The 72,089-nt window shown below is 35.1% G+C and overlaps 1 protein-coding gene across 3 annotated transcripts; it reads right to left on the bottom strand.

The window, feature by feature from the left end:
- Window positions 1-54,295: 54,295 nt before the first annotated feature.
- Window positions 54,296-58,822, bottom strand: LOC120634378 (octopamine receptor beta-2R-like). Of its 3 annotated transcripts, none has more exons than XM_039904898.1 (4): window positions 58,567-58,822; window positions 57,991-58,170; window positions 57,178-57,436; window positions 54,296-56,451 (listed from the first exon to the last, which is right to left on the bottom strand). In XM_039904898.1, exons 2-4 carry the CDS (start codon window positions 58,158-58,160, stop codon window positions 55,723-55,725), a joined length of 1,158 nt encoding a protein of 385 aa, XP_039760832.1. In that variant the 5' UTR covers window positions 58,161-58,170; window positions 58,567-58,822; the 3' UTR covers window positions 54,296-55,722. The 3 variants fall into 3 exon arrangements, with proteins under 3 accessions (XP_039760832.1, XP_039760833.1, XP_039760830.1); XM_039904899.1 differs by having other exon boundaries at window positions 58,571-58,822; XM_039904896.1 differs by having other exon boundaries at window positions 58,575-58,822.
- Between the last annotated feature and the right edge of the window lie 13,267 nt (window positions 58,823-72,089).

The raw sequence follows: 72,089 nt of genomic DNA, 5'->3' as shown, positions 1-72,089 counted from the left end.
TATTTATATATATTATGTATATTTTCTATTTATATATCATGTAGGTATATTTTATATATTACGTATATTTATTTATATTATATATGTATTTGTATCTTTACATTTTGGTATTTATGTATATCTATCAACACTCTTGGCACTATCCCGTTCTCTTGCTGTAAGTCCTATCTACAAAGGTTGCCTGTAAGAGATTGCTTGCAGCAATAAGGCCGCCTTTGCATGTCTACATTGTGTACTGTATACTCCTTACTGTTTCTTTTCCTGTATGTTATACGTGCAATAAAGTGTTTCTTCTTCTTCTTCTTCTTCTTCTTGTTAAGATCAGGAGATAATTGTTAAGATCAAAGTTTATCCAATATTCCTATTATAATGTTAAGAATTACTTGAACGATAAAAAAAGCTTCGGTGTAAATTGCTCTTACTTCATTGCTGAATATTAATTTACGGTGATGACAAAAAAAAATACCCGGCTAAGCTTGTGGTGGGCTCTTCTTAGACCAGGGTGCGCTAGGAGCCAACGTAACTTTCTTTACGTTTAAATTTTCCAACGAAGTTATAACCATCTCCTCACAATTATGTAAACAATAAACATATATGTATGAACGCTTCATAAGTGCCTGTGATTGGCCTACACGTGTCTCAAACACAATCTATAACTAGTTTGTGTTTGTACATTTTAATCATTATTTATATCATTCACTATTCATATCAACATAAATATACGTTATTTATAGGAATTCCGAATAAGAAAATAAAATTTTTTTTGCAACAATTATCAAGATCTGAATATAACTAAAATATCACAAGTTTACACTCATAACTTTTAATGTGATTGATATGCTAGCTATAAAAATTATAGAAGGCTTACAAAACGTAGACAAAGTCGCGGGTAGGTAGTTTTTACTTTTATAAACCTTAATGCTCGAGCCACAAAAAAGCAAATTGCTCAGTCTACTATCTAAAAACCCTAAATCTAAAAGTGTTTACTACGTAGAAAGCCGTAGTAACCAGCAAATGTTTAGAGTGTAAAAGGACGGCATTTACATAATCTTTCCATTACCAATCCTGGGAGGTCATGAATATTTATTGAACGACCGGATTCACTTAAATTTCGGGACCACAATGTTTGACGATGTACAAGTTTGGCGAAGACTATTTACGTACATACAGTTCATTCAGGGAAATAGATTGCAGTAAACACACACGCTATTTTGGAAACTATGTAAAAATATTTTCTTTTTTTTGTCTACCATTAAGTACAACGCTTTAATTTGTATGTATTACGATTTATCCGTTTTACATTGCCAATGAGTATCTTAATTTCGGCTTAAAATTTTTGCTTAGATTAAGTTACATCTCAGTTTAGCCCAAGTGCGGCAGATCATCAGTGTGACCTCCCTGGGGAATTAAAGTAGGAGGTCCCGGGTTCGATTTCCAGCAGGGACAATTTGGGATTTTATAATTTCTGAATTTTCGGGCGGCCAACCTGCCCGCCTGTCTGACGGCCTGACGCCCTTCTACCCACCTGCCTGCCCGCCTGTCTGCCCACCTGCCCACCTGACGCCCTTCTACCCACCTCGCCCGGCCGCCTGTTAAGTACTCTTAGTTCGGAAATAAAACTGGACCACGTGGGTGGCGGTGCAATAAAGTTCTTGGTTTTTTAAGATATTAAAACGGATAATACGCTTAATAAAAATAAAAAATGATAAAACCATATCAACAAATGAACTATATAATGTCCTGGATCTGCCCACATTCCACAGGTACAGGTTCATGTTATAAATGCGAATGTCACTGGGTGAAAGTAGGACAAATCTCATACTATCTTAAGTTAGAGTTTTTCGGGTTAAAAGTATATCCTTTGAAGAAAGAAAAAAAGAAAAAAGTTATCTGGAACCTAAGATACCACAAAAACCATTTACCTGAATGTCCCATGGGAACCGTGTATTTTTCCTATTCAACTCGTTCCAAAATCCGCTGCTCTGTTGCTGCGTGAAAGGAGGAAGTTACCTGCAAACCGACTTATTGATGTTAGGCTTTGACGGCCTCCCTGGCGCAACGCTTAGCGCTGTGAATGCAAGTAGGAGGTCCCGGATTCGATTCCCGGCCGGGGGCATTTTGGGAAATGATTATTTCTGATATTTTACTGGTATAGTCAAGTGGGAGGCTACGGCTGTGGTTAGACCGCCCTACCGACAAAGACATGTCGCGTAGAAAACCATAAGCAGCTATATTAAAGTCATACCGAGTTTAATATAGCTACCATATCCTAGCAGATCATGAAAATCGATTTTGCGATTAAAATAAAATAAACCAAAAACCAACACAATAGGTTTCGGGAAAGCACCAAAGAGCAAGGCAATTACTTTATGCATTAATAAATTAAAAAAGAGAAAATAATCCCGGAATAATTAAACAATTCCAAAATGATTTAAATAAACCCAAAATCAACGTCTCAGTAATCCCAGGCGTTTTCTTAATGCAAGCTTAATAAATAAACCAACTTGTTCCAGGAAACTGTCAGAGGAATTTACTTATCATCCCGGAAAAATACTGGATTTATATAAAAAACTCAAATAAACTTCCCAAATCCCGGGAGAAACCATTAGTTTTTATTATAAATTCCTTGCAATTCGAGCACGTAAATACGTCATTAAAGACGAGCCTCGTACTATAGAATTTGGCTTATTGCGAGGGATCTCCGAAAAGTCCCTTTCATTAGACGCCCTCTCATTTCACAAATGATCTTATCCTATTGATTACATCTTTCATTCGTTAGGAACAATATAATGAAGCAGATTTCCTTATTAACCTTGTTTACTTTTAGATAGGCATTAATCTTTCAAAAGCTTTCATTTTAGCTTAAATAAAATGCTTGGAATAAATATAAATAAATAAATAAAAAAATATACTACGACAATACACACATCGCCATCTAGCCCCAAAGTAAGCGTAGCTTGTGTTATGGGTACTAAAGATAGCTGATGAATATTTTTATGAATATGATACACATAAATACTTATAATATACAGATATACACCCAGACACTGAAAAACAATCATGTTCATCACACAAACATTTTCCAGTTGTGGAAGTCGAACCAACTCAGAAAGCAGGGTCGCTGCCCACTGCGCCAGTCGGCCGTCATTTAATAACTCAAGTAACCTTACAACCATGAAACGGTTCGCTTTTGAACTGGAGCGATTTTGATGAGATTTTTATGAAACGAATTCTTGAAAATCTCGTAAAAAACGCTCCAGTCGTTTCAGAGATTAATAATAATATTATGAATTATATTTTTTAAATTCAGATAAAACCCAACTTAATACACAGGTCAAACAAATACAAGATTATAATAAGTATTTTAAAATATCGAAATAATAAAGAATGAAGAAAGTTTAATTAATAAATATAATTAAAATGTAATAAATTAACGCAAAAGTGGGTTTGATAAGCCAAAATGATAGTTCTTTTAAAAATTGTTTTTCTTTATAAGTATCTATAGTATTGTACTTTTATGTCCATTTAGTAAAAAGTTTTATTTTGGCATCTCAATTTTCTATAATTTTTATAGATGTATAACAGTAGTAATCGTCTAAATGCCTGTGAATGCTCCTTCGAAATCGGTCCAGACGTGAATTTATTATCAGTACCGTATATACTCCCATCAATAAGCAAAAAGCTGTAAGTATTATTGTAATTTCGACATTATAAATAAATAAATAAATAAAAAAATATCCTACGACAATACACACATCTAGCCATCTAGCCCCAAAGTAAGCGTAGCTTGTGTTATGGGTACTAAGATAGCTGATGAATATTTTAATGAATAATATACATAAATACTTATAATATGCATATGAACACCCATACACCGAAAAAACTATCATGTTCATCACACAAACATTTTCCAGTTGTGGGAATCGAACCCACGGCCTTGGACTCAAAAAGGGTAGGTTGTTACATACCAACATTAAAATACATACTGCAATAAATATAGATAATAAGTCAAGACATAACTTTTACGTAAACCAATACACCACACACATACACATAAATTCACACACTTCCATACACACACTCTCGTACACATACACACACTCTCATACACATACACACCAGTCACGTTCTTTCATGCATATACGCAGTTGTGAATATCTCTAAGTTATTGTCACAGTTAAGATTCGTAATCTAGATTTGGCCTTATTTTAGCATATAAACTTGAACAAATGAAAAAACTCTGGAACGTGTTCGCTAACTATGGTCTCATGGGAAGGCTTAATGGCATTCAGCGGGAGATGGAGAAAACTATGCTTGGAGTATCTCTCTCTATCTATAGGCAATTAAGTCAGAAATCAGGATACCAAAATAAGATGCGAAGCTGAAGTAGCAAAATGCGGGGTAGATAGCTTGGAGAAACGATGATGAACGTTGGGGACCCCAAGGTGTTGGAATGGAACCCCCGAACCACAGCGTCGGTGCAGCGCTGCAGAGCGCCGGCTAGGTGGACGGATGACATCAAGATATTCGCAGGGAGCCGCTAAACCAAAGCAGCACAAGACCGTTGCATTTGGTAACCCTCTACAAAATAATTATGTGTATCCCAGTGGACGTCCATTGGATGGTGATGAAATAAAAAGATAAATATATTTGTATGTGAAACTCACTGCTATCCAGGTCTAAGACAGATTTTTGAGTACTCTTCCTTCAAAGGTCTTTAGAATTTAAACTAAACTTTGACCTATAATGGAAGAGTACTCAAAAATCTGTATTTCGTTAATGAGTCTACCAATAATAACAGGTAACTAGGATGGGAGGAAGGAAGGGTAGTGCCGTTAAATCAGCCTGCGAGAAAGGGTCCCAGATGAGGTAGCTTAGTAAAGATTAGTAGGGGAGGTTCATTTATTACTTCTCATCGATCCGTATTGGGTTGTACCTTGCCTACTTCATCGTTATTCGTCCGGATACGAAATAACAATGTTATAAGTTATTGAGTAAAGAGAGTTTCATCATCATTATTACGACTGGTGCAAAGGTGAGCGCTGTGAATTTATGTAGGAGGTCCCGGGTTCGATCCCCAGCAGGGGCAGTTTGGGAATTTAAATTTCTGAATTTTCTCTGGTCTGGTCTGGTGGGAGGCTTTGGCCGTGGCTAGTTACCACTCTACGGACAAAGACGTGCGCTAAGCGATTTTCGTGTTCCGCTGCGATGTCGGGTAGAAACCGATTAGGGGTATGACTACCGTACTCCCTAACAGTTTAGCCCGCTACCATCTTAACCTGTATCATCTTACCACTAACTAAATAAGGAAAAAAAAAAAATACTTCGTCTGCTTTTTATGGATGCAAATTAAACCGTTATGTCGTCGTTCAAAGTATCTCCGGATAGTTAGTTCCCAGGATAGCAATTTTATCCGTTGCGAAAATTCGCCAAGATCGGTTTAGATTTAGTTTCTGTTTTCGTAGCAGTAGTTATTTTTGTGACAGAGAGTTTGGACCGTCAGATGGGCCAGCTTCCTTCAATTATTATACTGTTAAGAAGAACATTATTATTATATTATTATTATTATTAGAATACTATTAAGAAGTGAGCCTACGATTATGTGGAATTGTTAAATCGTTGTATGGAGTTGTTTGTTTGGAACCACCTTTAAGTTTGTTGAGCGTGGAAGTAATATCTTGCTTAGTTGGCGCAATATCTCTGGGGTTGGAAAGTCAATTAGAGATAAGAGCCCTTCCATTACACGCCGCCAATCCATTACGTGTAATTTTCCTTTGTCCCGTTCATAATACCCTCACCTTAACAGAATGATAAGTTTTAGCGGGAATCCAAGGTAAATTTTACATGCAGCTTGTTTATATTGTTCCAGAAGCCAGTCTATCCAACGTGGTATCAGTGGTATTATCTGATCCAAAGTGGCTGATCCAAATCTACTGAAGTAGCAATAGCTTTAGACACGTTTTTATATGTATCAAAGTCGAATTCTTCATGACAAACATCTAGTGACTATCCGTGAAAGGAAAAATACCCTTTGAGCTAGTGAGGTGTACTGCCAATCAGTAGGTACAGTTAAGCCCTTTAATTCGCCAAAATCAAAATTAGTTAACCCGTTGGGGAAAGACGATTCCACAGACACACAACCACAAACAAACACGCACACCCACACCAAATCACCACCCAAATACATACACCCACACACACTCAATTACAAACGCACACACACACACCAAACACACACACACACACACACACACAGACACACACACTATTAGACACGTCATAGTGTACGTGCGTTATTCGTCGGGGATAAAATCTAGTGTATTAAGAGTATTAAGATCAAGTGAACAAAGTGAACGTTAAATCTTATTTAGATACTGTATGTACTCATTGGACTATTTCATAGTTGTAACTAATCATAAGGAGAAGTTTGAATCAAAAACAATTTTCGCATTAGTCAAGTAAATAGACTAGATCGTAATAGGCAGTGTCACACTGATGCTTTATGGTAGATAAAAAAAAACATAAATAATTGATCTAGAAATATGTACTGTGTTTATTGTTAAACTAATTTTGCTGAAAAAGCTGAACCAATTTTGACTTTGAAAGGCAGGTAGAGAATTAAACAAGTAATCTACTAGATTACTTTTGAATCTAGGATCTACCCTTGTAGGGGTGAAATAAGGGTTTTGCGTGACAGACCTATGTTGGAAGTGCCGATTGGGCGGACAAATTTATTAAAAGAGTAACGCGCGCCCTCCGCATCCTGAATGCCAAATCAGAATAATAAATAAATAAATAAATATACTACGACATACGACACACATTGCCATCTAGCCCCAAAGTAAGCGTAGCTTGTGTTATGGGTACTAAGATAGCTGATGAATATTTTTTTATGAATATAATACACATAAATACTTATAATATACAGATAAACATCCAGACCCTGAAAAACATTCATGTTCATCACACAAACATTTTCCAGTTGTGGGAATCGAACCCCCATCAGAGCAATGTGATTTGTAATGCTGCGCTCTGAGTGAATTCACAAGGATCGCAATGTGGGTTATTTGTTACGGGAAAAGATAATTAAATAGCATAAGGATGTTAAGATTTTTTTTTAAAAAACTTCACTATCGCATTAGGTTTAAGTATTCTGTAATGATAGTGTTAGAATAAGAATATAAATAATAAATAAGTATATGTTTTTATTGGAAATGTAAAATTTTAAAAGTTAGGTTATTTTTAGAAACATAATCTAGAGCGAGAAGTAATTTTAATTTCGCAGAAAGTAATATAAGGCACTATACGTAGGCAAATAGTATTTACTTTAATCGGGTGGCTTAATATTCTTCCTAATAAGGAAATACGTAAGGGACAACCATAATATCTTGGCCCCCGTGTAATGAAAGGACGTGCCCTAATATTCATTTAACTTCCTTAAACGCTCTACAGACGATGCCATCTTACACCTTGAGATCCCTCACAAGCGACTTTACAGGCGATAGATTGCATATATTGTCTAATGTCCATGTTTCTAAATAGAAAGTGATTTTTGAGATTTACTTCGATTTGACGCGTTCTCACCTGCAAGTACACTCAATGGCGTGCACTTGATACATGCACAAAAGCACTGCATACCCTAAAATTTTCATATAACTGGCAACAACTTACTTATTTATGCTTACCCTGGTCCAAATTCCTGTGCATGCCACTGAGTACACTAGCGTAAGTTTTGCAACCTAGTGCAGTGTTTTTTACTGGCAGCGCGGGTTTTAAGAATGCGATTTATTCTTAGTTATGTACCTAGTTTGTTAATTAGTGGACTGGATTTCATGGTCATTACGTATGTTTGCTCAATAGGTATTTAAATTAAATGGTATATACAGTTGTAAGAAATAGAAATCTAGAACAGAAGAAAGCATGCTCGTAGCTGGATTCCTTCTTCCTCAAACTAAATGAGAACATACAGAAAACAGAGTAGCTTGATGATCTTAACTAATATATTGATAAGTGTAGTTAATAACAAAAAGCAAATAAATAAAAGAAAGCGGTGCAAACACAACTATGATAACAAAGACTAACCGTGTCACCAAAAACATAATGGCGTAATCCGTTTTCTTCAACTTCTGTCTTTGTTTATATTCTTTTGTGTCTTCAACGATTTGCGTGCAATCGATTGCTGCGTGAACGTTGCCCTTAACACGAAAGGAGATTGGGCATCTTATTACTCGTATTTATACCAATAACTATCTAAATAGTCTGTTGGGAAATTGTGAAGCTAGCATAAAGTAGGTACATATGACATTCATTTTAATAATGAATGCAAACAAACAATATAACTAGACCTATAAGAGCCACTGGAAACAAGCGGCCCAGGATCGAGGATGTTGGAACTTTATACAACAGACCTAGTCCAACAGTGGACGTCAATCGGTGTAATTGATGATGATGATGACATCGACTAGACCTAAGATAAAATACATAGTTACCTCAATATGTAATTTCATTAAATCCGATGAACCCTTTTAACATTAACATTATGATGCTTTGACATATATGTATCACCTTTAGTAAACAGACCATACTTTTTTTTTAAAAAGCCGTTACGAAATTACTAAATTATCGCTATCAAATAAAGCAAATTTTCTTAAGCAAATAAAATCACGGCAATCAATGTCAGTCTTTTACTGTTATTTTGTTTTGTGACCATCTAAAAATCGTAATCTAAAAAAAATAAGACACTAATAGAGATTTTAGGAAAAGTTAGGAAAATACAATAAACCGTTTTGATAATCCAAGAAATAAATAGGTAATGAAGAATAGGAAATTAATGTTTTTGGAGGAAAACATGAATTTTCTATTCTCTTATCATAAATACTAGTCTATCTTATCTTGTATTTTATAAATTATCATCTCGTTCTTATTTTATATGACACTAACTATACTTACTCCTACGTACACCTAATCAATTTTCCGGAACGTTGATTTTTTCACACTCCTTTCTCCTCACCTTTGTGAATGTTTCCGGTTAGGTGAGCATTGAAACAAAGGTTTAATTGCTGAATTAATAAAAGAATTAGTGATGTTTTTTTTGATAAATTATTTAGTATTGAAATTTTCAATGAATGGATGAATAAATACATTAAAAAAAAAGTAAGCTTCAAACAATGAATTTTGACGGCCGACTGGCGCAGTGGGCAGCGACCCTGCTTTCTGAGTCCAAGGCCGTGGGTTCGATTCCTACAACTGGAAAATGTTTGTGTGATGAGCATTAAGTGTTTTTCAGTGTCTGGGTGTTTATATGTATTTTCTAAGTATTTATGTATATATAATTCATAAAAATATTCATCAGTCATCTTAGTACCCATAACACAAGCTACGCTTACTTTGGGGCTAGGTGGCGATGTGTGTATTGTCGTAGTATATTTATTTATTTATTTATTTAATGAATACAATTTCCAACCAATTGCAATGACGAAAAGAATAGAATACTGAAAATAGGTGTAAAGTATATATATGTATAAAGCTACTTTTGATTTTAAATTTGTCATAGTGTATAGTATTTTGTATTTGTACGTGTATTAATTTTAGTTTTTTATGCCGTGTGGTGACAGCAGATCAGTATACAGTTGTCAGCACTCCACCTCTTCCCGCGGGTGTCGTACGAGGGTACGTGGCGACGGTCATCTTGGACCAATTTTTATCAAACAAAGCTAAGAATACTCCCGACTTATTTTAAACACTTCTCAAACAAAAAAAAATAGACAGACACACAGAAGCGTCGAACTTATAGCACCTCAAAAATGAACTATGTGTTGTGTGTGTGTTACTTGGCTTAAAATTTGTATTTTGTAATGGTGGGGCACATAGCTCGGAGAACGGATTCGCGTTGGAGTCTCAAGGTGTTGGAATGCGACTCCGCACTGCGCGCAGCGTTGGTCGACCTCCAAAAACGTGTACAGACATCATCAAGCGCGTCGCAGGAAGCCGCTGGACGCAAGTGGCACGAAACCGTAGAATTTGTTACTCCCACCAAAGGGCCAATGCCCAGTAGTGGACGCCTATCGGTTGATATAATGATGATATCCTACTAACTATATAAATGCAAAATTTTTTATTATGGGATAGATGGATGGATGGCTTTAGTACACATGAACTTTTTGCATGGAACAATTATTAATGTCAGGTGAAGGAAATTCCATTTTTGTGGATTTATCAATTTTATAGAGATTCTCCGTTTCCATGTGGTTTTCAATTTTTAAAATTCGCCACGCACTTTATATTGCATTTAAACTATTTTATTGAGAGTAAACGCAGTGCGACACGAGCAATATACAGCACAATTTACACTGTCCGAAAGTACTTTATTAATCTTGAAAAAGATGAGGTTTCTTATCTGCACAATAAAATGCCACAAGTGTGTTATGGTGTAGAAGGTCATTTATATAGATGAACAAAATTTGATGAATTTCTTATTAACACTAATTTTATTAAGCTCTGAATTTTACTCAACAAACTCAGAGTAGTAATCTGAGGTCGCAGATTTCCTTTTATAATTTATCAAATATACTATCATACAATCTTTTAACTAATATCCCGCGCCGTAAATGTGTTTCTGTGAAACATTTACCACGCCATGTAGAAATATAATATTTTGGTTTACACGGTACATCGATATAATATTGACCTCCATGTTTTGTTCTCGTCTGCAGTTTGAATCTAAACCACTTTCTATGTAAAAATATGTCCCCGTTTTCTATTTTAATTTCCGCCCTTCCCGGGCCAACAGTTTTTATGCGGCGAATTTTAATTTTAAATTTCAGGTGCAGCTCTTTTATTTGGGAAGTAGGACACGATTGTGAAAGACATTTTCTTTGTTATTAACTAAAATGTACGATTTAATTTTTATTTCTGCGTTCATTTCATTTGCTCTAATGATAAGTAAAAGACTTAACTGACGAAAAATAAAACACTATTATTGCAAAGGGTGGAAAATTTATAACCAAAAATAACCTTAAATAATAATTTTTATGACTCAAAATAAAACAAAATTAAATTTTAAATGTCTTTGAAACATCTGCAGCGAGGCAAAGTGCCTGAGATTTAAGCAGAATTTTCCATTTGAATGGCGAAACTAATTCTTTGATGATGTTTTTATACCATGTATCAAGGTTTTTATATTGGCACCTCTTGGCTGGCTCAAGACTGGACAAGACAAGACAAGACAAGCCAGTCATCACTGGCTGATGAGGCTATATGAATTTGTGATATAGGTTATTAGCATTGCAGTATTACAGTAATTAGCATTGGGTTTTTTATCAAAAAAATCTTAGCCCACCAGTTACCAGCCCAGAGTTTTGAAATTGGTAGCCCCGTGTCCGTCGGTCCTGCACCTGATCTCTTTAAGGTCATGTCTGAGCTACCGTCATCCCTCATGGTGACATCTTATCAGACTATGTCTGAACAGAGAATAGAGAGTACACCTAGCGTATTTGTGCGCTATAATGCCTTGCGGGTATTTGGAAACAACCTTTCCAGCCTTTAAGGAAAGAGCGTTCTCCCATTGGGACAAGAGTCATATTACCAGGTGTTACATTGAAATATTATGGAAATAGCAAACATGAAAAAAATCGTGTGGTGTAGTCATTATACATATATACTTGGTCCGCCAATTATAAGTGTATAAAAAAAACCTAGAAATCGTCGAAAATTGCAATGTCGAAATATAATCTAATAGACGCACATAAACATGCCACGCTCTTAAATTTTGAGCTGCCATACTATTCTCTCACTAATACAAAGCTCCACAGATATCGTTGTGTCAACTGTACTCTAAGTAAACTGACATTAGCCCGGTCGGTTCTAATTCCATTACAGTTTCAGGATGTTGACTTTTCTTAGTGCAATCGCGAGCTGTGTCAATCCCGTCGGATTTCAGGTTGTGTGTTCTGGAAATTGTTTGATTTGTGTTACACGAGGATTATACCCTTTGATATAAAAATAGGAATTTCAGTTTTATTTAGAAGGGGTTAAGGCCGTAGTCCACGCTGGCCTAGTGTAGATTGGTGGACTTCAAACAGGTTTGATATCATTATGGAGGATATAGTTCAACAGGTACATGCCACGATATTATTTTTGGATTTGTCGATATTTCGACCTAGTTGCATTGATCGTAGTCCCGTCGTGACTTAATCACTTCACAACCAAATATTATCGTGGTATGTACCTGTTAAATTTTATTTAAGAAATGTCGATTAACCACGAAAATCTTAGTTTAAACTCTCAGGTATGCAGGTTTTCTTACGATGTTTTTCTTCACCGTTGAAGCAAGTGATATTTTACATGCTTAAAATGCTTATAACTTAGATAAGTGTTGGGATTCGAACTCGGCTATCACCGCTATACTGGGCTATCACTGCATCGTCGAGGGCTAACTTGTAATCCAATGAAAAATCCAATCATCCCTTCAATCCAAACCTAACCGTCTAGGGTTAACGTCATTTGAACTCCACATTCGTTTCATACGTTATCGCATAGCCACACCACCCTTCCATCTAAGCTTTATGTGGAAATACATTTTATTCCAAGGAACAAAGTGTATCAACGTAATGCTCCGGAATAAGGAAGAGATAAAGTTTCCACATAAATCCCAGCGTCACGCCGATAAGTAGGTTTACTTGCCTCTCAAGGCTTCTATACCACCGTTATAGCACTTACAATCACAGACCTTTTTTGGAGTCTTAAGAATCGATTTTCATATATAAGGCGCCCGGTATGAGAAAAATGTGAGGAGTAAAATCTACTAATGAATGACCTCGTTACGTTTTCGCTGTGCGACGTTGCATGTCCGGCAACCGTGATGCGCAAACATGCAACGTCGCTTTCGTTTAATTAACTTATTTTACCTATTTAAGTTACCAAGGAAACCGAATAATATCTGGATAAAGAAACAAACACATAATAGGACAGAGTGAGATAGAAAACATAATACATTTTTTTACCTATTCTAGTTACCAGTAGTAGTAGTTACCATGGAAACTAAATAATAAACATTACATTTATCCTAATAGTTCAGTTACCTACTCTACATCCACCTCAATCTCTCGTAGGCTACTTTTATGAAGTTACACTTCCGCTGTGTGTGAATAAATTGCACAGGATTTTTAATTTACCCTTTCATAAATAATCTTTATTCAGTTAAATAAATTATTTTGTGTATGTTTCGACAATCGTACTTAAGGAGTAAACTCCAGTCGTGCGTCGGAGCTGACACACACTTTTTTTTAACCCCCTGGAAAAAAGAGGGGTGTTTTTATATGACTTCACTAACTGTTTGTCATCGGAGCGCTCAAAAGGTACCTACTTAAGATACACGTACACGAAGGGTTCCCCGCACCATTCAAAACCACCAATCCGCACCGGGTCAGTGAGGTGGACTACGGCCTAACCCCTTCTCATTGTGAGAGAAGACCCATGCCCTGTAGTGAGCCGGTAATGGTTTGATATGATGATGATAAGGTCTACTTTATAAGCACTTTTGAAAGTCAAGTATGCTTGTTTGTAGTGAATCTACCGACGGTTCGAAAAGCAAATTCTACCGAGAAGAGCCGGCAAGAAAGTCAGTAGTTGCTATTTTCCAACATCAACATGTCCCATTATTTTTCTATCTTGCGGGAGATGACAGTGCAACTGGCTTCTTGCAATCTACCTTGTCATCAAGAAATTCATCAAATGTATAGTAACCTCACTGTATTCAATGAGTTTTAAATTATTTAGTAGGTCCAAATTTTTGGTAGGTCCAGAATTACCTTTGGAATCATGATGTAAAAACGTATACGGTAAAAATTACCCCACAAAGAAGTTCTGCGCCTTTCGCATTATCTATAACAACAGCAAAAAATCATGTCTGTGTATTGGAGTCCCCTTTAATATATATTTTTTCTGTTTTCTAATATTCAGTGTTATAGTGGAAACAGAAATATGTGAAAATATCAAGTTGTCTTACTATAACGGTTCATGAGATACAGCCTGTTGACAGACGGACAGCGGAGTATAAGATTCCGTTTTACTCTTTAAGTACGGAACCCTAAAAATCCCTAAAGTTGTGGGCATGTAATGTATGTAATATTCTATAATATAAAAACTAAGGCCAACCAATTTAATATAGAAAGTTGAATATGTTTAGTTAAATTTCATTAGTTACCTTGAAACTAAAGCTATGTGGGTCCGAAATGCACCATAAGTCTAAGTTGAAGCCAAAGACCAACTCAACTGGGTATATTTTTGTTATCAACATCTCAGCGTCACTCAAAACTCTGACCTCTCTCCACCCTTCGAATTAATAAATGTCAGGCTAGATAATAAATGTGTTTTGTATCACTTCAACTGACGGCACCTAGCTTGGAACTAATTAGGGGACTTCGTTATGTCCTATAATATTTATATTTAAAATAAAACTGTAACTGGAAATGTACATTTAATATATTTTGAAAATTTTGACCGGGGGATGCTTTATAATCGATACCGAGTTCAAAACAGATTTTTATTTAATTTTTTTTCTGTCTGGCTGTCCGGGCATCAAGCGAAACCTACTGAACGGATTTGAATACAATTTGTTATAGCGGTAGCTGATATTCTGGGTCAAAATATATACCTTTTATTCCGATAAACAATTAGTTTCCTACGGGAAACCTGATGAAAAATTTTATCAAATTTATTACTTCATAGCTCCGTTAAATTTGATCCTATTTTAATAATACTTTTTTATTTGACAGTGGGTACTACCAGGGATTTATTGTCTAATATTGTCGGAGATCGAGGATCATAATTCTTCACAGATAACAGCAAGTCGCAAGGCATGTGGGACAACGATCGAATGCATGCGTACCATCCTACTAATATTATAAATGCGAAAGTTTGTGAGAATAGATGTATGGATGGATGGATGTATTTATGGATGGATAGATGGAAGTATGTTTGTACGCTTAACCTACAATGTAGTCTGGAATAGCTCATAGGTTTCTTTTTATCCCGGAAAAGCCAAAAGCTTCTAACTGAATCGCTATTTTTTCCACATTTGATTTTCAAAATCCGCGCAACGGAGTTTTTAGATTGATGTGGTTTTTTGGATGGGCTAAATAGAAATGTTATGAAGTCTTACAACCACTGTTTCAGCCCCTTTAAGGATAAATTTTAGAAAAACTCTTTCAAAATAGTGTTTTTATTAAACAAGAAATTAGAGGTAAAAGTTTTATTTATAGGTTAAATAAATAAATAAATAAATATACTACGACAATACACACATCGCCACCTAGCCCCAAAGCGTAGCTTGTGGTATGGGTACTAAGATGACTGATGAATATTTTTATGAATTATTCATACATAAATACTTAAAAAATACATATAAACACCCAGACACTAAAAAACACTTAATGCTCATCACACAAACATTTTCCAGTTGTGGGAATCGAACCCGCGGCCTTGGACTCAGAAAGCAGGGTCGCTGCCCACTGCGCCAGTCGGCCGTCGGGTAGGTTGAATGTTTCTTGCTGCGGAAATTCATAAAACTCTCGAACCGCTGAAGGAATCATAGATGCGGAAAATTATGTAAATAGGACTAATAAAGCAACAGACGTTTTCATTTTTATTCTCATCGGGCCTTTTTATCACGAAAATGAGGGCCTACTCAATTCTGTTTTAGGTGAAAATATATTACCATTTAGCGATCGTAAATTAACAAAAAAAGGAGGGAAAAAAGAAAACGAAATTAATGACCCTCGTTATCTTTAATTACGATGGATATAAATTCTGATATTTGCTTGAAAGATAATTCTTTTCTGTTTCCGAATTAATAGGGACTTTTGCGGAAACATAAAAAGCCCAAGCGTCATTATGCGAAAATTTATATGAATATGTGGTATGCCATATTACTTCATCGAATGCTAATGCTACATTTTTATTCTATACTGTATTAAATCGCGTAGAAATTTTGACTTCAGTGAGGACGAAAATAAAAATTAATGACGTTTTTGTATCTATAATATATTTCCATTATAATTCTGATATCTCTTTGGTTTCTAAATGTATTGTTACTTTTGTAGAAACAACAACTCAACTATGTGATAAACGACTAAGACACCGGGAGGTATCTTTGCATCGTTCGAGTCCAAGTAGGAATGCGGTGCATCGATAATGCAGTCGTATTTATATCAAAATACCCACCAACTCAATGTCATGAACATAAATATCTGGCAAATATGAATTTATAGTTATCAAAAGTTTAATTATTTACCCACTTTATAAATATACTGTAACATATGTTAATGAGCGCATTCAAATAAGTTTGAACTGAATTAAACAATAAACGACACCGAAAACTACAAAGTAAAACAAAATCATATCAACCCATTACCGGCCCACTACAGGGTTCGGGTCTTCGCCTACAATGAGGCGTAAGAAAAACAAAATATTTGATGAAAATGAAGATAACCTCCATCGTTTTGATTAACTGAGGGCAAAAATCAAGTTTATTGGTTACTTGGTCAGTGAAACAAACATATTGAGTTAGGATTTTAAAATAACGTCCGTTTTCTATGTTTAATTTTTAACGACAAGGCTGCTTGGAAGCAGGCCACTCTCATCTCTCACAAAACAGAAAAATTCTAAAGACTGTCAAACTTTAAAATGATGTTGGAAAAGAGCAATCTGCTGAGTTTCTTGCTGGCTCTTCTCCGTGGAATCTGCCTTCCGAACCGGTGGTAGAGTCACTACAAACAGACTGACTTGACGTTTCAAAAGTGCTTATTAATTACGCCTACTTGAAATAAATGAATTTTGAATTTTTAATTTTAATCAATCTAATCTAGTAATTTGTTAATAAGTTTCTAGGCAAAGTATTTATTGTTAAAGATTGTTAGGATAGTTTTTTTCGTACGGCTTAAGAAAAATATCCTAGAACGTAAGTTATTTATGTTTTGTTATTATCTGTTTTGTGTGTTAAATAAACATACCCAAAAAAAAGAAAAAAGGATTGCTTTAAAATGCACTGAACTCTGAAAAGTTAGAGGTGTTGGTCAGGGTTTGATCTCGGTTTCCCCGAAAGAGAGTCCTAACCAGTTAGCAACTATTTAATGTATACTGGGCATGGTAGCTGGCATTATTCTCTTTTAGGAGACTATAAAAATACCATTTAGCGAAATAATAAGCGTGCAAAATAATCGCATGTTACGCAATAATAGAGGTTTACCAACAGAAATATACTAATAATATAATATTGACGGCCGACTGGCGCAGTGGGCAGCGACCCTGCTTTCTGAGTCCTAGGCCGTGGGTTGGATTCCCACAACTGGAATATGTTTGTTTGATGAACATGATTGTTTTTCAGTGTCTGGGTGTCTATCTGTATATTATAAGTATTTATATGTATTATTTTCATAAATATATTCAACAGATGTTTTAGTACCCATAACACAAGCTACGCTTACTTTGGGGATAGATGGCGATGTGTGTATTGTCGTAGTATATTTATTTATTTATTTAATTTAACTCTCAATAAAGTCATATCTGGCACTGGCCACAGGTCTCCTCCCACAATGATAGGGCCACCATGCTGGGCCAGTGCTGACTGGTGGACTACAGATTTTTTTAAGGCGGCTAAGTTTGTTGTGGGCTACTTCTTAGACCAGGACGCGTTTGGAACCCTTGTAGCTTTAGTTTTAAGTTTACGAATGTGGTTATCGCCATCATCTCACTACCGTGTAATTCTTATGTACGCATCAAAAGTGCCACCTATGGGCCTACTTGAATAAAGATATTTTTGACTTAGACTTTGATTTTGACTTTGACTTTAATGGATTTAATATAGAAAATTTACATAAGAGACGTATCTTAGTCGTAACAACGTTGTAGTGCACAAGGTCCTTCATATGCAATAAAAGAAGGATTTCATTTAGATTAAACACCCCCAATTAGATATTCAAAGAAGTGATTGCTTCAGCGGCCTTGAGTCTTCAATTGTCTTTTAAATCAATTTCTTTAGCTGAGCAGGGCTTCCTCGCTCTTTCAATTTGTTTCCTTATAAATTATTTTAAATGAACCAGAGTCTGCAGTAAGAATTGTATTAATTGGACATCGTTAAGGCTTCCCACTATTATGATGCAGCAATTCACGTAGAAATATAACTATTTATGAATATTATTCATTTCTTTTTTACTGTTATTTATTATTTTATTCAAATTCAAAATTTCTTTATTCATGTAGGCCTATCACAGGCACTTATGAAGCGTTCATACATATATATTTACATAATTGTAAGGGGATGGTGATAACTTCGTACGCCAACTTAAACCTAAAGCTACGAGGTTTCCAAACGCGCCCTGGTCTAAGAAGAGCTCACAACAAACTTAATTATTAGCCGGGTAATTTTTTTTTTGGTTCACCACCTCACAGTTTATTTATATTAAGCTATGAAGCTAGAGAAATTCACACCCAAGCTTTTTAATCGTTCAAGTAATCCTTAATTTTATAATAGGATTTTTCTGTAAGCTACGTTTTATATAAACTTTGAACTGATTGAGAGACATCTCAAAGAGTTGTTGTTTTGGTCTTCCAAAAGGGCAATCCTGCCAGCAACTTGGGAACTAAAAGTTGCGCTATGGTGGTATAGAATGAGTTTTGAACTTAATTTAGTTTTATTTTCGTGCATAGGTTTTATTTTTTCGATTAAAAACATTTTTATTTTAGTTTCGTATCAACTCATTACCGGCTTACTACAGGGTACGGGTATTCCACAATGAGAGGGTTTAGGCCGTAGTCCAACACGCTGGCCCAAGGCGGATTGGTGGACTAATAATAATTGTAATTTTAGTTTATGAAACTATTATTAATCCATAAAATCCATACTTAATAATATTATAAATGCGAAAGTGTTTATTTGTTTGTTCTTCCGTCACGTCGTAACTAAGCAGCCAAAATATATTTTGGCATAGAGTTAGTTGAAAGGACAAAGACTACTTTTTGCCTTGGAAAAGCATCAAACTCCCAAAACTTATATTATTCCAATTCGAAAGCACATTATAATAATAACAATTGTATATAGCATATTTTTATGTTTTAATTTAATTTAGTTTCTTGTAATTATTACATGTTTTAACAGCCCCGGTGAGACGAATAAAATATCTTCACTGGGCGCGTTGCTAAATAAATAAATAAATAACATTAATATTTACAAGACAAAAAAAAAAAAAAACGCCTTTAAAACGGCGTTTTTACGCCAAATATCGTCCTTTTTCACGTCGTAATAAAGCAACTAAGACTAGTTTATAATTTGTTTTTTTCTTGACATAGTCTATATTAGCACCAGCGTCGCTTCGACGATGTTCAAACGATACGTCGTTTTAGGTTAATCAAAATTATTTACTTTATTGAAGGCGACATCCTCCTCTCTCTATATAACATTGATACAAAGTTATTGATGTTTAAAAAGCTATTTTTACCATTGCATAGCTTAAGAACTAAACTGATCTTGGAAAGTGTTGCATAGCGATAGCGTTTTTCTTAAACTGTTATTTTTATTAGAGCAAAATTAATCGGTAACCCATTCACCATCAAATCTTAGATGATAATTAGATAATTTTAGTTAATATTAGAGAAATCGGCTTAATATAATGGTGCCTTAACAAAAATCTTATTTCGCAAATTGAATAATCTTATCAAATTAGTGTATTGTTATCGGTCCTCGATATATAGTTTAAACGATGACTTATACTGTTTCAAGAGTCAAAAATCAAGTCCAAAGGATTCGGCTATGAAAATATAAGCAAACACCCTAATAAAAAGTGTAAAAATTAAAAAAAACGTGTGTGTACACGCGATAGACGTTATACTTTTTTTTTATGCGTGAAAGGATAAAAATGTTTTCAAAAATTTTATATTTCGCCTTATTCTGCGTTTGTAGAAAAAACTACTCTAACAACAGAAAAAGATATTTAATACATTGAAAGATCTAATTATCTCATTATCGGAAAACCAAGTTTCATCATTAAAATTGGAGATTTTTGTCTGTACAAATTTAATCACCGGAATGAGCCCGCACACTTTGACAATTCAAAGTGTACAGTGTCAAACCTTTTATTGAAAAACAAAATTGTTGACTATAGCTAACTTCAGGATGTCGGTTTTTCGTGACGGTGTGCGTGTGTGTGGTGCGCGCGCATCGCAAAAATTTATCATTTCTCCCTAACGTGCCATAAGAAGTATAACTTCAACAAAGTAACGTTTGCCGCATGGGTACAAAATATGCAGACAATAAACTAAACCTAAAGTTTACAGTGTTAAAATTTTAATTATATTTAACGGGAAAATAGCTAATTTTGTTCTTAACAGTTTCTACAATAAAAAAATTCCAGCGGTATTAAGTACATGAAGGCCTTAACTTTGCTGAACCAACTTTTCGGTTACTTGTTCCTTTTTAGTGCCGTACTTTACACGGGTTTAGTTTAAAGTAGTTTTGTGTGTAAGTGGGTACAATTCATACTTTAGCGTATCCGAGCTTTACTTTAGCCCCGATTAGCCAGCCTCACTTGGCCTTTGTTGAATTCATGCCCTTACTATGATATCACGCAGGTTTTTAGTATTCAAACGGTACCGGCCCTTTTATAACGTTTATTCATTTTTAGTAATTCTGAATGTATCTTCAGCAATACTGTATCTCAAAGTGATATTTAATAGCTTAAACTAAAAACGCACATAACTCCGAAAAGTTACAGGTACATTGTGGGGATCGAATTTGGTCCCCCTGAAAGGTCAACCTAAGGCTTACCCACTCGGCTACCGCCGCTTCTCACGGTGCCAAAAAACACATACATAGCCTTAGAGTTCTACATAATGTTCTTAAGGGCATGTGAAGTCCACCAATCCGTACTTGGTCAGCGTGATGGACTACGGCCAAACTCCCCTCGCCCTGTGGACCGATAATAAGTTAATGAGCAAAAATACATTTTATCTCATACCATAATATATAATTATTTTGTGCCTGTCAAATGACTTCTTCAAATGTCTAAGCCGGTTTGGACGAAATTTTGTGTTTCTATTTGGATGGGTTCCTGGATGTTTTTAGAACATATCAGACATCATATCAGTCACGTATAAGTAACATATCAGGTAGTTAGCTCTTTTTTGCAACTCTTTATATACATATCGGTTTGGCTTATCAAAAAAATTAAAAAAAACGTTTCATATAAGCTCATGTCGGCACGGCTCAGAAGCTGCGCTGAACTTGACGAATTATATCATAGGGATAGTTAAAATCGTAGAGAAGAAAAATCGTTAAGAGTTAAGAGTCCCTTTAGCAATGGAAAACAAAAGATGTATTTTTAAATAAAACAGATGCAAGTGAAGTCTGGCAATTGTGTTATATATTTTATAAGTTACAATAAAACTTATAAGTGTACTGTACCCGCGCTGACCAGCGAGGCTGATTCTTTGTGCAGAAATAAGCCTGCCCTTCTGACATCGGATGACGCATCATTAAATAATAAATAATAAATATACTACGCCAATACACACATCACCATTTAGCCCCAAAGTAAGCGTAGCTTGTGTTGTGGGTACTAAGATAGCTGTTGAATATTTTTATGAATATAATACATATAAATACTTATAATATACAGATAAATACCCAGACACTGAAAAACAATCATGTTCATCACACAAACATTTTCCAGTTGTGGGAATCGAACCCACGGCCTAGGACTCAGTCGCTGCCCAGTCAGCCGTCAAACTCAAAAAAACTCTTAAGTTAGATTGCTGCGTTGAAATTTATTTTGGCTGGCATTTTTATTTGCGTTACATAATCCTGCTTAGTCTCGGAGCTTCCAAAGTTTCAACACAAATCGTCTACGGACTAACAGTTTTTATTTCCACTTCGCAAAGCTTAGGAACTTTCGTCGATAAATTCAAATTATTATTTGTATGAATATTTTTGTACAGTGATTTCATCCACGGAGTTTGGTAGTAAAAATGTTTCACTTAACAAAAATAATTCCTATATTGTTTTTATGGCTCGCTTCATTATGGGAAGCTGAATTCATTATTGAGATATGCATGCAACAATTATTTAATTCTGTTACTCTTTAATAGGAAAAACACTATAAAAAAATATAACAAAATACCCGGCTAAGTTTGTGGTGGGCTCTTCTCAGATCAGGGCGCGCTTGGAACTCGTAGTTTCAGGTTTAAGTTGGCGAACGAAGTTATCACAATCCCCTTACAATTACGCATATATGTATAAAACTTAATAAGTGCCTGTGATAGGGCCTACAAGAATAAAGAAATTTTGAATTTGAATTTGAATTTTGAATTTATGAAAAATATTTTTTGCCCTTTGAATTGCTAGACTTAACCGTTGGGCTAAATAAGATCTCATTCCTAATTTTTGATTTTTTAATTTGAACAGAGTGACAATTCTAATACTTATTGTTTAATGCTTATCAGGCACTCACAATACGGGATTACCTAGTGGGTATCAACGGATGTATCATTATCTTGTGATATGATGATATGATGTGTATATGATGTTATCATTAGTTGTTAAGTTGTTTTTTGACCACTAAAAATATTTTTTTTTTTATTTTCATTTTATTATATAAGTATGAATACAATGAATTCATTAAAAGGCTGTATCCACCACATGGGATAGACAAACTACTCTATAAAGCTAAGGATTTTGTAAAATGTTATGCAATTTTATGCACTTTAAGTCAAAATTCGTCACCGTTCTAATTAAATTCCGCCATTCTTGAAAACTAAGGCTTTTATGCAGCGAATCTTAATTTTAAATTTAAGGTAGGAACGCTGTTACTTTCGTAAAATTTAGGTCAATGTGTTATCTCTGAACTGCTTTGTCGGTTGGTTAACAAATTTGATTTTACGGAGCACAAGGTCCTAGGTCGGATTCCCGGGTCTAGCGAGAAATTGTAACGTTTGGTTTTCTTCCGCACAAAAAATCTTAGTTGTTGCTAATAATTTGCATTCTAAGCAAGCATAAGTTTGGTTTCAGCATAAATTTTGCACAACAAGAAGTTGGTGACGGTTACTATCATGAGCACGTCTTATTAACACTTTAAGCCCGCCATTCCTAATTGCAGCGTAATGGTGGGTTTAAGTTCTAAATCTCTCTCTCTCTATTATAAAGGATGCCCAGACATGGGAATTAAATAGGCTGAGTTAGTTCATAATATTTTGATGGGCCTTTTTTTGTATATATATGGCTAGCGGGCGATGGACAGAGCTATGCTAGGAGTATCTCTACGTGATCAAATCAAAAATGAGGAGATCCTTAGAAAAACTAGAGTTACCCACATAGCTCGCGAAGCTGAAGTGGCAATGGTCAGGGCACATAGCTCGGAGAACCGATGCATGTTGGGGTCTTAAGGTGCTGGAATGGCGACCTCGCACCGGTAAACGTAGCTCAAACAATGTGGACAGATGACATCAGGCGGCCCAGGACCGTGGATTGTGGAACTTTCAAAAGACCTTTGTCCAGCAGTGGACGTCAATTGATTGAATTGATGACGATGATGATATTTTTGAACTGCAATAGTTTCACTTAATATTAGTAGAGTGATTTTCCAATTAAATGCGCTCAATAAAATAAAATATAAACTATACGACTTTATTGTTACTTACTAGAGAAATAAAACCGAGCATTGGGTAAAAAGTGGATACGCAAAACCTCAGCGGAAGTGAGGTTTTTCCTTTTTTCCCGGGAAATGAGACCCCAGAGACGTCGCCGGTAATAGGGAATCAGATATAGAATATTTCCAAGCGGCCTAGATGGGATTTTCCATACAATTCACGTCAGGTATTTCTACAAAAAGCTATCGACTAACTTAAGATTTTAAACTAAATGAAGGCTTAGCACCAGGAAAGCAGGAACTTTAAATAATTATCGACAACACCGATTAACACATCTTATGTTCTGGAATTTTACCAATCGTGTTCACGAAATATCGTCTAATGCTACGCGTACTAATGCTAGACGTACCTCTGGCCATATATCAAAAAACTACCGTACAGATGTACCTTCAAAAAGTATCGTTGATCTATTATGTTATGACTAATGCTACAGTAAATGTATAAAGTGAGTAAATAATTAAACTTTTGATAACTATAAAATGTTCATGACGTTCATGGGTATTTTGATATACATACGACTGCATTATCGATGCACCTCAGCAACGTAGATCTCCACCGAGACCTCGATCTTAACACCATAGCCCAGTACATGAAATCATTATCAAAGACCTACTTTGAAAATGCAGTCCGACACCCCAACCCCCTAGTGGTCGAGGCGTCCACTTATACCCCCGTCCCCGACGTCGAGCCAAAGCGGCGACCTCCGAAGCATGTCCTTGATGACCCTGACGATAAAATAACTACCGACAACGTGTCCCAACAACACACACACACGCAACATACACAGCGTCTTCGCCGGCGAAGACGAGGGCCCCGATTTCTAACGTCATCCGGACGTGGATCCTCACCACGGTCACGGGGGCGATCGGACTAAGCAATGATTAGTCCAAAAGTCCACCAACAGTCAGATTAACGTCGAACCGAGCCGAGGTCCGAGTCCTCGCAGGAGGCACCCTCGGGTCGACGTCTCCCACTCTCCCCCCACTCCCCCGGTGACGCCGTAGCAACCCCTCAGGTGGTTATCGGCAAGTGTACTTCCGAAAAAGCAAAAAAGCAAAGGTGCACCTCAGTCCTACATGGACTCGCACGATGCACAGATCCCTCCCGGTGTCTTAGTCGTTTATCACTAGTTTTTGTTTCTACATTTTAATTATTATTAATATCATTCACACGTATATTTATAGGAATTTCGAATAAGAAAGTAACAAATATTATTGCAACAATTATCGAGATCAAAAAAAGCATATAATATAACAAATATACATAACTTTTAATGTGATTCTTTATACGCTAGTTATAATAATTATTACTAGGTTTACATTCCATTTTCGTGGTTAATCAACATTTCTTAAATATACTTCAACGGGTGCATACAACGATAATATTTTTTGATTTGTCCATATTTCGACCCAGTTGCATGGATCGTGGTCGCTACGGGACTGAGTGGGTACGAAATGTCAAGTTGGATGTCACAGCAGAACTGCATCATCACTTATTTAATTTAATTTAAACATCTTTATTGCGTAATAAAGGAGAAATTACAAATATTGTTAAACAAAAAATTAAAAGCAAAAGGCGACCTTATCACTAAAAGCGATCTCTGCCAGGTAACCTTACCGATAGTACACAACAAAACATGAGAGACGGGAAATCGCAATTAAAATAAACAATACATAAATTTACACACTTAAGTACATACTACTAATAACTAATATAATAAATTATTAACAGAGATAAATAAAATAAGATATAAATAAATATATATATTTATATATATATACTTACCACTTACCACCCGGTGAGATTGCAGTCAAGGGCTAACTTTTAGTGCAATAAAAAACATCTTACCACGGGTGTCAAAAACACCCAGGTGAAATTATTTGGAACATACTGGGTCGAAGAGACCATGACATAATAATGGTCATGATAATCATACGGTTTTATGTATATGTATTTTTACGTATTACTTGATATCGTTTGAATGTGACCAGTGGATTAAGGTAATTATGTTCGTTCCGTCCCAAAACCAATGTAATGATAAAATAATTACGTCTTCCCACGCAAGCGTAATACACCCAGGTCAAATTACTTGGAACATACCGGGTCGAAGAGACCGTTAGATTATCATCTTAGGGTGTCTACCTAATAAGGTAGGCTGTGTTATCTCGGTTAAGTAGCAAGATAGGCCAGGTCGGGAGGCCTAATAAAGATTAGCGAAGGCATGGCCTCATTACATTGAACCGTTTGTCCTGATTCGTAATTACGTTATACGTAGAAGTTACGTATTATAGGAAATTGGAAAGGCAAACTTTGTGATATATATTACACTAGCTATTGCCCGCGACTTCGTCTGCGTTTGATATTGTTTTTAAAGTATTCAGTATCGCTAAGCCTTAGCCTATGAGTATAGTAGTATATATATAACATGTGACTGACAATTAATTAAAGACAAATAATTTGCAATAAAATAAAATTGCGACTATAATTAAAGATATAAGCTATCCTATCTCTTAAGTTGGACCAGACTGCTGACGGTATGCCAATTTAATTTAAAATCGGTTAAGTAGTTTAGGAGTCCATCGCGGACAAACATCGTGACAGGAGATTTATATATATTAAGATAGGTATGAGTGGACATTCAGTGGCGTGCATAGGGTGTATGCACAGGGTATGCAGATGATATAAAATTAAGAAAATATCGATTACGAGTTATAAATACTTATGGGTAGGCTTTTTATAACTCTTACAATGCCTATCCTTAAGTATTTTTAACACGTAATCGATATTTTCTTAATTTTATATCATCTTCATACCCTGTGCATACCCTCTATGCACGCCACTGTGGACATTGTATACATTTTTTTGAACAGCCTCGGTGTTCTAGTGGTGTATATGATCGACTGCAGATCATGAGGGTTTGGGTTCAATTGGTTCAAAGTATATAAGTATTAAGTTTCTAAAGAAAATCTTAGTACAAGCTTGAAGTTTGGAATTCACTCCCGTTTCTTCGAGAGCTGCACCTGTTCTTCTTCCGGGCTGTACCATCAGATTATGAGAGTGAGGGAATAAAAAGTGCACCTGTGTTAGCCCACACTAGTTCATCATCGTCCGTAGTCCCACTGCTGGGCGCAGGCCTCGCCTCTCATAGGAGAGCCGGTTTTAGAGCATACACCCACCACGCTGCTCCAATACATTTTGGTATACTAGTAAACTAGGTATAATATCTCAAGCGCAATCTGGAAAATCTTTTTGAAAACTGATCACCCTGGCCGTAATCGGTCAGAGAAAATGCATTAATATTTCTTATGACATATCGGTCCTTGGCAAACACTTCAAACTTGTCGGAATTATTATTTTATTTATTATTTAAACTCTTTATTTGTACACTACTGCACAGTTAGGAAAATAAAGGATGAATAGAGAGAAACACAAAAAACTGGAGTAGAATACAAAAGGTGGCCTTATCGCTTAAAAGCGATCTCTGCCAGGCAACCTTAGGATTAGGAGACAACAAGAGCGAGAACAAATAGGTGGTGTAAAATTAAACCTACAATCAAATAATTACATACGAATACATAAACCAAATATACATAAGCAAATATAAAATCATAAAATAAAATATTTATATTATATTTTATGATTTTAATACACATTATATCCGTTTTAAAGAATTAGATAAAGGCTTTTAGCCTTAGAGTTCTCCATAACGTTATCAAATGCGTGTGAAGTCTCCATTCAATCAAAACTTCTCATTCTGAGATTGCGAGTATTGCGTCTTAATGCTACTAGCCAATTTTAATGTATAAATAATATAAAGATAAGACTTTCGTTGACGGTGCAGTTACGAATATCTATATATATATTAAAGTTTTTTTACCCACATCTCGAAGAATGAGGGGTCGAATTAACGATTGGTGGTGCAAGGACAAGTTGAAGGAAAAAGGGCAAGAAGGCGGTTGATAGATACGGTGAAATCGTTGACCCAGGCAACTGTGGTAGATTGCTTTCGACATGCTACCATCCGCCAAAAGTGGAGAAGACTTGGACGGGAATCCGTGCGATACAATGATGCCTAACGCCATGGAATTTGTACTGGAGCTATGGTGACACGCTCGACCGTAGCAATAGGAAGATCTTCCTCCGAGCGGGTGATCGTGCTTGGGGAACGAGGTCCGAACATAATTTTTTGAAAGTTGTATATGAAGGCATTCTTTGTGAACACTTCGCTAGCGCGATGCACGATTTTTGTGGTGCCATCTAGTTCTGTAATGTGGAGACCGTTACAAATTCATCTCAGCAGCCACGACCACTCTGCCAAGAGTGCACGACTAAGAAGATATATTTTTATGTCAATCACGTCCATTGCTAGTTTTTTACTTGTTTATATCATATCTAGTATGAGTAGGCACTAAAGCCGCCTATTGTTATATCGATTCTAGCATTCCTATCAAAAGTTGTTTCAGGTGGAATTTAATTTTTATCATTTTCAATCTGGTTTCCGCTCAGGTAGTGCGGCTTTTAATCACTGTGGATGTGAACTCGGTATACGTAAAATCTAAATTGATGGATTTGCCTAAAACGATGGACTTATTGAAACGAGATTTAAATACAATTATGCAATGGAGCGGCGATAGCCCAGTGGGGTGAGTTCGAATCCCAGCACTCACCTCTAACCAGTGTCGTGCATAGAGGGTATGCAGATGATATAAAATGAAGAAAATCACCAGTACGAGTTATAAAAAACCTAAGTATAGGCTTTGTAAGAGTTATAAAAAGCGTTCCTTTAAGTATTTATCACTTGTATTGGAGATTTTTTTTATTTTATTATTTGCATACCCTGTGCATACCCTCTATGCACGCCACGGCCTCTAACTATTCTAAATTAGGTTCGTTTTAAGCAATTAAAATATCAATTGCTTTAACGGTGAAGGAAAACATCGTGAGGAAACCTGCATGCCTGAGAGTTCTCCATAATGTTCACAAAGGTATGTGGAGTCCACCAATCCGCACTGAACCAGTGTGGTGGACTACTGCGTTAACCCCTTTTCATTGTGGGAGGAGACCCGTGCCCTGCAGTGGGCTGGTAATGGGTTGATATGATGATCATGATAATGCAATGGAATAAATCACATGGTCCGTTGTACATCAAACCCTTATTTCAATGTTCTTAAAGTGTTCACAAATATTTGATAGGAATATTGTACAACAAAGGGTAATGCAAAGTCTTACGTTACATGTACCGGGATAAATTCCAGGTAACCTAGTGAAATCCTGAGTGTAACGAGGGGTTTAGGGGCGCCCAAAACTAAGATAACGTTAACTCTGATTTGAATACTCTACTTTTCATACCTTGCAAGACTGCGTTTCGATGATAGGTTTTGGTGGGAATTGATGAGCGATTTATACTCTGTGATTCGCGCTTCACGTGTTCTGTGATTGACTGGGACATAAAATTGCCATAACTAGTTAAAGCGCGATATGCACCAATTTCAGAACCATCCCCCTATTGGGTGTCCCGAAGGGTGTAATTATTTTACAACCACGCTTAGGATTTAGAATATAATGCTGTACGTTTTCTTTCGAATCCAAGCTACGTAATTAGGCATTGTCAAGCAAGTGGTGTGAAAACTAAACCTAAACAAAATAGTATTAGGATTCTGTTAAAGTTATTTCCTTTTCCACAAAGAGCAAGTAGTGAAAATGGTGAGAAATTTTAGACAGTACTTTAATTAAGTTTTATAGCTACAACTATCTTTATTTTATGTTAGTCTAGTTACAAAAGACTAACATTGGCAACTTATTATTTAAATAAATAAAAATATACCAACTATATACTTTCTGTTAAGTAACTGCTTTATGCATAATATTCTGTTACGTAACTGTAAAAGTTTTGTCACTATTGGTAATTTTTTTAATGAACAAAATAATATGTTAGTAACAAATCTTGTAGGCTTTAATTTCCGAGCGATCTAACTTAATTATAACGTCTAAACCGTAAGCGTCCCTTTAGGGAGTAAGTCCTTAACATCTGAAGATTAAACGTTAAAGGTTAAGATGGATAGGGGCTTATCCTTTTGATCTCTAACCGACTTTTGACAGGTTAGTATGTTATTTCATTAAATGCTCAATTTGTACATAATCGTACTTATATTAACGTGAAAGTTTATTTTTTTGTTTGAATACTTTTAATTCACAAAACAAAATAAAAAAAGAGGAAAAGAAACAATAGAGAAACGCTATCGCTAAAGCGATCTCTCCCAGACCACCTTTGATGAAAGTAATTTGTAATGAGCGGCCCGTTAGTGAGGATGCATAGATTCTTGATGTATGGATTCTTGTTACCTAGATGTATGGATTCTTGGTGATAGCCCGGATTAACAAAAAGGCTACTTTTTGCGTTGGAAAAAATCATGGTTCCCCATGATTTTTTCCAACGCAAAAAGTAGCCTTTCAACGCAAAAAAGCCTTTCCCATAGCTATAGTTTGCCATAGTTAATACCCCCCCAATTCTGAATTGCCGCGTTGGTCTAGAGGTTAGCATGTTTAACTACGAATAATGGAATCCGCGGTTCGAATCTCTCTCGTATAATGACCGAAGTAATTTGTAATCTGCAGTAGAACTTTCATGGGGCGAGGGGCGACTTTAATTGTGTGTGCCAATAGAATAATAACTGGGAACTGGCAACTGGCGTCTGGCAATTAGTAGCTGGCAACTGGCATGTGGCGACTGGCAACTGGCGACTGGCAACTGGCAACTGGCTGGAAATCTTCCAGACTTTGAGACAGAAGTGCCGCCGAATGGTTGGGAAAGCAAACCAATTTCTATTCATCATAGAAGGAGAAAAACTAAGACAGCACAGTGTTACGTGTTGTTATAAATTAGAGTATCACCACTATTAAAGTTTTATTATGATTTGATTAAAGGAGAGGCCAGCGATACTAAATAGTTTATCCATTTCTGATGAACATAAAGTTTTATGTTACGTCCATTTTTATTGGGAATTAAAGTTTTCACAAATTAAGGTTCTCAGCGCCGTAAATGAGATTGATGATGCTGAAAACTTCTAGAAAAGATTAATTTGTTACCATTAAAATATTTATAAACAAAAAATAACTTATGTATACTCAAATAAGACAAAATAAAATCTTAATGCAATAAAAATTATCTCTAAACTTAATAGATTTATATGCCGAGTTTATAAGCTCTTTATCTCGATTGCTTGTAAGAGACGTGTGTATCCAGTGAGATGATAATATAATTTATGTACATAAAAATATAACGAAATTTAAAAAGAGGGTTGTTTGTAACAATATCAATATTAAAAGTACAAAATAAACTTGTATTGCAGTTTACTAAGCTGCATGAAATCATTAATTCATTTAAGGGTATTTGTATATCATTTTATAACAAATTACCAAATGAAATCTTCGAGATGTCTCTCAATAAGTTCAAAGTTTATATAAAACGTAAGCTTAAAGAAAAATTCTAGTATAATATTTAAGGATTACAAGTATGATAAAACAGCATGGATATGAATTGTTCTAAATTGATAGCTCAGCATTAACCATGTGAGATGGTGATAACAAAAAAAAACCAAAGGAAAAGTTTGTTGTGGGCTCTTCTTAGACCAGGGCGCGTTTGGAACCTCCTAGCTTCAGTTTTAATAAACGAATGCAGTTATCACCATCACTAACATTAGTGTTACATGTTAAATGTATGAACGCGTCATAAGTGCCTGTAATGAGGTCTACATGAATAAAACATTTTTGAATTTTTAATTTTAGTGGCGTGCACTTCATACATGTACAAAAGCACTGCCTACCCAACAATTGATGAATTTCGAGCCGGTCGTTGAGTCACTTGACTTTATTTATTGCTTATTGTCAGCCTACTTGAAATAAATAAATTTCATTTTTTTATCAGGTATCATCAATAACCTGTAACAGTCCACTGCTGGACTAAAGACCTATCCCAATTGGGATGGTGGTAGTAGCACAGATTACGCTGCTACCCGTTCTACGAATGAATGAGTGAATGAATATACCTTTATTGTACAACACAAAAAAGTGCATAGAAAAAAAGAAAAGTATAACAAAACAACGTATACGATTTGGCGGCCTTATCGCTCCATAGCGATTTCTTCCAGGCAACCAATGGCGAAGATACAAACAAAAGGTACAGTAAAATAGTAAGGTGGTGGCGTTCTTTATTATATTTTGACGCCTCGTACGACATCCGCGGAAAGAGGACTGGTAACAACTGTATTCTTATCTGCCGTCACCACACGGACGGAATTTTTTGTTATTAAAAAATTTGGTCCTAATTTTATATTGACGAGTATCCCCTTAAAAGCTTACATATCCTCTTACTGGTATTAATAAAAAAATCCATTCCATAAATTACACGAAAACGGGACTTTACTATGATTACTATAATTTACTTACACTCCAATATTAATTTGGTAATTTATAACAGAACTTTCCACAGATACGCACTTTCGGAGATAAATGAGACTCCTGGGACATGTTAATCTGCGTAGGTGCTCTTCATTACCGCGATAAGGACGCTTCCAGACTGTTTCTATTGGAATGTGCTTCCAATATGGGTGCAGTGCCGTGTCACCGACAGCCCTCTTTGCAGAGCATGCATGGAGAAGAATGAAACACCTACGCACGTGATGTTGGAGTGCACGGGCGTGACAGAGCAACGCGAGATCTACCTGGGCTCACCAGCCACTATCCCAGAAGTCCTCAGCAACCTGGGCGGCATGCTGGGATTCTGGAACGAGCTTGGATGGCTGGAGTAGCGAGCAACAATGGGAAATTTCACGTACAACAAGCGAAGCGCTTACGTGCGGAAACTGCCCAGAAGAAGAAGAAGATGGGTGCAGTGCCAATTATATTATGGTTTAAAGTCAAAGTCAAAGTCAAATTTAATTTTTTATTCAAATAGGCAGATAGATGACACTTCTGGTGATTTCATTACATACAAAATGTGTACATAGCAGTGAGATGATGGCGATAACTACATTCATAAACTTAAAACTAAGGGTCCAAAACGCGCCCTGGTCTAAGAAGCCACGACAAATTTATCTTCTCATTGTGGGAGGAGACCCGTGCCCTGTTGTGGGCGGTAATAGGTTGATATGATGATCATGATACATGTACACAGAAAGCTATACTGCGGGTTGCTAGTCTCGCGCAATACATCAAGAGCATGTCGAGGTCATAGGTGACGCGAACCATTTCCACTACAAGAAAGAACAAGAAAGAACATTTTCCACTACAAGAAATCGCTCAATGTGGCTAAAGACATTTAACTTAGATTTAGCGATGATAGTAAATCTACTGATAACATAAATAAAAAATAAAAGAATCAGCTATGTTAGTACCCATAACACAAGCTACGCTTACTTTGGGGCTAGATGGCGATGTAAAAAAATAAAATGAAAATACACTTTATTGTACACCTAACAGAAATTAAATTATAAACAAAAACAACACAGTAAAACACAGGTACAATGGGCGGCCTTATCGCTAAAAAGCGATCTCTGCCAGGCAACCCAACAAAGGAAAGGGGAAAAAAACACAGACTTAAGGGTTAGGTTGTACACAAGAGCAGAGCAGTTAACAAATTTGAAAAAAAAAATATATTTCAATTGCGATCAGCGATGTGTGTATATATATCAGCGATGTGTGTATTGTCGTAGTATATTTATTTATTTAATGTGTGAAGTACCTACCTTAAATGACCCAAAATTAAGAGGTCAAAGAGCTCGCAGCATAACATACGATGGAATTACTTCTACCATCTCACCCTTGCCACCGCTTAATGTTAATTTCGCAATTTATATTGAACTTAGTACAGATTCACAATTTTGGTAATAAATTACACTCCAGGGAGGTGCTATTCTGGAGCGTACCCTTCATTATAGTGATAAGGGTGGATACAAGCGCGTTCGAGTATAGCATAAGTTTTGGCGTGCTCCCAAAATGCAAGAGGTTTGAAACCTCTGTTTATCACAAGTTTTGTCTATGTGATTATCTCGAAGAAGTGCTTAGACATTCAGCTTTTCTCCTGCACGAGAGGATTGTCTATGGTCGATGATAAGCATTTTTAGTGGGTTATTATTAAGGATTACATGTATAATAAAAAAGCTTGGGTATTACTTCAGTGGCGTGCACTGGGTTTCTTACCAGGGTATGCACACAGCAGGAAATCACTTTATAAAATAACTGTAACATTCGACCATCCTGACTAAAGTTTGCAACCCCGCAAACGTACCTACAAGAAGTTGCGTATCTACCACCGATTCGTAATGCTGATTGTACTGAGAAGAACCGGCAAGAAACTCAATACTTGCTCTTTTAAGATAACAAACAGACATATTTTAATAGGTTAGTGGCATGGCAAATATGGTTCGGCTACGGCTCACAATTTAGATGGTCACACAGACGTCATCGTAGATGGTCACATAGACTTTCCCGTACATGGGTCACACAGAAACATAGCTGACGCGGAATATTAATAGCACAATCACCACTTTTGCCAAAAGCTTGGTAAACAATCGTTAAAGATGGCCACAGTCTGAAAAACAATAGTCACTAAGAACAATGAAGGACCATGAAGGACTGAGGTGCATCGATAATGCAGTCGTATTTGTATCAAAATACCCACGAACTCAATGTCAATCTAGCAAATATGAATTCATAGTTATCAAAAATTTGGTTATTTACATACCTTATAAAATAACTGTAACACTAATCATGCAAAGATAAGCAGGCAATTCTAGTCTTTTAAGTGTAATATAAGCTTTTAATTTTTTTTTTTTTTTGGTTTCAATCACCGATAAAGGAGATTTCAATGCAAAATGACACAATCTAAACATAAATTAAGTGGTTGAATAAAAACTCTGTAATTGGATTGGATCAACAGTAATATAAAGAATAAAGAAACAGTAAAAAGCACTAGTGCCAAAAATCTTACTTTCCATAACTATAAAAGGCAACACGTTATAAGTAACTTTATTATAAATGAACTTAGGGTTCTATACCCAAAGGGTAAAACGGTACACTATTTCTAAGACTCCGCGTCTATCCGTCTGGCTGTCTGTCCATTTGACGCCAGGCTGTATCTCATGAACCGTGATAAAAATTTAAATTCTCCCAGATGAAGTATTTATGTTGCCGATATAACAACAAATACTAACAAACAAAATAAAGTAAATATTTAATGGGACTACCATACAACAAACATGATTTTTTTCCTTTTCTATAGATCGCGGCCGGTTTTGTTTTTATTAGTCGTCATTATACGCTACCAGTAGCAACGTCCGTATTTATATCATGGGTCAAAGATTTCAATTATTAGAAGAGCGGTTTTTTTTTTTATATTGGTATCTATAAAGGCTAGGATTTACTAGTAAGCAAGAGACTTTCATTAAAATAAGTACTGAAATCCGGCTCCAATCGTATAAAATGCACTTCACGGTATTAGCGGATTGTCAAAGAGCCCGGACTTTCGTACCACTGGAATTAAATACAGCTTTCACAAAGATTTTATTTTATTTTGTGGTGCAGTGTTGTGAGCTAGCTGTCGCACGCGTTTTTCGTCCGTGTTAATCACGGTTTAAAACAAATCCCGTGGAAATCGTTTGTTTTTCCGGGATAAAAAGTATCCTTGTTACTCTCTATCCTGTCAACTAACTCCATACCAATAATCAAGTTGAAACGGCTTAAAGTAGCCAAAGATTTTATTTAGTAGAGAAAATTCAATGTGGTTTACTTAATACTAGCAGACCGGCGTAACTTCGTCTGCACCAAATCGGCTTTAACAGTTGTTTCATATGCTTTGCGACTCGCTGATATCTGTGAAGATGTCCTTCATCTCTTCATTAAAATAAGACAATACATGCCTGTTAGAATACACTTTCAAATAAAAAAGAACTATTAAAATCGGTTTAAATTTGACGAAGCTGTGCAGCAAAATTGATAAATATTTTCCTCCCATTTCCCGGAGGAAACTTATTGTTTATCGGGATAGAAAGTATTCTGTATGTTGACCCGGAATATCAGCTACTACTATACTAAATTTGATTTAAATCCGTTCAGTAGTTTTCACGTGATATCCGGACAGACAGACAGACAAAAATTAAATAATAATCTGTTTTGGACTCAGTATCGATTATAAAGCATCCCCGGGCAAAATTTTCAAAATATATTTAATGTACAGAAATCTTCCAGTTACAGTTTTATTATAAGTATAGATTTACAGTCATATCATGATAATTAGACGATAACATAATACATTATAGAATGAGGATTCACCACTTTTGGCTAAACTCCAAAGACTTGATCATCTTCGTCATGTAGCCAGTCTGTCGGTGTTATATAGGATACACTTTGGAGAGTGTGCTCAGGAACTATTCGATCTCATCCGCTCCTCACCATTCTACCATCGCACTGCAAGATGGGTTTTCACCCCTGTGTTGTTAATATCGCAAAAACTCGCACGAAGCGATTTGCGTCTCCTTTTCTTATACGCATGAGGTTTGGAACACCCTTCCGAGTTCTGTGTTTCCTATCTCTTACAACCTGTTAATCTTTAAAACAAGAGTTAAGAGGCATCTTCTAGGCAAGCGCGTCCAATCTTAGGCCACATCTACACTTTCCATCAGGTGAAATTGTGGTCATGTTCTATAACAGTCGAAAAAAAAGAAAGAAAAACAAATTACCACAGGTCACGAGTCTCCTCTCTGTATATAAAGGGTGTAGGTCGTACTCCAGAACGATGGCCAAGTGCTGATCGGCTAAAACCACATCCTTTTTATAACTTTCTGGAAAACTCTTGGGCATACAAGTTTCTTCAGGATGTCTTCCTTGATCGTTATAAATAGAAATAGAAAATATTTATTAGAAAGACTCAGTACAATAAATCTTTGGAATCCCGACTCCTAAACTAGAAAATCCCGTATCTTAGGGGCCAGTGCCTTCCCAAAAATTGATTCAATCATTGAGATAATATATAGTGCACTTTAACAAAGGAAACTTTCAAAGGTTGTTGAGTTCTCTAACGGTTAAGTGCATGCTGACTGAATCGCGTTTGTATGTGTGTATGCGTGTGTGTGTGTGTGTGTGTGTGTGTGTGTGTGTGTGTGTATAAAAATTATATTTAATTTCTTAAAATGCATTTAACGCTGAAATGTTAAAGAAGTTCGTGCCAGGAATGGAACTCGGACCTTTTTATTTTATTAATTAGGTTTACTTACAAACACTAACACTAATAAAACCGTTTTTTAAATTTTAACTTTTCTATTTAAGTTTATTGTTTTCTTAAAACTAAACACAGCATATGAAAATATATAATAAGTTACAGTTATATTATAAATAAATAATAACACCAAGTATTGTGAATGAGAATATAATAATAAAATATCTCACACACTATTAAAAAAATATACTGTTTTTTTAAAATTATATAGAGGCTAGGATTTAAGTAAGTACAGTTTTTATTAAAATAAGTGAATCCGGTTCCAATCGCATAAAATGCACTTCACAGTATTAGCCGATTGTCAAAGACTCAGGATTTTCGAATCGCTGGAATCAAATACAGCTTTCAAGAAGATTTTATTTTATTCTGTGGCGAAATCAGAATATCCCCATCTGATTTCTCTTCCAAGCTTTTCAATTTGACTTATTGGAACGAAGTTACCTAATGTAGCAAAAAAGTATTAAACAAATAATGTTTTTTTAATCTATTTTTATTGGAATAGCGATATTGTAAATCAAGCCAATAAAGTAATAAATGCTTTAATAATTAACCAACCGGCATTCAACTAACAAAGCTAGGACTAGAAATACTGAGTGGGCGAATTTTATACTAAGTGTGCGACTGTGAAATTCCATGTGATAAATATTTACTTATATCTTAAGTTAGATTAGGTTAGGTTACAGCATCAATATTCAATTCATGTCATCATCATCATCATGAGTTCAAACAATTGACGTCCACTGCTGGACATAGGTCTTTGGTAGGGAGTTCCACAATCCACGGTCCTGGGCCGCTTGCCTCCAACGGCTCCCAGCTACTCGGCTGATATCGTCTGTCCAGCTCGTTGGGGGTCGACCTACGCTGCGTTTACCGGCCCGGGGATGCCATTCCAGCACCTGTGCCCTTCCCATTGTCACTTCAGCTTCGTGACTCGCTGAGCTATGTCGGTATCTCTAGTTTTTCTACGGATCTCCTCATTTCTGATTACGATACTGGTTAATAATTAATCTATGTTCTTAATATTTTTAGCCTCAATAGGTACGTTCGCTTACTTAGTTAAGTACATTGATGTTACTATGTTTAGTAAGCAATATGCAGTAATTACGATACTTATTATATACATCCATATTTGCTTTAAATAATTAATTAATTAATTTTAAAATAAGCAGATATATTATTATTACACAGACACACACAGACACAGACAGATAGCATGGTGGGTCTATGCTCTCTCTCCTCCGAAAGACCTGTTCCCAGCAGTGGGATATAATTGTACTGGCAGCGTTGACTCCATTTTGATTGCTAACAGTAGAAGTTTGGCTTTTGTTCCAGGAAAATCCATTGAAAACGTAGTCAGGTCAAATGAAGGTTAAATCTACAAATATCGGGAAAAATTTTGCGTCGAAAATCAGACTACCCATATTCCGCCTACCTACATTCGGCCCCGGAATAGTTTTTCAATGGACTCAGCTGGGTCTACTCTCGCAATAATTTTCCGGGCTGACACTTTTCCCGGCCCTATGTGGAGTTTTCGCATTTTTTCTCATATTTTCAATGCGCACGCTAGGCACTAAGTTATTATAGGTTTTTATTAAATTTTTTGTACGGTTTTTATTTGTAACTGGCGGTTTCCCGTGATATCGAGGCCGTGGGTTCGATTCCCACAGCTAAAAAATGTTTGTGTGATGGACATAAATGATTTTCAGTGCCTGAGTGTTTATCTGTATATTATAAGTATTTATGTATATTATCCATAATAATATTCATCAGTCATCTTAGTACCCATAACACAAGCTACGCTTACTTTGAGGCTAGGTAGCGGTGTGTGTATTGTCGTAGCATATTTATTTATTATTTATTTATAATATCCGTGTACAACTTCTGATGAATTATTTTATCTTATATGAATTATTTATTCTTAAACGCTTGACTGCAATCACTCCTGATGACAAGTGATGATGCAGCCTTAGATGGAGTGCGCCTGCCTAGAAGACGCCTATTCGCTCTTAATTTGAAGACATTCATATTATAATAGTAGAAAATGGATGTCGGAGTGGCAATCCAGATATTTGCGGTACGAATCAGAAACGAGGATTCAAAGTGCTTATTACATGTCCATAGTATAACCACGTAGGGGTGCAGATCTTTACGGTGCTTCGCGGTTCAATGGTAGAAAGGTAAGGGGAAAAACTAGATTAAAAACAAACTTGAGCTCAAATACATCTTATAAAATACCTTAAATTTTTAATTACCATGGGAAAATTGAAAATATTTATTAAAAAAACTCATTAAAATAATCTTTGGAATCCTGACCTCGTTACTTAGGCGCCAGCGTCTACCTTCAGTAAACTTATAACTAGTTGCAGCTTATAAGTACTTGTTTAATTTATAATTTCACCGCCATATCATAACTCGCCACATTGCCAGAATCTTAGCTTGTAGCTTGATTTTATCAGCCATTAAAACCTGGAACCCAACGCCCATTAAATATGAGGTCGTGTTATCACAGAACACTTATAGTCTAATATTAGAACGCAGCAACTGGAAATGTTGAGTTGGATATTATCCAATGCTCAATGATAGAGAGCAATGTCACCGCATATAAATAAACTTCTTCCTTACTTCCATGCGCACTGCAGTAATCCGGATTTTGGTAGTACAGATGGAAGCTGTATAAAAACTGTGTATTTTTCGGAAAAAACACGGATTTCTCTTAACGGCCCGCAATCACATAATTCCGTGTCACTAAGAAAACAAAACTAAAGACTAACATTGTGTATACCCTTAAAAGCTAACTCAACATGCGTTATCGAGTAATATAAAATGGGAAAAAACAAAATTTTACTTCGGTGGGTACAAAAGATAAAAACAAACAACACTAACAATAAAAAAAGGATCGAAAATGGAAATAATAAAAATAAAAATAAAAAAACTGATGAATAATTTTATGAATAATATACCCACATAAATACTTATAACTTAAAAACATCCGGACTCAGAAAGCAGGGTCGCTGCCCACTGCGCCAGTCGGCCGTCAATAGATATATAGATACATAAGATATGTCTTATAGATATATAAGACATATCTTATACATAGATTTACGTTTAAATTCGCTTTAAATTTATTTGATTGCAATAAATACTAAAAGCTAATATAATGTCATAGTGTGATCTTACTCATTAGGTCTTGATTTTTAGTTTAAATGGTAAAATGGAATAACTTTAACGAACCCCTTCCTCTACAGAATGAAGAATGAAAACTTTTACAGCGATTTACAGCGATTCAAGAATGCGATTCGTCATTTGCGACGCGCGACAAAAGCAATTTAATAGCGATATAATGAATGAGTAGCGTTATGTGCGTTTTTAATTTGTGCAATTAAAATGTCACTTACTTTAACGGTGATGGAAAACATTGTGAGGAAACCGGTTTATCTAAGAGTACGCCCTAACGTTCTCATGTGACTTCTGTAACTCTATTAGGTAAGATTCGCGTAGCGTAGGTACTATGTGGGTGTCGGATTTTTATGTTCTATAAATATGCTTCTCTTGATTTTATATTGAAAAAAAAAAAAATTGGTTGTCTGTAAAGTCGGCTTACTGACGATAGTTGAACGTGACAACGTCGTAAGAAAATACTGATGGAATGGTTGCATTTTTCAAAAGAAAATTTTAATTTTATTTGTTTGATAGATATTATCGTTGCGATAAACAATTGACACCACATTCACTTTTCACTGCACTTCATCCTTGCCGAAAACATGTAAATGTATTATTGTATAGAAGCTGTCCACGCGGACGCATCGCTCACTCAAGTAGGAGAGAGACAGATGTCGAACGCGGAGGCCGACTGTGCCTCTTTGTCGCTCGTTCCGCGCGCTCGCTTGCACTTCAAGACTTGAATGGAACGCCTCAGAGCGAGGTAACGCCGCATACATCATGTTTTTTCGTGCGTGCAGCCGGCTCCATCGAATTATAAGACGTTGTCACCTCAAAAAATTATGAAAAATACTTAAGCATCCTTCAATATTTCTTAATTCTGTTACTCGTTGTACATTTTAAAATAATCGATCTAAAGAAACTCATTTTTGCGTGAACTGACATGCCAGTAGCCACTTCGACCAGCCGCATTATATATTTATTAAGATGATGAATAATGACAACTTTCAGTAGTTGTAGAACTTTTTGTGACAGAGCTCGTCGGTGGAAGAGGCAGCATATCTGCGTTATGGTCTGAACTCAATTTTATTGTAATTAATGAGATTATGAGGCGTGCACTTTTGTATTTTCCAACTATTTTGTTCTCCTGCTTTCTGAGTACAAGGCTGTGGGTTAGATTCCCATACATGGAAAATGTCGTGTGATGAATGTTTTTTAGTGTAAGTATAAATCAAGTTTTTGCTTCGATCAATTTTTACAATAAAACCCCCAAGAAAAAAAGATCGCATTGTTTTACAGCAGTGCGATTAAACCTCACTTGCGACAGTGACAAGTAAGCGAGGTTAAAATTTATGTGAGTGTGTTCCGTTTTACGTATTTTTTGTAAATAGACACTTTGATATTGTAATTATATTGTCACTTTTTTATTATATTTTTAGGAAGAAATAACAAAAAAATAAAATTTATCGAAAAATGGGAAATTACGTGTGATATTTTACTAAACGATTATCGAAGCTTTCAGTTCACTGCGCTGGTTTGGTACTGATGCAGCTATATTGTTTTAATGTACGAGGTTAGTTTAAAAAACAATACTAGATGTTACCAGAGACTTTGTCCGCGTTTGTTAAGGTTTTTAAAAACATACAGAATTTTTGCATAACGTAAAGGATAAACGCAGACGGAAGCTCTCCAAAGGAATATTTTCTCCTGTTTTTGCAACATTGTTGGACTACCCAACACAAAAATAATTTTTCATTTTAAACTAGAAGTTTCTGAATTTAGGACGATCAACCAAACAAATTTCATGTTGTAGGTAATCTTTGGCACTTAATAAGTAAATAATAAATAAGTAATGTTCGTTTAAATGTTTACCAAAGAAGCTTCTTTGAACTTACCACACTGTACCTACTGTGTAACTATATTTTTTTTAAATTTAAATATACTACGACAATCCATTCACGCCATCTAGGCCAAAGTAAGCGTAGCTTGTTTTATGGGTACTATTATAATAAATTATAATATAATAATGAATAATATACATAAATACTGGGTCAAATGGTGGGTCATATAAGCACCCAGACACTGAAAAATATTTATGATCATTACACAAATATTATTCCAGTTGTGGTAATCGAACCCATGGACTTGGGCTCAAAAAGCAGGGTCGCAGCCCACTGCACCAATTGACCATAAAAATGATGTGTTGGTGCAAGCATTATCAAATTCCCTAACAGTAGGTACGTTATATTAATTCGAGTAACCTTTCAAAAATAAGATAAGGCACGTCAACAGTTCCAACACCAATTCATACACTCGTATGTAAATCCGGCCTGATTTATGGTTTTCGGTCCAAAAGGTCTTATCCTAACATTTGACAAGTGATGAATGTTGTGTCAAGCATGAAACCGTTTTTAATGAAAAATCATTCTGTATTTTTATAGCCTTTATATTAATATACTGAGAGCGGTAAGTTTTTAGTCCTAGTAATGCTTTTTGTGACAGAGCTCGTCCGGGGAATAGAATAGAATAGAATAGAAAAACTTTTTTGCAACACAACACAATAGGAAAAATACACGGAAAACAGCTGTAATAGTACTTAGTGCTAGGGTGCAAAGGTGGCCTTATCACTAAAAGTGATCTTTTAAAGGCAACCTGAGCGTACGAAGCCGATTAAAAAGTGGAAAGTGGGTGGTGCATAAAGTATGTTACAAAAATTAAAATAAACTTACATGAACATACATTTACATATTAAATACAAAAATACCGATATAAATTCATATATACTATAATAGATATTTATGCTGTTATAAACTTACATCCTACTCAATTACATAGATAAGTAATAATTTCTTAAGCGATGTTTAAACAGGTGAATGGTTTCGGAGTCACGTCGTTCCACAGTTTTAACAGTGAATGACTGAGCGCTGAAGCCTTTTTATCGTTTAAGTAATCCTTAATATTATAAATACGACCGATTGGCGCAGTTTGCAGCGACCCTGCTTTCTGAGTACAAGGCCGTGGGTTCGATTCCCACTACTGGAAAATGTTTGTGTGATGAGCATGAATGTTTTTCAGTGTCTGGGTGTTTATCTGTATATTATAAGTATTTATGTGTATTATATTCATAAAAAAATATTCATCAGCTATCTCAGTACCCATAACACAAGCTACGCTTACTTTGGGGCTAGATGGCGATGTGTGTATTGTCGTAGTATATTTATTATTATTATATGTATATTCAAAGTATTTAGGTATATTACTTATAAAAAATATTCATCAGTCATCTTAGTACCCATAACACAAGCTACGCTTAAATTGGGGCTAGATGGCGGTGTGTTTATTGTCGTAGTATATTTATTATTTATTTATAAATATTACATCACGGTGAGGGAAAACATCTTGAGGAAACCTGCATGTCTGAGAGTTCTCTATAATGTTCTCAAAGGTGTGTAAAGTACGCTAACCCGCACTTGGCCAGCGTGGTGGACTATGGCTTATAGCCGTCTGACAGGATTTTCCTATCCCCTAGTGGGTCGGGAATGGGTTTATGATGATAAGGGTTTATAAATAAAACCAAGAAAATATTATATACGAAACAATTTGTTTATTTTGCAAAAAGCATTTTTGATTACACGCACATATTGGGTGTTCACCCGTAAATTATATCTCACGATGCGAGAATGGCCTCATTATGTAACTTAGATATATCTTATCTTATACTATTGTGCAAACATTGATTTTTTGTTTATGTGTTGAGTTGAACGTGATGATCTCAAGAACTTCTGGACTGATTTGAAAAATTATTTGTATTGTGTGTTGTATTTGTATCTCTGTAAATGTTCTCTGTGGTGTACAATAAAAGTGTATTCATCGGGACTTTTTCCCTTTTGAGAGCTTCCGCTGCTTGCGCTGTGCAAACGGTAAAAGTTATGATAAAATCATGAATGACAAAGTTGTTCCTCTTTAAGAGTAAAAAAAAAAGAAGTCCGCGACAGCATATTTCTATCTTTAAAGGTTGACTTATACGCGGAAGAAGTCGCGATCCCCGCTAGTTAAATATAAAACCGCGGCAAAATATTAGTTTGATTCATTCTAGTATAGACATTCTATGATTGTATTTTATATTAGACTAGCTTTTGCCCGCGACTTCGCACACGTTTCGTTCAATTTTTGATTCGGTAAATTTTAACTACAAAGGTTTAAAAAAGTGTCTTACTGCGAATAGAAAAATATGAACGTAAATTACTTAAAAATATCAGTAACTTTCAGGTAAATTTTTCACCCCTATTTGATGTCTTTAGGGGTTGATTTTTTAAAATTTGTGAAACACTTATTTCTTTATTTTTAATCGAAAACCTAAAATGAAAGTTCTATGGATGTAACTTGAAAAATAAATTCATAAATGAAGGATTTTTTACCAACATTCATCCCCCATTTAACCCTCTTAGGGTTGGAATTTTCAAAAAACCCTTCTTATTTAAAATCTTATTAAAATTTCAGCCCGATCCACCAAGTGGTTAGAGTTGTGCGTTGATGGATCATTCAGTCAGTTAGTCACCTTTGCGTTTTACATATATAGACTATCAAACTAAGTTTTTGAATATGCGTTAAGTATCACGTCACAAAATAATTTATGCAAAACATTTCACGATGGATGTTAAAGTGAATTTCTATCCTGGATAAACGCATAAAAAGTATATAAAAGCAACAGAAGCAATAATTATGCAAAACTCACTCGTGTTCCTACGACGATCGTGCTGGTATTGTTTTAAATTTTTAATATATTACGCCATCTTACTCAACTTTGCGATTTCATTACCATTTTACTAATAATACCTGAACCTTACGTTTCATGAGTTTTTTTTTAAGTAATAATTGATGGACCAAGCAAATGGCCCACCTGATGATAAGTGGAAACCTTCGTCTATAAATATAGCAATACTTCACAGGGCATGCAAGCAGTGCCGTGCACAGAGTTTTTGACCAGGGTATGCATAAAGAAGGAAAATGGCATAAAATCCTGCCCCTTTATGAGTTATACAAAAATTTTAGGGTATGCAGTGCTTTTGTGCATGTATGAAGTGCACGCCACTGCATGCAAGAAGCACGTCCTGCAACTTACCGCCCTGTGCCCTTCAGTTTTAGGCGTAGGTGTTAAGCCTCGTGTGTCTTTGATAACATTGGCAACTACGCTGTTCAGACCAATTTAAGATTTTGGCCGTTTGAATTTGTGATACTATTGTTCTTGTGCGTTCCTTTGTTCTCACTACCGTATTAAGATCAGCGTTGATTTTTGATAAGTGAATCCTTGACTTGGTTTTTTCACGCGTTTTATTAGCTTTACTTGTATGTTTGTAACCGACTTCTTTGGACGCTATTTTGACACACTTTAAACGGTCAGATTTCGTTCAAACTTTGTAGACATATCGAGGACCGATGACAATAAACTAATTTGAGAAGATTATTCCAATTTTGAATTTGTAAAATAAGAATTTTGTTTATTTATATAATTTTTAGCTATAGTCACTAAGGCAGGTTTGATGTTCATTTTAATTTCCAACCAACTTCTCTCTTTGATCTCTTATTATCTCTTTGATAGTGAATGGGTTAATTTTGCTCTAATAAAAATAATAGATCAAGAAAAACTAAAAAAAAACGCTTTTATAAATAAACTAAAAGGTAGAAATTAGTTTAGTTTTTTATACCAAGCGTGCTTTTTAGTTTGTTTGAACCATTTAATTTATATTATATCGATGTAGCGGCTGACAAGGTCTTTTCAATTGAATAAACGTTCATACAATATACTTTATATGGCTTATTTCTGCTGCCAACCAGCGTTACTGTGGTTGCCTGAATCATTAGAGGCCTCAAGTGGCCACTTTTCAGAAATAGTTCTTTGCATGCCCTATAAAGTATTGCTCTGTATATAAGCGATAGCTTTATATTAACTATCGTGATCTGCTTAGCCCGTAATTATAACTATAAAAAAAAATTACCATGGGCAGAAATTTTAATAAAAATAGTCGTTACTTTGCACAAATCATACGCCCCCGCATAAAAGAAAACTAAGCTTAATTAACTTGAATCAGGGGAAAAACCAGTATGTCATCAATCTTACTGTCACATTAGCAACGTCAATGTTAGCTTACTTTGTGACTCTGGTTCTTCTTACCTTACTTATTTCTGATTCGGCCCGGTAGTAACACGGAGCTATGAAGCGATAAGGCTGCCAAATCGTTTACGCTGTTGTGTTATACTTTTCTTTTTTATGTACTTCTGGTGTGCATAATGTCATATGTTTCATAGAGTGAACTTACTCGTAACTGATAAAAACTGTGTTTGTTTGTATATTTGACGCGCTCTTCTCTGGAACAGGCTCATATTATACATAGAACATAACCAGAGAATTTTCAGGTTGACTCAATAATATAATATAGTATTCTTGCATTTGCGTATGTATTTTTTTGCAATCTATTGAATGTTGGATAGAAGCAAAAAGAGACAATTGAAGAATGCTTGAACTGCTTCTATCGTCGTAGAAGATTTTGACTCTGACTATGAAGAGTCCATGAGAGACATTGATGGCGATTAGTAATATTATAAAGGCTCCTCCAAACAAAACGCGTTAACGCGCGTCAGTGCGCTTGCGTGACGCTGCGCTATAGCCATTATATGTGTTTGTATATATTGTATATCACAGTGCAATATATACATGTATTTGATATACTGTGACGGTAATTTACTGTCAAATAGTGTGCCGCGGCCTACAGAGGCCTTGCGCTGGGTTTTGTACTTTTATACAAATTGACAATCTAGCGTCCGACAATATAGTCGGAGCGACTTATATACTGCATTACGACAGAAAATGTGATAGAATGGGTAGGAAACAACCCTGCTTATTTAATTTGAAAGGTTATGTCAACTCTGGCGAATTGTTTGTTGCGTTATAGAGCGTTGCGCTAATCTAATTAATGCCAGTATGACAACAAATGAGCAGGACGTTAAAATGTGATATTATTAACGCTATAACGCGCGCTTTCAACGCATTCTATTTGAAGAAGCCTTAATTCACCTATCGTTATGTTTATTGTGAGGTTTTATACACTACGTGAATATAGACTTCGTTTAATATGACTGTTCTTATTTGAAGTAAGATATTTCACTAAAAAAGTTAGGTTACCACGCTGGCCTAACCCGCCAAATAGAGCGAGTCTCAGGACACAAATAGCATAGGAATTATGTGTTTGTAAAACAAAGCTCTAGCCAGAAATACACTTTAGCTCTAGACCAGAAAACATAAGTCAAAATTATTTGTGACAACATAATATTCATGTCACCTTTGGTCTAGGTTCTAGCCTCACTTAAGATGCCCTCAGTTGAAATTCGACGACACATGATTCATTTTCCACAGAAATACAATTTCAGTATCACGGAAAAGCAGAGTTTTGGTATTTCAATTTTAAATTTTGAAAATCGAACCTAAGTCATATTTTACAAACTGGACATGAATATGATCAGTGTTACATAATGAGACCATTGCATTTTTGTTTCAAATAATTCCAACGAATCTATTATAATGATAATGATAGTACGATAATGTATTGATATACTTGTAACACTATATAATTTAAAAATACTATATACAACGAAATATTACATAGTTGGTATAGATATTTAACGCTTATAATCATGATACGACCTAAAAGCCTTCATTCATAAAAAGGTTACGAAGAGTTAAATCATCTGTTCTAAAACCTCGTGATACCTACTAGGGCATCATACATCATGTAGATATCGTCAATCTAAACGAAATGGATACCTATCACTTTGCACTGCTATCGTTACACGATGTCAACATAAAAGGATTTTAAGTATAAACTTTGCTTGTTTTTAATTTTTAATCCTACCACGGGAACTATTTAAGAGACCGGTATGGAAAGTACATGTCCTTTTCCATAAGTGACATGCATACCAAACTTCAAAGCTGTCTGCCCGCAGCTTAGCGTTTATTATAAACCATTTTAAGTTTTCCCTCGAGAACTACTTAAGAACAAGGTTAAAAGGTAAATGTTCTTTTCCATGTCAAAGGCTACATGCATGCCAAATTTCATCCAAATCCGTTCACCCGGTTTGCGTGATTGAGTAACAAACATCCACACATTCCCATTTATAATATTAGTAGCATAGGACTAATCCTACTATGCTACTAATATTAGTATGTAGATTAGTATTTATTTTAACTCATGCCTTCTTCTATAGTCGACGGTTTGTAGAAACAATCGTCGCTGTAGTACTTACAATCCATTGGCTCACTACTACACAGTCACGAGTGCAGGCACACGTCCAATCCGTACCTTTAGTTTTAAGTCGTATGTTTTTGCTCGGTAATATTTGTGAAACTACCCGATTGTATGAACATTTTTTTTTAGCTGCATTGAGTTATGCTTTATAGATTTATATGTACCTTCTATAGTGTACGCTCACAACATGTTTGAGTTTTAAGTGTAATGTTTTCTCAACTAAGCTACTTTTTTGTAATTCTTTTGAGAAATAAAGATCTTAAACCATACCTTGTCCGTCACTCGACTAACAGCTACCCTCTCTGCTTGGGTACGTAAGACAATGTATGTGTATCTACTTAATAGATTACAGTCTTAATCGACATCTTACTCGCATCCCACACGGAAGTGCTCAAGGAGACGGATAACAGATCTCAAGGGGGAAGTTATAGCAAGCTTTTTCCAGCAATGCTAGCAAGACCAGTTAGCACCACTCTTTTGGTAGACATATAGAGATAAGACGAGATACTGGGTATAGATGATTATCTCGTTGGGCGCATCCCAGCTGTACTGGAGACATTCTCCACGGGTAAGGATGAATCTTTTATCTACCCACTGTTTTATCCTTTCTCCGAGTATGGGCAAACGGGTAAAACTAATATTCAACTCATATAAGTGTAATATTTAACAGGGGTAAGTCTCTTTTCAGGATTCACAATCTCTTGTAAGGTTAAAATGGGGGGATCTTTTTATTGTCTCCTGCCTATTGTTGTATACTAGCTGTGACTTACCCTAGAAGATTGCTGGTGACAAAATCTATAACATGAGTTGGACAGTTGCTATAAAATCATTTCTGACAGGTTAGCACCTTAAGCGACCTTATCTGTACACACTAGCGACGATTGTTCAATCAGCGTTTTCAAGTCGTGTGTACTCTATAAGGTTTTTTATTCCACTACAAGTTAGCCATTGACTGCAATCTCACCTGCTGGTGAGTGATGATCAAAATACCCAAGATCAGTTTCTATTCGACGTCGTACCGGAACGCTAAATTTTAACGGCCCGTCTCTGTCGGTAGGTTGGTAAGTAGCCACGGCCTAAGCCTCCCACCGGACCAGACCAGAGAAAATTCAATTATGAATTCCAAAACCTCCCCTGCCGAGGATCGAAACCGGGATCACGCTTACATCCACAGCGCTCGCTGCTGCGTTGTCCAAATAGTTTTATAATGCGGCTGCGCTAGCAATAACTTCTCCCCTATGTAAATTATACTCAAGCCATAACTAAACCACAGTTACGATATTAAAGCATGGAAACTACGAATAAACATTCGAATTATCACACTCATACACATGTATGCACTGACGAGGCCCAAAAGCTGTTGTCGCAGGATCTTATTGGGGTACTAGATTTGTGGCATCGTCGCCGCGTGCATCTGTGTGCGTTTGTGCGGACGTTTGTTCGAAACAGCACTCTAACACAGATGCACAAACAGCACAGGTACCTACAGCTTTTATATATTTACTGTGACAAAACCTTTAACGAGGAATACAACGTATCACAGTACTAAAAAAAATATATATTGTCTGGTTTGAAAAACAGGTGACAAATAAACAAAAGACTTGACGATAGACAACCACACATAGTTTATTTGTTCTATTAACGTAACTTAAATAATATTCTCCGAGAAATAAACAAAAAACAAATAAAATTGCGAGTCGTGGTTCACCTGACAGAAGCAAATCGTTTTGCGAATTGGTGGTGAATGTGAAACTTAAATTCTAAGAAGGTACAATTCATAACTTCTTAAATATTTTCGAGGAATTAATTAGGAACGCACGTCGAAACTCTTATGAGTAAATAAATAAAGCTCAGTACTTTTTAAAGGTATCCATTTCACACGAGCAGAGAATACCAAGATGGAAATAATAAAATTGATAGTGATTCATGCAAAATAGACTAACAAAACGAATTTAAAATCCAAAATAAAGTTAAAGTATGTTTTATTACCATTAACTACTCTATACACTGATCTACTTATTGATAATGACTTTTAAAATTACATATTGCTGTTTGACTTTGAACTAGAACTACCTACATTTATAATCGAAGAAGTTCTATGAAAGTCAAATAAGTACCTAGGGATATTATTTTCACAATAACTATTTACATTTTTCGAGTTACATGAATTTACGTCTACACCATATTTATTAATACACAGAAATTATCTAGACTCTAAACCCCTTGTTACTAAAAGTGTCGTGCCGTCGGAACATTTTCGCAGTGTTTTGGTGACACTTTAGCTGAGAGCACCTATCAAATGACAGATCGTATCAAAATGTCACCATTACAACAATGCACCACGTTTTTTAACACTGTTGGAATAAAGCTTGGCATAATGTCGGAATAGTTACGCGGTGTCTTGTGACCTGAAATTTGAAAAGTGCTGAGAGTTGAAGTTTAACTCTCGTGGGAATAAATAATGAAGTAGTATCCCGTTGCTTTTTACATCGCGGTACTACAGACACAATGTCCGTAGAATTCTGTTAGTGAACCGATTCAGAATATATCGTTCTGGCGCTTTCCCACAGTACCTACCACTGCCCTCCACCAGGATCCAGGTACTATGCCCCTGTGGCTTGCCTCCTTCGCTGGTTGGACCACACCGACAACTATTGTCTCCGATCTTCTCCATCGTTGACCGTAACAAGTGGGGGCGCATCGCGGGGGCTGCTGTAGCCAAAGAAAATGTATCATCGTCATCACGATTCGACCACTTTGTGAAGAGTGACTAAGGAGGAGTCAGTTGAAGTGGGACATAATCCTGCGAAACTGTTCCGACGGTACGACACGTTTATCAATAAGGGGTTAATGAATAGTGCCGTAAAGGTACGCGTTGACTGGCTCACACTGACTACAACGGCGACACGGCACGCTACGAATTCAATAGAATTGTCGGTATCATAAGTTCACTGCATTCATAGCTTGTGGACTTTTTATTTTTTCCTTCTATTTATGAGTAAGTGCCTCCTTACAGGGAGATTGACAAAGATTTTGTTAAGTTGGACGGGTGGGCTGTAACGCAACCTGAATATAACATATTTCATATGAATAAATATCTATATTAATTAACACTGAATATACCAAGAATCGTAGCATGCCATACGTGCGATACTGCTAGACCAAACCAGTCAACCCGTCTCTTATGTGTAAGTTTTCAAGTAGCAAGGTGTTTTGAAGATTGCTTTCAGAACTGTATGTCAGTAGAAGTTGTCGATTCGAATGTAAAAAAGAATAGCTTGATTTCACCGCGTCATGATTTTGCTGACTTACTGAAGATTTCAGTGGGTCTAAAGGCATTGTTCCATTGCTGCGCTTCGCACGAAAATTTACTTCAATGCATTTGATTGATAGACGCGCGGTCTACTTGGATATGTCGTCCACGAGGCTCAAATGCTATGTATATTATATAATATAAAAGCTAAAGAGCGGTGGTAGAGCTTCCCGGCACCCACCTTTAGCTTTTCGGAGTTGCACTACAAGAATATCACTTTAAAGGTGTAGAAAAATACCGTGAGGATATCTAAATGCCCGAGAGATCATCATAATATTCTCAAAGGCGTGTGAAGTCTACCGAGCCGGTTTTCGCTATCATGGAAGACAACGGGCAGACTCCTACTCATTCTGAGGGGAGACCCGCGCCGAGTGGGCCTGTGATGGGTGGTTAATGATGGTGATATTAAGTTAACCTATTGTGTTAAAGGCCACGCCATGTTGTGTTTGGCTAAATAGCCGTAGTATTAGGTACGTAATATATCTTTCACTTTTACTGATATTAGACCGGCACAGTTAAGATTCTACGCGGATGCAGTAATGGGACAGTGCCTTTATTCTATAATTATGTAGTAAAAGGTTTTAATACGTCATTTGATCCTGCATACAAAATAAGTTAAGCAACCTAATTAACTTCCTCAAAACCTTACACTAAACATCTGATAAAAATTACAAAAGAGTGAATGATTAAAATAAAATTACTTTGGACGGATTCAACAGAAATAAATTAAATTTCAATTGGGCTTAGAAATCTTCCTTATACAAATAAAATTTATAATTCACAAACAAAAACGATTCAAAAACAACGTTAAATACTCTAACAAATTGATTAATATTTCATGAGTAATTATTTTTTAAGCACTTTAAAACAAACATAACATTTAAGATATGATTTCATTAAAAAGTTAGCTGTAATATCTAAAGAATTCACAACCATATATTATTACTTTTATTACAATTACAGCCCATTTTAACATTTAGATTTATTACAATTATTATTTTATGAGTCTAACCCGAGGGCGGTGACAGTGGGGACAAGGAGTAAAGTTGCACTCTTCCTGTATTCTAAATGTATGTGGAAATTAAGCTTTGATGACGTCAATTTTGAATATCATACGACCATTAACACATTGAAATAAATATTGTATTGACAGTACCGTTTTTTTCATTTAAAACTAATTCTATGTTTTATTTACGTGATAAGAGTTCCAGGTCCCAAATGTCTGCCGCTAACCCGGACTTAAAAAAGTCGAACTCATATATTAGGGCTCACATGATTAATACATCTAGATAAAAATTGGTTATACGAGTATGACCATATAGGTATATGCTAAAATTTTGTTTCCTATAATTTTTTCTAATACAATTACAACTTGAGCCTTAAATACTTATTTAAAAGGAAGACACATTGAGTTTAAAAAGGCGATATCTTATGGAAGCTGTCGAAAGTGTCAGAATTCACGTTATTCCATCATTAGTGAGTGTAAAAATTTCGAGTGTACGGATTTTCTGTAAAGTTCCTTCAAATCAAAAACACAAACTTTCCTTTAAAAGGAATTAATCTGGAATATTATTCTCAATTTGCTATTTAAACCAAACTTTTTTTACATAGTATTAAGTTTTGGGATATTCATTTGATTTTGGAGTAGACGGATAGGTTTTTTATTTCCTACAGCTCTTTGTCACCGATATACCAATAACTCTTCTTAAACATCTTAAACAAAGCATAGGTAGCTTAAGTCTGTAACGACCTTACAATATCAGTGTAAATGGAGTCTTAAATCTCTTCTAACTTTAATAAAGGAAGAGAAGAACATTGAAATAAAAATATTGTCAATACTGAAATTTTCAACAACTCACAAGTATTATGACATCGCGGAGTTTAAGCGAAGATCTATATTATGGACATCGACAGACAGATATTATTATATATGAGGAATTAAGATGAACACCGAAGAAAATATTAAATCTATGATTTGGCGTCCATTTGAAAATTTTGAGCAGCTATGCTGTTGACGTTTTTAATGAAAGAAATTACATTCAATCAGATACAAGTTCAGCGGATTATTTTTCATTCATTGCTTCAATATAAATTAGTGCCATGAAACGAACATTGATAATATATAAAATTTTATGAAATCTTCTTACCATTTCACCCTGATATTTATAAAAGTGATGCACAAAATATACACTCATCAGAATTACGTAAATAACATAAACTAATAACTTGCCAGACACTAAGGGTGCGTTTTTTATCACTAATTTTTCGTGGAATTCAAACTTGCTGACTATAGTCAGCAAGTTTGAATTCCACGAAAAATTGATCATGGTAATTTTACGCTTCACTCGAAATCTTACTCGATTAGTCTAGCATTTTTGGCAAATATATAAAGAGAAAAAAGAACTTTTCAAACAAAATATATGCAAATCAATTGAAAATACAACGTTCGAAAATATGTTTCGCAGAGATGAGTTTGCAAACAATGACAATAATATTATTTACACAAACTACACTATTAAAACAATGCATTTTTACAAACAAATATTCTTTACAATAGATATTTATAATTTTGTGTCTTAAAAATCTACATGCACAACATCTCACGCTGCTCAAAATTTTAGACGTAAATCGCAATTATCCATCGAATTAGTCAAGGTTAGTATTAAAATGTCTACAGATATTGGTAAACACGACACCAACACACCAAAATCTAATCGGTCTGTTAAAGTTAATAAATAGCACATCAATTATTTTAAAACTCGATTTTTCTATTGAAGCGTTATTTGTCCCCATAATCATTATCATATCTCTCTATTAATGTTTAAAATGAAATACATTATCCTATAAATTATCTTTACTTAATCTACTTATAATATCTACTTTTCTAAGTTTACTCTTAACTTTATTTACAACTTGAACGCCGGCGGCATACAAAACTTTATCATCGAAATTACAATTCGCCTCTTATCCGTGGGTGCTAAGGGAAAGGAGGTTCAACGAATAACTAAGTCAAAATTTATTTAAATTCAACAAAAAGTTAGATCTGTTCATTAGTTCAATACAAAGCTAAACGTGAACTTTGATGTCAAATTAGTGATTTGAAAACAGGCTAATTACATTTAAAAAAAAACATGTTTATGTTTACGCTATTAAATAAATAAAATTCTCTACTTTGTTAAAGTTTAATAAAAAAATACACTGGTTCTAATACAGTTCACATAATCTCTAAACTAAACATAGTTGGTTATCTTAAAAATAAACCATTACTCTTGACTCAATTTAGTTTAATGATTTGTCTCCAACTGTATTAGCACCACCACTCTCTATCTTATAATTGGGTTTCTAATTCTCTTAGTTAGTACTAAGCGAAAAATGTATCATGGCTATAGCCATCAAACTTTAACCTTTTAAACATGTCAACTTATTATCATAGCCGTAAAACTAAATTCATTTTGTTATGATCATCTACTTATTCCTAATAACCACTTCTTATCTTTATTTACATTGTGATTTCTAAAAAATTTAATTTACTGCATACTTTTAATAAAAGTAGTATCTACAACGTACCTTTACAATGTGCCTTTTAAAACTTGTTATTTTTAGCTTTAGGCCATCCATTCAGCCACAATCATTTACTTCTAATTTCTAAGTATTTACACACCAAACTATATACATTTAAATGTTATATAATCAAAGTATAGCATAATATCTCTTTATAGAAACTGAAAACACATAGAGAAACAAATACCGTTAAAACTACTATTTGAGAGTTTGAATACTAATTATTTCAAATATCGAAGATAAAAATTACTGTCTTGAAGGCCATATCTAACAATTCAAAATAGAGAGATTCATTTAAAAATATTTACAGCAATAATTACATTGTTCTTAAATCAGTCACTTACGGAATTAGTTACGTCGTAAAGTATTTCGTTGAGACACTAGGCCTGTCATACGGCTGTCACTTCGTCACGCCGTGGCGATATTCAAAGAGACGCAAGGTCTGACGCTCTTCTAGAAGGGAGCGGCACTCTCAACTGGGCTGAGGCCCGCCTGTCCAATCTGTCTAACGCATCCGAATCATGAGATCCACGACGGCAAAAACTACAAAACGCACAAGCTAATGTGTTCTTGAAAGCGTTGCGAAAGTCTCTATTGAAGTACGCGTAAATAATCGGATTTAACGCTGAATTAAAATAACCAGTCCAAAACATGATTACACTCACTACTTCGGGGTATTCACAAGTATCACATAATGATGTCGACAAATAGAATAGAAAAAATGGCAGCCAGCAGAGGATAAATGCGCCCATAATAATGCCCAACGTTCTCGCTGCTTTGTGCTCTCGTTTCATTTTCAAAATATTCTTATCTTTGGTTGGAGTATTGGCGTTGATATGTAGTCCATTTTTATCACCGACGTCTCTTGAATGGCGATGCATAAGCATTGCATTACCAGCTCGGGCATGAAGTGCCTTTTCTTGACGATTTGCTTCTTTGAAAATGGCAAAGTACGTAAATATCATTATTGTGCATGGTATCCAAAACGATATCGAGCTGGATATCACTGCGTATGGTTTATTAACTATGAACTCGCATTCTTTTGGTTTCCGGTTTTTTAAATGGTAACTGGTCGTGTACCAGCCCATAAAAATAGGCGCATATGATATTGTTATAGGACTTAGCCAAGTTGCTGCTAACATAACAAACGCCATCTGAAATAGAAATGGAAAATATCAATTAGGTTCTATCCACCTTATTTAAATACTTATAAAGTTTTCGATGTTCAGTTGAGAGCTTTTATTTATTGTTTGTTAAGCGTTACATAAAGTTATGCGAAGAACGAAATAATTGCCATGTTGCTAATTCAGCACAAGCGAGATAAACTAGACTCCGTGGCGAAAACATTCGATTAAGTATCTTTAAAAGCTTTCTGCTGTTAAAACTCATTAAATTATAACAACATTTGCCTTGTAAAAGTTTATCCGCCTTTGTATAGCTTTAAATTTGTAAAAGTTAACCTCTTCCAAATAACCCTTTTAGTAGCATAACATTTACAAGTAGACGATTATTTTAACAAAAACGTTTTAAGAACATAACTTTGCTTTAAATGTTAAAAGTGAATAAATATTCAAGATACGAAAATACATAAAATCTATGAAAATTGTTAAAAAAATAGTGAACAAAATTACTTTTAACGCGTTATTTACATTCTTATTTTGAATTAAATTACATTTTTAATTTTGAAAACCAAACTAACAAATATACTATAACAACACTAAAGTAATGTTAGTCTCAATAGCCCAATAGTTTAAAGGTTATATTTAAATAAAAAATATCGTTGGAGGATTGCCTGATAAACTATTCATTATTTTAAACACAAAGCAAAGTGGAAGAATCCAAGGATAAACTAGATATGTATAAAATAAAAAGTTACAAACCTTTTTCGTCATTTTGATTGGATATTTTAGAGGTTTCACGATAGCGTAATATCTGTCAACGGATATACAACACAGATGCAAGATCGAAGTCGATGTGAAGTACACGTCAGATGAATTCCATAGATCGCAGATGATGGAGCCGAATATCCACTCGTTATAGAATTGCACGCTGAAGTTAAAGGGCATAACGACCATGGCGACGAGAATATCCGCAAAAGCTAGTGATACGACGAAGTAGTTTGTTATGACACGAAGTTTTCTGTAAAAGAAAAGGTTGATTTAGATAATATCAGGTATCAGGTATTGCCTTACAAATCTAAGTAATAGACGTAGCAATTCAAATTGTTTTATGACCGGAACACGTCTGCTTATTTTTAACGGTTTTTGATCCATCAGCCGTGCTATATAATTTGGTGCTAATCTTCGATGGAATTAGATAAATTTTTATTCATCACACGCCAGGTTTGTGATCGCAGTAGACGGTAGTAGTTGTAGTAGTAGTAGTAGCACTGAGGACGCTGCCCGTTCTTTTTTATATTCCCTTGGTCGCTTCGTATTACGTTCGCGGTGAGAGGATATTATGTAGGGTGATTACCTCGGGATCGTACGTAGGGGTTTCACTACAGGCGTAAATCTTGCAATATGTGTCTTTGTTTTTTTATATGCTAAAGTGATGTTTGAAATCAAAACGCGAGAATAACTCCTGTGGCAAGCCTTCTGACACACTATTCTGATTTTAAATAATTAAATGCTTTGTTATTACTTTCCTTTATTTTTTATTTTTTTATCTAATACTTCTTAATAATATTTTACCTGTGCCTCATGACACTGACTATCACCAGCATGTTCCCCAGCACAGCCATGATTACGATCAGCAGCAGTATTGCGGTCCGCAGCTTGAACATCACCGTCTGCGTCCATTCTTGGCCTTCAACCTCCGTCGCATTGCTCGTCAAGTTCCGAGTCACGTTTACTTGATCCATAAGGGGCAGTCTGAACAACACATTACTAATAACCATCAACACTGATTTAACTATAATAATTAAAAACTAATGCTAATATTAATATTACAAATGCGTATCGGCCAATTGTTACATTATTAATAAATAAATACTTAAGATTTATAAAAATTGTGTGAGAATACTAGTAGTAGTAAGTATTTATAATAAAAGCGAAATAAAAAAACTAATCATTTTGACCAATAAGCATCGTACTTATTCACGCGCTACACAAATGAGGAAGTACAATTAGAAATCTGAATTTATGGTTAAACTGTACTGGCAAGACAAGGTGGTAGAATTATACTTGGGTGTGTTCGACTAACACGTTTGAAAATAGAAACAGTATTATTAGATTAACTTATATTGAAAAATATAAATAAATACTAACCTACCTACCTTTATCTTTCCTGTCTAAATCTCTTTACACTAGTTTCATCGTCACAAACTTCCTCAGTCCTTATTCTTGATACCTTTTCATTGATCATCCTCACTTAAGTTATTGTAATAAGTTCTGGGCCAAGTAGATTTTCATTTTTTTCTTTTTAACTGTCTCCGAACCAATTTCCAATGTTCTTCTCACATACATTTTCAGCTATAATAACTTCATATTTATGGAGTACGTATTTTTCTATTATTTCTATCGGCTGTTCTATCTGCAACAAAGACAATAAAAACAAAGTAATTCTCTTGTTACTCGTATTTAAAATACATCCTGTAATACGGATAACAGAAAAATGGTTCTAGCGTTTTTGTTAAAAATAACAGAGAAAGCTCATATATCTGGGACATAATGCGCAGTCTAAAATACGACTTGCTTCAACTCATTATTTCGAGATAGGTAGAAATAGAAACCGAAAGCCGAACGAAGCAAATCTGCGGCTAAGTATGAGTACTAATTCACTGTTAAGAAATGGTGAATATAGAAGCATTTAAAATAATACCTATTTAGGTAGGGATCCTCTAGGGTCCACGATGTTTCTTATGATATTAATATATATAAGGTAATATTAATTTCAAAGAGGGCTTAGAAATGCAGTGTATTCTCGGGTGTAAGAAAAAAATATTCGCTCATTATTAACGCCCACAGTAAATTAATGGCTTTCAATAATAAGAAATAAATAACTTCATAATTTATCTCTAAAATCAGAAACCATCACCGTACCAAATAAGCAAAGTGGCCGAAACTTTATGTTAAAATATTTGGGCATATTCTTACTTTTATGGTCTTACTGTGGATTTCATTTATTATATGTAAGGTTTCACCCATCCTCAAATTCTCATTATCAGCTCAGCTAAGAGTTTGGATGTTGAAAACGTCGTCCGGCTTGCCCTGAGACTGAGAGCATGTTATGCATTTCCCACAATTAAGACTTATGGAAGGTCCAAGCTCTGAGCACCTCTTTTTTATTAGTTACAAGACCTATGCTCAGCTGTTTGAAATAAAATATCTAGAGAGTCAGAAAGTAGCCAAAGAAAAAACTGTATTGTTAACGTAAACAATACTTAATTATTAAGCTAAATAAATTATAAAAAGGTCGTTTTATATGTTACATGTTTGAGGTAATAACATAATGAAATAAACGGCTGCGCAATATTTATTTAGGGTCTCAAAAAGGAAAACTCGAAAATTAAATTTAAAATGCTCAAGCATACTGGATTATCTGATAGCCCGTGACATTTTGGTGGATACTGATTTTGAATATGAAAACAAAAGCAATGTATCCATCATATTAATTACCGTATGGTGTCTCGTAAAAATCTCTCTCAATAAGTTTTTTAACAAGCGCACTGTAGTAAATCTTTAATAGGAAAGTTCAATTATATTATATAGGACATTGTAAACGAAGAAAGTACTAGGTACAAATTATTGTTCCAAGTTGCTTTCGAATTGTGATAAGTGTAAATATTCATGATAACCAGCGATCAGAATATGTGGAGTGTATTTACCTAAACTTTGAAGAACACAGACAGAAAGTGGGGACCTCTTTGAGCTTAAATTTTTTTTTTGACATATCTGCGGGTCATTTTATTTTAATGGAAAGTGCGCAATTTTTTTACAATAATGGGAAACAGTACTAACAAGAAACAGAATGGAAAACCTTCAATATATGGCCCTCGTTCGATTCCATCCATACATATCGTTGTACACGACATATCACACGATCGAATAGGTAGACTATCTCTAGGTACTTAGAACTTTGTAATGTTATAAAATACGTTTCCCAGAGTTCAAATAAACGAATGTAAAGAAATGAAATTTCACCGAAATGAATTTTTTACTCTTTCATTAAATTAAGTAAAATAAATTAATAACGCTGAATTGTTATAATACAACCGTAATCCGTTTCAATAAGACCTCGAATACGAAATTCTTTTGTTCTCTAGGATAAATTTACAGTTAAAATATACGATGTTTTGTTCAACGGTTAAATTCCTCGAATTTCATGTTTAATAATTCATTTTCTTTATTAATAAACCTCGATACAAAGTTATTATCGCTTTTGCAAACTTTAAATGTATTTTTGTATTTTTTAACGTAGAGAAGAAATTAAAATTCTTCTAGGATTTTTTAAAACGCATTTAAACACTGTAATTTATTTGGTTTTTTTTCAGTTTCTTTTATTTGTACTCGACGATGACCACTATTTGTGTTATAGTTGGAAGTTTTGACGGCTGATTGGCGCAGTGGGCAGCGACCCTGCTTTTTGAGTCCAAGGCCGTGGGTTCGATTCCCACAACTGGAAAATGTTTATGTGAGGAACATGAATGTTTTTCAGTGTCTCGATGTTTATCTGTATTTTATAGGTATTTTATAAGTATTTATGTGTATTATTCATAAATTATTCATCAGTCATCTTAGTACCCTTACCACCAGCTACACTTTATTTGACGCTAGTTCGCGATGTGTGTATTGTCGTAGTATATTTATTTATTATTGTTATTACTCAATGAGATCAAATTATTTTTCACCATTAAATTTTTCATTCCTTCACTCTTAAGAACATTCCAGAACGCTTCTGAATTCCACATGACCACGTGTTTACGTCGATTATCATTATCACATAATTAAATTTAGTAGCAGGTACAACTGGTAGGTAAAAAATTATGGCTCTAAGAACTTGGTCAAACATCCAATACATCCAAGTTAGGTCTCATTGGGTTTTCAGCAAAATGCTATCAAACGTACAAACACAAATCCACACACACGCATGCACCCACATACACCATATTATATACGCTAAAAAGCTACTCATCGAAATATAAATTGAACAAAACAATAGTCATTCAAAACGATCGGGAGACCTCTTGACAGGAAGTCCCTATTTAAACTCACCGCTTCATTCTACAGGGTTATAAAATACTGGATACGGTTTTGTGTTACAAATTTTACAATACTTTTTTTAATAATGCCAAATGATAAATAAAGTAAATAATCATAATGTTTAAGTATGTTGCTCATGTTATTAATAATAAAACATAATTTTTTCTTCTTGGTTTTTTTAAATCCTAAGGTTGCTTGGCAGAGATCGCTACTAAGGTATTTGTATTTTACTACTTTTAGTTTTTGCTTTTCTTTAGATTGTAACTTGCGGTGTGCAAACAAATCTTATAAATGAACAATAAATGAAAATACGTACGTCTTAATTATTAGCCTAATAAGAGTATCTCTTGTTTATGTGAAAAAGGTAAAATTTAGACCTACCACGCTGTTCCGATTCAGATTAAAACCTTCTTATCATATCATACGTAAAGTACTCTTTGATGTTTATAACGTTTGCAAAGCGTGGCCTTGATATATATTATATCTATTGGCATGATCAAATTTCAAATAAACTATATATTTCTTGTAAGAATGAAAGAATATATCGTGTTGAATCTAGAAAAAAATACAGAAAATAGAAAAAAAAAACAAGCTAACACAGTGAATGTCGCACATAGCGACAGGCAACTAGAACATAAACCAAAATAAACAAAAACATGGAATCAAGCTCACATTTCAATGATTACGAGTAGTTAATCTCAGGATTACTGAGTCGAGTTTTTAAAAACAATATTAACGGCGCTGTGCTTCGTCAGATTTTCAATGTTGCCAAAACTTATTCCTTTCTTGCATTTTACTAAGCACTTTCATTTTAACGTTATTAAATCTCATATTTGTTATTCCATTTCCTTAACATTTACACTTTTTCCCCTTTTCTTTTTTTCATCAAATGATATATCTGCTATAAGTTGCATACATGCTCCGACACTGACTGTTAGATAACGACAAACAAAAAGTTCGTTATGTCACACTTAAAAAAACTATAAAGATATCACTTCCAGATTTTTTAGCTCTGAAATATTGCCGGACGTTACTAAATGGATAACTTCCTATGAATTTTGTTGTAATAAATTTTTACGTTTATTTTATAGAAAAATTTAACTACAAATTACTTGTAATCGTATGGTAGGTATATTTTTACTAGTTTTTGTCCGCGAAATCGTTCGCGAAAGTAAAATCAAGCAGGTGTAATACTTTGTTATAATGGGATGGGATGGGAATTATTATTATATTCTGAGAAGAAGTTAAGCGGTGATAGCGCAGTGCGTAGGAGCTCGACTTCACATTCAGGGGGCCAAGTTCGAATCCCAGTCCGCACCTCTAACTTTTATAAGTTATGTGCGTTTTTCCAGTCAATAAAAAACGTACATGGCCATCACACAAACATTTCCCAGTTGTGGGAAACGAAACCACAGCCTTGAACTTATAAAGGAGGCTCGCTGCCCACTGCGCCAATCGGTCGTCGATTGTAGATTTGAAACTTGTAGCTTTAGTTTTAAGTCAACGAATGTCGTTATCGCCATCAACTCACTTCTATTTACACATTTTCCATGTAATTGTACGCATTAAAAGGGCCATTCATTCATGTGCCTGCTTGAATAATGAAATATTTGAAAAAAAAAAAAAGAATCCGTGACCCCACTCATACCCACAGCGATCACTGCTGTACCAGAAAGATCGTCCTAAACCCAATATTGCGATTATCAGAACAGAGAGCAAACGTACAACTCGAAGCAGATAAAAAAAATATTAAAATTGCGCAATTACAATAACAACAGTAAACGCCATTTTTTCAGCTTCACCTTGTTGTGACTGGAAATATTCAGATGACCAGAACGAAAATAAAATGCATTTCGAATATCATGCATCCTGAAACACAATACAAATAATGGGTAGGTAAATAGCAGCAGTAATGAAAACACACATTGGATTGCTTTTGTTTGGTTTCATTGTTCACTAAATCGGTGCAGTAAATTAAACAATAGCGCAACGCCTAGAACCGTGAGATGCAGGTTTTATCTTCATGATCAACAACTGGGCAATATCAAAAAAGGCTGTAGGTCTTTAGTCTGTAGTCACCACGCTGGCCTAGTGCGGATTGATGCAGTATACACAAATTTTATAAATTTAAAATGTATATAAATCAAATTTCAACCCCTTAGTTACTCTTACTCTCTCTCTACTGTATACTCCACTCTTAGTTGGTTAAAGCGCTCAGACCATTGCCAGAGAGATTTTGGTAATCGCCGCCCGAGCGCTTTAAGCAACTAAGCTACGGGTCTCCTACCGCTGATGCCGAATTTAGAATATGCCTTTTATAAAAAATAATGGAATAGAATAACTTTATTTAATAACTAGCTGACACGCGCAACTTCCTCTGCACCTAGAAAAACACCTAAAAACTAATCGCACCGCTACCTACCAGGTGGACCTGTTTTATTTCCAAACTATGTTACTCGCGGCCGTACGTGTTATTCTATACCCGTCGCAATTTCTAAGCGATAGGTTCAATTTGAATATTTTAAAACTGAATTTGCAGGTATATAATCAAACTTAATATTTATATTACTTTATATCGATTATAAAGTGATAAAGCATCCCCCGGTTAAAATTTTCATAATATATTAAATGTACAGAAATCTTCCAGTTTCAGTTTTATTATAAGTAAAGATAATAATAATAAGTAATAAATATACTACGACAATACACACATCGCCATCTAGCCCTAAAGTAAGCGTAGCTTGTGTTACGCTTACTTTGGGGCAAGATGAATGATGGGTACTAAGATGACTGATAAATTTTTTTTGAATAACATACATAAATACTTAGAATATACATATAAACACCCAGACACTGAAAAACATTCATGCTCATCACACAGACATTTTCCAGTAGTGGGAATCGAATCCATGGCCTTTGGCTCAGAATGCAGGGTCGCTGCAAACTGCGCCAATCGGCCGTCGAAATGCTATAATAATTTGCTAGAATGTGGTACATATTTTGGTGTTCTAAAATTTATTTGTACACTCACCAGATTTAATAGTATCCAAAAATTTAAATTAAACTATATGATCATAAAAAACTAGGGCAACCTGCAATGCCACTTGCAGATTTTATTTAATAAATATTTACTAATAAGAAAAAGAAAAGAATAATAGTCACAAATGATTAATAAACGTGCATTTCAAATACAAAAGATTTTAATGTCTTAATATTGTCATCCTTAGTCCAAACTTTCAACGTAATTTAATTTAATTTTGGTACACTTTAATTAATATTTAATTGAACAAATTTATTTGTATTATAAATGTTTTTTTCCATCATCATTGTGCTTTAATTTTAACTTAAAAGTTTGGAGACGGCCTGTATCTGTGCTTTTGATCTGAAATATTGCTTAGTGATAATTCCTCCAAGAGGAGGTGAAAACACTAATAAAAAAATTATAAAAGTTTCCAAATTATACCGTTTAGAACATTATGGACAACTCTCAGGCTTGCAGGTTTCCTCACGATGTTTTCCTTCGCCGTAACATAAAAATTTGATTGATTTATTAAAAAATCGCCGCAAAGTTAGAGGCTTGGAAGTTAGGTTGGTACCTAACCACGAGCAGATACGAAAATTCAGAAGTTATGTGGGTTCTAGCATTGTTGTGACGTCAGATTAGAATACAGTTCTCACCACCCCTCATCTTCCTGCAGATGCCGTACGAGGCGACTAAGGGAATATAGCGCAAATCGGGCAGCATCGTCCTCTGTGCTACTACTACAAACTTTTGCGATCACCATCCCGTCTGCCAGGTGTGGTGATTATGGGCATATCATTTTGTTAGGAGAGGCCTTTAGTCCAGCAATGAACTGTAGGCTATTGATAATGTGGCTACTTTATACCGCGATCGACAAAAGCATATTCTGTCTATATATATCCGTTTTTTCCACTTCAAGTCGACCAACCTTATTGGTTAAGATAGTAACGGGGTCACCTGTCAGGGGGTATTGCAGTTCCATTAAAACCATATGGGACGGGACATCGTACCGAAACGCTAAATTCCTAGGTGGCACGTCTTTGTCGATAGGGTTTTACAAGAGTTTGATAACTAGCCACAGTCAAAGCCTCCCACCAGATAAGACGAGAAAAAAATTTGCCTTTACCGGAGATCGAACCGGGGACTTCTAACTTATAAGACTGATTACCACTGCGTCAGAGAGAGAGGTCATCAAAACTTAAGTAGGCTACTTTATAAATGGAAAAAAACATTTATTCTATGGATAGAAGATATGTCACTCGGTAGAAATGCGTATACGATTATCACACATAAACGGAATACATATGATTGCTTTAGTGGCCGTGATGAAAAGCTTAATAGAATATTATAAAGATAAAATGAACACATTACGGCCCGTCCGTTGGACGTAAATGCGCTATTTGCTTGCAAGTCTGTCCTTGTCACTGTTATACCCGGGCATAACTCATAAATGCCGCCTGAATAATAAGAGGAAATTCCATCTTTAGGACTGAAATGGGTCTGCCTTATTAAGTTGCAGAGTTTATGGGATAGAAGCAGGCGTTACTTTGCGGAAATCCATGATATATTATGAGCTTAATTTGCTATACACCGCGAAGAGCAGGAGAATCTGTATGGTGTAATATATAATTTCTTCAATCCTAATTCAAAAAAAATCAAATTCAAAATTTCTATATTCATATAGGCCTATCACAGGCACTTATGAAGCGTTCATACATATTTGTTTACGTAATTGTAACGGGATGGTGATAACTTCGTTCGCCAACTTAAATCTAAAGCTACGAGGGTTCCAAAACGCGCCCTGGTCTAAGAAGAGCCCACAACAAACTTAGCCGGGTAAATTAATTTTTTTGTTATCACCATCTTCCAGTAAATTTAAATTAAGCTATGAAGCTAGAGCAATTCACACCCAAGCTTTTTTATCGTTTAAATAATCCTTAATATTATAATAGGACTTTTCTGTAAGCTTACGTTTTATATAAACTTTGAACTTATTCAGAGACAACTCAAAGATTTCCTTATACTCCACACCAAACAGATCTTCGCTTCGAAACCGCAGCATCCTCATTAATTAATCATTGTAAAGTCAACATCTCCTGAGGATGCTCGGGCTTTCGAAGTGTTAATTGAAGTAAAACGCGCGATTGAAGTAAAAGTTCAATTATTAATTACCTATTGATGAACGAGTAAAATGTTCCTGGGACTCCGCCATTTCATTTAATATTAACTATTTCATTTTATATATTTTTTTAATATTTTCATTTGTTAAATGGAATAATTGAGAGTAGAAAATTGAAGGTTAGATCAGCACATGTACATATAACCTTGTCATTTAATATTATACAATGTTGCAATCGTCAGAAAAACTTAAAGTATATTTTTTAAAACTGTTGATTTTTTTTTCACTTCGCTAATCACAATTGATACGTTTGAAAATATTGGAAATAAATAATCCAAATTGATTATGATATTTGCCACTAGCTGGTGTATAAGTCAAGAAGCGTGGAGTATATGACATATACTTACGACCAATCCAAATTATTATTTTTAAATAGCCGAAACTACGCAGACGTCTGACGGAAGTAACGCTTCCGTCAGACGGAAGCGTTACTTCCGTCAGAAAAAATCTGAGTTACTCCCTAGTCGCGCCTAAAGAAGATCACCTTCAACAACAAAAATAAATAAAGTTAATTGAAACGTTGTCAAAGCTTCAGGGAATCTAATTACCTATTTTAATAACAATTAACAAGCCCTTAAGCCTTCAAGTTCTTACTGTGTTTAGGGTACTTAATTTGCGTGCCTCAAGATATTATATCACAAATCCCTTCTAAGTCAGCGGAGGAAATTCAACAATAATAATTATTAAATTATTTTATGTATACACTTATAAGGTTTATTTATAAGATTTGACAGCCGAATAGCGAAGTGGGCAGCAACCCTACTTTCTGAGTCCAAGGCCGTGGGTTCGACAACTGGATAATATTTGTGTGATGAACATGAATGTTTTTCAGTGTCTGGGTGTTTATCTATATACAATAATATTAATTACTTATCTTATTACCTATAACACAAGCAACGCTTACTTTGGGACTAGATGGCGACGTGTGTATTGTCGTAGTAAATTTATTTATTTTATTTATTATTGAACGATAAAATGGGGTTTACTACCGAGTTAAGCACTGCTTTTAAATTCGTTTGTGAAAATTATTTTATAATTTCTGATAAAGGCAAAAATAAGTCATATACCTATTTATTACCTACTTCACACCCACAGTCACTCCCACTGCCACACATTTTATACCCATGTTCAGGGAGTTATGAAAAAATATGTAATCCACCATTTTGTGTGAGGCGGCCATCTCGGATAGATTTCGTCAAACCTAGCTACTAAAATTGCTAACATTAGAAAAAATACAACATATTTTATAATCAATAAAAGATTTTAGTTATAAATAACCTTTCCTTATACTATCATATTAATAAACATAAAATTTAAGTAATAACCTAAGCTTATCACAAGTTAAACGATTTCAATATTGAATTGTTTAATTAGTTTAAATTATGAGTTCTATCGGGCGTACCGAGACGTACATGTTTTTGATTTGTTACAGTATATTTTATTATCAATAAAATCGCTGTTGGTTAGAGTGAGAGAGGAGTTTACTGGTTTAAGCGGTTTACCCTCCCATAAGTTATCACTTACAAAGTTTAAAATCCTGATTTAATAATGAACTCAAAGGCGTAGTCGGTGGCCACAACAGTGTCTTTGATTCAGTTGTTTTCCAACACTGCCAATTGTGACCGCTTAAAACCCGTTAAAGTGAACTAAATTAAATAAGTGGGCTCCGACTACACAACAATTTAAGGCTCATACAACAATTTAATAAAATGTTTTTCATTAAGTTATCGCAAAATATAAGTAAGCAATAATGCTAAAATGTGATAGGTAATAAAATATGCTATATGGAACATTCGTGATACTATGGTTCAGCAGACAGTTATCTGAGGAATTTTGGGATTTGCTGAAATATTGGTTACAGTATAAGGAATTTTTCTCATACTATCAATTTCGGGCAAATATTTGTAAGTAATTTATCACTCTCGGTAATAATAATATTTTACAACAAGAATTCTTTGTAATATATGTGTAATATGTCTTCTTCAAACCTGAAGACAGAAGTGCAGTTTTGGTTTTGGCATATTTCTTTGCTACTAGCTATTGCCCGTGACTTTGTCCGCGTTAATACGGTTTATTTGCAAATCCCGCGGGAAATCTCAGTGCCTATTTTCATGCAGATCGGCGTTATTGAGTAATAAACATCCATCCAAACATTCGCATTTATAACCCAAGTAAGATTAATATAATCCTCGTGACAACTTTGAAATTTGATATCCGATTCGAATAAATTAATTATAATTAATACATGAATTTTGTATGCAAAATTTTGCTTCTTTATGTTACACTATTGCAATTTTCTTAAGGATCTCCAATTTTGTTTTGGAAAAGACTTACCTGAAGGCCCTTTTCATTCGTGATAATTTAGCTATCTATTTGTAAAAAAATGGTTATAATCCGTCCATTAGTTCCGAAGCCTATTAGGTACAAGCAAATAAACAAACAAAAAATCTTTCTTTCTTCTTTTCATTTTATTATGGGGTAATGCTGCTGATATAGATTCATTTTTCGTCCTGCAGAAAAGGGCTGTTCGTGCGATATATAAAATGGGCCCAAGAGAGTCATTAAGGGATAAATTTAAAGAAGTTAAAATAATGACGGTGCATAGTCAGTACATATATGAAAATTTAAATTATGTCCATAAAAATATATCAAAATTTAAAAAGAAAATGCACTGTAACAACATAAATATTAGAAGCAAAAATAAACGTGTTGTGCAGTTTACTAGGCTACACAAAATTGCAAATTCATGCAAGGGCAATTGTATATTATTTTATAACAAATTACCAAATGAAATCTTTGAGATGTCTCTCAATAAGTTCAAAGTTTATATAAAATGTAAGCTTACAGAAAAATCCTATTATAATATTAAGGATTATTTAAACGATAAAAAAGCTTGGGTGTGAATTGCTCTAGCTTCATAGTTTAATATAAATTTACTGGAAGATGGTGATAACAAAAAAATAAATTTACCCGGCTTAGTTTGTTGTGGGCTCTTCTTAGACCAGTGTACGTTTGCAACCCTCGCAGCTTTAGATTTAAGTTGGCGAACGAAGTTATCACCATCCCGTTACAATTATGTAAACAAATATGTATGAACGCTTCATAAGTGCCTGTGATGGCCTATCACAGGCACTTATGAAGCGTTCATACATTCGTACGTTCATAACGTTCATACGTACATGAATAAAGAAATTTTGAATTTGAATTTGAATTTTTCCTCTTATAGATGATGTAGAGGTGGATGTATATAGATATAGACTAATACTTCATCTTCATCATTATCACATAAACCCATTACCCGCCCACTACAGAGCACGGGTCTCCCACAACAATGAGAAGGGGGAACAATCAATACCTCAGTCCACCACGTTGGCCCAGTGCGGATTAGTGGACTCCACATACCTTTGAGAACATTATGTTGAACTCTCAGGCATGCAGGTTTCCTCGCGATTATTCCTTCACCGTTGAAGCAAGCACTACCGTTACGTACCGTTACAAACGTACCCTTAAACTAATACTTGATGAGGAAATTTACCTCAGAGGTAGACAAGCGGTGTAAAAATAATACTTGAAAACCTTTGAGGGCATTATGTAGAACTCTCAGGCATGCAGGTTTCCTTGCGATATTTTCCTTCACCGTTGAAGGAAGTACTACCGTTACGTACCCTTAAACTAATACTTGATGAGGAAATTTACCTCAGAGGTAGACAAGCGGCGCAACAATAATACTGGAACCTTAAAAATCAATGATATCATATGCTATTAGTTAATGCTGGTATTAGAATGTCAAAATGATAGAAATTCAAAGAAATCACATAGATTTTTTAAAGGCTAGCATTAGAATGTAAGAGATAATCAAAGCGCTGTACTAGGCGAACATAAGCAACCAGTTTTTAGTATTTTCACGTTTCACCGCACTGCGACAGTTGCACGTGTAAACGCAATACCTACTCCTACAAGTTTGAAATAGTTTAGGTGCCATGTTACACCATACGTTCTCATAACTGGCACATGTTGTAAATTGGCTAAATTGTAAAATATTGTTGTAAGCGAGACGAATTATTAAAACGAGCGATGCGCTGTTGTGTTAATTAGTAAATGTGAATTTAACATCAAGCCCGCTGGAAATACGACCTTTAGAAATGTATTTATTTTTATTTCAATAAAAACCTACATTTTTTAAATAAATAAATATAAATAAATAAATATACTACGTCAACACACACATCGCCATCTAGCCCCAAAGTAAGCGTAGCTTGTGTTATGGGTACCAAGATAGCTGATGAATATTTTTATGAATATGATACACATAAATACTTACAATATACAGATAAACACCCAGACACTGAAAAACAATCATGTTCATCACACAAACATTTTCCAGTTGTGGGAATCGAACCCACGGCCTAGGACTCATTAAGCAGGGTCGCTGCCCACTGCGCCAGTCGGCCGTCAAATATACTACGACAATACACATATCGCTATATGGCCCCAAAGTAAGCGTAGCTTGTGTTATGGGTAAAAAGAAAACTGATGAATATTTTAATGAATGATATACATAAATACTTATAATATAAATATAAACACAAAAACACAGACAGATACGGAAAAACATTCGTGTTCATCACACAAACATTTTCGGAATCGAACCCATGGCCTTGGACTCAGAAAGCAGGGCTGCTGCCTACTGCGCCAATCGGCCATCAAAACATAATACACCTATTACGGCGTAACAAAAACTCAATCAGGTTTATCCATACATCGGTATTCATCGTTCAGCGCTCGGAATTATGAGTAGGTAAGTATTTTTAAAGCTACATGCAAAATATGATGGGGGAGTGAGGGTAGTCTTTAAAACAATGATTGCGTTGCAAATAGTAGTACTATTCATAAAACTAGCTCCGCATCGCACTTCATCGTTAGAATAAACCTTACACATATATATACAACACACACCATGATAATATTTTTAAGATAATAGGATATTATTGTTCTTTTGGAAGCAGATTCTGCCCGTGACATCCAACTTAAATCTCTTACCTACGCAGTCCCGTCGTAACCACGATCCATGCAATTGGGTCGAAATATCGACAAATCCAAAAATAGTATCGTTGAACTATATTTAAGAAATATTGACCACCAAAATCTTTGTTTAAAATCTTTATTTACACAGGCTGTTTCGGCTATATATTATTATATTTTTTAGTTTGAAAGAAAAATGTCTTAAGCTTCCCCTTTATGTTTTTAGTGTGGATTTTCAGCTTTAGTTTGTAAGGCAAGCTGTTCAGCAAAGTCGGCACTAGAGAATCCAGGGTCTGCCGTACAGAAGGGTGGGAAGGTGACTGAAAGTGCCGTCACTGGCATACGCCGGGTGTTCGACAAGATTAG

Source organism: Pararge aegeria, chromosome 23, assembly GCF_905163445.1.
Source record: "Pararge aegeria chromosome 23, ilParAegt1.1, whole genome shotgun sequence".
In the NCBI taxonomy this organism is placed as follows: domain Eukaryota; kingdom Metazoa; phylum Arthropoda; class Insecta; order Lepidoptera; family Nymphalidae; genus Pararge; species Pararge aegeria.
The sequence above is the reverse complement of the archived record's forward strand: the minus strand, read 5'-3'. Positions and strand labels throughout refer to the sequence as shown.

Bases quoted from the DNA above. Each gene is read 5' to 3' on its own strand.
- LOC120634378 (XM_039904898.1), bottom strand. From the start codon at position 58,160: ATGGATCAAGTAAACGTGACTCGGAACTTGACGAGCAATGCGACGGAG. The intron at 57,437-57,990 runs GTAAAATATTAT...TTTCTTTTACAG, and splicing joins GTCAGTGTCATGAGGCACAG to AAAACTTCGTGTCATAACAA. The intron at 56,452-57,177 runs GTTTGTAACTTT...TTTCTATTTCAG, and splicing joins CAATCAAAATGACGAAAAAG to ATGGCGTTTGTTATGTTAGC.